We start from the raw sequence: 72,089 nt of genomic DNA, 5'->3' as shown, positions 1-72,089 counted from the left end.
TCACTATATCCCATAGGTTTTGGGTTGTTGTGTATTCATTATCATTTGCTTCCATAAACTTTTTGATTTCTCCCTTGATGTCATTGTGAACCCATTCATTATTTAATAGCATGTTTTTCATTCTCCATGAGTTTGAGTATTTTTGAATTTTTTCCTTGAGGTTGTTTTCCAGTTTTAAGGCATTGTAATCTGAGAAAATGCTTGATATAGTATAAATTTTCTTGAATTTGTTGAGGCTTGTTTTGTGTCTCACCATGTGATCTATCTTTGAAAATGTTCCATGTACACTTGAAAATAATGTATATTTTGCTTCTTTGGGATGAAAATTTTATATATATATTAGTTAAGTCCATGTGATTTAGTGTGTTGTTCAATGCCTGTATATCCTTGGTGTTTCTTTGCTTTGAAGATTTGTCCATTGTTGACAATGGGATGTTAAAGTCCCCTACTATGAGTGTGTTGTTGTCTATATCCTCCCTGAAGTCTTTCAAAAACTTCCTTACATATTTGCGTGCTCCTATGTTGGGTGCATATATGTTTATAAGGGTTATATCTTGTTGATGGATTTTTCCCTTAAGTATTATGAAATGTCCTTCTTTGTCTCTTTTTATGGCCTTTGCTGTGAAATCTCTTTTGTCTGATATAAGTATTTCTACCCCAGCTTTTTTTTTCATGTCCATTTGCTTGAAATACTTTTTTCCATTTCTTCACTTTCAGTCTGTGTAAATCTTTTGTTTTTAGGTGTGTCTCTTGTAGACAGCATATATGTGGGTCATGTTTTTGTATCCATTCTGCTACCCCATGTCCTTTAATTGGGGCATTTAATCCATTTACATTTAAGGTTATTACTGATAGGTATTTATTCATTTCCTTTTGTACTTGTGTTCCTCTCCCTCTTTTTTTTTTTCTTTTTTTCTTTTCTTAAAGCATTCCCTTTAGCATCTCTTGCAGTGCTGGTTTGGTGGAGATGTATTCTTTTAGTCTTCCTTTGTCTGAGAAACTCCTTATTTCACCTTCCATTTTGAATGAGAGTTTTGCTGGGTAGAGTAGTCTTGGTTGTAGGCCTTTGTTTTTCATTGCTTGGAATATTTTTTGCCCTTACCTTCTGGCTTGTAGTGTTTCTGTTAAGAAATCAGTTGATAACCTTATCGGAGCTCCCTTGTATATGTTATTTTCTGTTTTTCTTTTGCTGTTCTTAGGAATCTCACTTTATCTTTGAATGTTGCCATTTTAATTATCATGTGCCTTGGAATGGGCCTTTTTGGGTTCATCATCATTGGGACCCTCTATGCTTTCTCATTTGCATGACTTTTTCCCTCATCAGGTTAAGAAAATTTTCTGTTATTACTTTTTTGATCAGGTTTTCTATCCCTTTTTTCCTCCTCTTCTCCTTCTTGTATCCTTATGATTCTAATGTTTTTTAGTCTCATGTTGTCTTTCAGTTCTCTTAAACTCGCTTTATTCTTCTTAAATCTTTTTTCATTTTGTTGTATTATCTGGCAATTTTTTTCTACATTGTCCTCAATCTCACTGATCCAATCACCTGTTTCATTTAGACTGCTTTTGATTGATTCTACTGTGTTCTTCAGTTCAGAAGTTCTATTGTTCATTTATTCCTTATTCTTATTTATAATTTCTATGTAGTTTTTTATGCTGGTGTAGTTCTTTGTAAGTTCCTTGTAGCTTCCCTGCAATTGTTTGTAGTTTCCTTAGAGTTGCTGGTAATTTCCCTGGAGTTTGTGGTAGTTTTCTTTGAGATTATCAAGGTCATTGAGTTTCTTTATAACCATTCTTTTGAATTCCATGTCTGATAGTTAGCTTATGTCTATTCCATCTACCTCTTTTTCTGGGGATTCCTTTTTTTCTTTCTTTGGGAGGTTGTTTATGTGTCTCCCCATGTTGGATTCTTATTGTTTGTTTTTATTTATTAGATTTGTCTGCTTTGATTTCCTGCCTTCATGGTACAAGATTCTTTATAGGAGACATGGGGGATTCCGTGGTGCAGTCTCTTTGATCTCCTGAGCCTGACGCTCTTGGGATGCCCTTTATACTGTTTGTTTAAGCTGTCTGATTGTATCTCAGTTACTCTTTGGTGGACCCTTCCCTCTGGCTAGTTGATTGAGAGTCACTCTACCCACCTTGTCTTGAGTTCTTTTGTGGAGATGTTGTTAAAACATAAACACATAACCAGGCAAGAAACGCACACCCTCAAAAATATCTCCACCTACAATCCCACTATCAGCAGCAAACGAGCCAGTATTAATATAAATGTAGAGATGTTAAGACTATTATACTATAGGAGAAACATATAAGTGTTGTTTTAAATGAAAGAAAGATTTTTTTTGAGAGGGAAGGTAATAGAATAATAATAGTAGCAAGTAGGGTCAAGGCTATGCGAGACGGCAAGTAATATTTTACATTGTATGTTTAAAAAGGAAGGGAAGAATGCAGAATAAAGTGAGAAAGTGGAAGTGTATAGTATTAGGTTTATATAGCAGTTACATGCTATATGTTTAGTGTGAGAGGAGGATAAACAAAACAGACAAAAAACAAACAAGCAAAAATTAAAGAAGGATAGGAGGGAGAGAAGGTAGAAAACAGATTAAGGAAAGAGTTATTAAAATAGAAAGAAAGAAAGGAAGGAAGAAACAAAGAAGGAAAAAATAAAGAAAGAGAGAGAGAGAAAAAGAAGGAAAGGGAAGAAAAAGAAAGAAAGGAAATAAAAGGGAAGGAAAATAAAAAGAAAAAAGAGAGAGTTTTTACTCAGTTCAACTCTTAGGCACAATCTTTTTTTCTGGATCGCCCCTGGTCAAAATTCCATGGGTTCAGAGTGTTTTCTGGTTGACTGGCTGGCTGGCTGTAGGGAGATCCAGCTTGATTCTGGGGTTGCTAGTCTTTTACTCATGGGCCTGCCACCGCTCCAGTGTGACCCGTATTTAGTTGAGTGCCCTCCTGCGGCACTCTCAGCCCTCCTCAGGCTTGTCTAGCAATGTTGTTCTGCTGGTGGGCCAGTATGCACATGCCGGTAATCTCTGCTCTGCCACCAGTCGTGTCTCTATTCTTGAGCTACAGCATCTGCTCACGTCCCTACCTATATGTCTGCTAGTGCCACCTGTGGGCCTGGGGTCTCCATGGAGTCTACAGTTCCACCACAGCTTTTCTGTATGTGCCTCTCTCTGTGGCTCAGAATAGCCTTTTTGTTTGGTAAGACCCTGGTGCAATTGCCCAAAGTGCCGGGGTGTGCATCACCTGCCCGCCTGGGGTCCCCAACGAGTCTGTAGTTCCACCACATCTTTCCCATATGGGCCCCTCTCCATGGCTCAAATCTGCCCCTTTGCTTAGTGGGGCCCTGGTGTGAGCATTGCAAGTGCCCAGAGCACAGAGCTTTCAGTCCCAGGTTGCAGCCAAGGGGGTCCCCACCTAGACTCAGCTCACACATCTTCTCCCAGTCCGGGTTGTTCACTGTCCTCCCACACCTCTGGCCTTTTCAGCCAAACCCTCTTGCTGACTCCCTGTGAGACCTCACTGTTCAGTGCGCCCCTGGCAGGGGGAAGCCTCCAAGTCAGTGGTTCTCAACCTTTGGGTCGCGACCCCTTTGGGGCTCAAACAACATTTTCACAGGGGTCATCTAAGACCATCAGAAAACACATATATAATTACATATTGTTTTTGTGATTAATCACTATGCTTTAGTTATGGTTGGGTGTCATCACAACATGAGGAACTATATTAAAGGGTCGTGGCATTAGGAAGGTTGAGAACCACTGCTTCAAGCAGTTCCTGGCTAAGGAGCCAGTCAGCAGCTGCCCCCTTTGGGTGTGGCACAGTAGACTTGCCAGTTCAGGAAGCCCAGTGACTCAGCCCGGAGTGTGCAGTCAAACTTTCCACCCTCCTTCACGCTGCTCTCACACTCCTCTCCCTGCTCACGCCATCCAAAATCCACACTCACTCACTCACTCCTCTCCATGTTTGCACTCCAAGTCTGAGCTAAAATTCTTTAGTATTTTTATCTTAAGTGTCACAATAAGAAATTCATTCTTTTGCACTATGAAAACTCACTTGTATGATACGTAGTATACGATCCTATACTGTTTGCATACTGTTTAAAGAATTGTTCTCCATATAGATCGGTTTGTGTGTCCGTATGTTTAAAAATTCAATTTAAAGGAACAGCTGAATTAGTCAATAAGATTAAAGCTTTTTTTCAACATTCACTTTCAGTGAAAGGAGAAGCAGCCCATACTCATTTGTATATTTAGGGAGAGAAGGTAGGGGATGTTTGGTGCATGGCTTGCAAAGAAGAAACTGAATATTAACGTTTTCCCTGTTTATTGTTTCTCCCTTGCTTGCTCTCTGTATTGCAGTGTGGCTATTTCTTGATGGTTGTCAGGCTCCAGTTCATTAAGATCACTGCAATGGTGCCTCTGCTGAGGATTTCACTACTATCTTTCACTAGCAGGCACATAGCAAGGTAGATATACTTCTAAATCACATTTATGCTTACTTCAAAATTATAACAGCTGTATTATCTGACTGTACTGTCTCCCTTAAATTAATAAATAACCCCTACATCTCTTTAGGAGCAAAACCCAAGTCAGTGCTTCTAACAAATTTCAAAAATTAAAATAAAGGATTTTTCCCCTTCATGTTTTGTTTTAAGCAGAGTAAAATGCCTGAATTAAAAATATTGGAAAAATATTAGATATACTCAACCATGAAGTAAAAACAGTTTTGTAGTTCCCCATAGTTATCTTTTCACATGCAGCAGAGGTCTCTCTTCATTGATCGGCTTCCTTTTATTGCATGGTGTTCTGGGAAAAGCAAAGGAATCTCAAGCACTACAGGGTCAAAGAAACTGAATTTGTGGATTAAACTTGCAAAAACGCTGCATCGATGAAGACTGTTTATCGTTCTTGGCTTCTGGTAAATCTTAATTTGCAAATTAAAACAGAACCTTTATGGCCTTTCTGATATCAGTTTGAATTCATAATAGGATGCAATCTCCAGCTTCCTTTATCTCACATCCTAATGCATTGTAGTACTGCTCAAAGCTGCCATAACTTGTTTTTCAATGGACCACATGAAACTCCTTTGTGTCAACCAAACCCTTAATCCTCTTTAAATTGGTTAAATAAGTCAGTGTGAGAAGTAGTGTCATGGGAAGAAGTATCATGGACTTGGAATTAAACAGATTTAGGGGGAATTAGGTTTTCCTCCCTTCCCACCCAGAGGGAGGGCTGCTTTCTCTAACTGCTCTCTCCTCTGGCACGACTTGTAGAGAATGAAAAGTAAAATGTCTTTGAATTTCTCAATCTAGATTTCTTTAGGCAACTTAGCTCAGCCCTGGCTCTTGGGCATGTTCATCTGCATTGTTAGAGGTAAAGAAATATTTTTAGTGTGTTAATTTTTTTTCCAGAATCACATTAAGAAAGATAGGCAAAATAGAATACAGCTTTGCATTTACACAAGGACAGAAGAGGAAAGAAGTAGAAATGTGGGGGAGATATATTTATGCAAATGTGCCCTTCTTAGTTTCAACATCTTGTCTACACACATGTCTGGATCATACTCATTAGTTTATATTGAACAAAAAAGGTCCAAATGGGTTCCTGTGTTGAAAAGAGGGTAAATCCATGTGATTTGGAGCAATATTTACCTGGAATAAGTACAAGAGGAGCCCCTGGATTCTTTTGATACAGAATCTTCTACCCAACAGTCAGCAAACTGTGGCCTGCCTGTTTTGGTAGATAAAGTTGTTGTTTTTTTTTTTTTTATTGTATTTATTTATTTTTAGAGAGAGGGGAAGGAAGGAAAAAAAAGAGGGAGAGAAACATCAACGTGTGAGAAAAACATCAATTGGTTGCCTCTTGCACACCCTTAACCGGTGTCTTGGGTGCAACCCAGGCATGTGCTCTTACCAGGAATCAAACCAGTGACCTTTTGGTTTGTGGGATATACCCAACCCACTGAGCCACACTAACCAGGGCTTGGTAGATAGTTTTGATGGAACACAACCATGCTCATTTTTTCATTGTGTTAGGTAGAATAAATAGTAAATTAAGGCAGAGAGAAGGAGGGAGACATGTCTCACCCATTAACTCAGCAGCCCTGAACCTGGTCCAATAAAATTTCCAGGTGTTCCAAACACCACAAACAAAACTATGATAACACAGGAGGCAGGGAACCTTTGAAATTCTGTGTGTATCATCTCCACTAACTGGGAAAGAAAGCTTTTGAGACTGTGTATTAACCCCAAAGTCTGGAGAGGGGAGGTGGAGGGAGCATAGAAACTGACTAAAGTATATAACCCATGAACCCCAATAGTCAGTGCACTCAGATTAGATGAGTGCCCACTTGTAGCCAGGTGCTCAAGTGTATAGAACAAACTTACTAAAAACTTTATTTCCTCTATATGTGGGGCATTCAGATTAGCCAGGTGCCTGCTTGCAGCTTCATGCTCATGTTTTCATAAATAAACTTATATCTCATTCCACTATCCATGTTTGTCTCTTGACTTAATTCTTCTCTCGGGAGCAAGGCGAGAATTGGGGGCGGAGAGTCCACTGACTCAGGTGTCCCCAGTAACAACTTCTGCTGCCATAACTCAGATTCCAGCCTTAGTCTCCAGCCACCCAGAACACAGTAAGTAATAGTCTCACTGGCAATGTCTTATTGTCTGTTTCTCCTTTGGGGTTAAAAGAGATGCAGCAGCAGTGGGGGAGGGTCATTTAAACAGGCTAGGTTTGTGTTTGGAGGCAGAAACAAGGGTAAATCTAAAACGAGTGTTTGGGTTTCACCAGTGCTCTGAAGACTGAAGAAACACATCCCCTCTCCAGTCCAAATTCTCAGGTATTCCTATGTGAGTGAGGGCCTCATGGAGGTGCCTGGGCTTAATCTCAGAGACACACAGGGACCCCATAGGGAGCTCCCATCACTGTAATGTAACTTTGGCTCATCCAGGAATGTGCAGAATAAGGGTTGGTCACGCAGCACTCTGAGCCCCCCAGGCTGTTTTAGACAACCAAGTGTTACAGAACCCCTGGGCTGCTCCAGTTGAAAACAAACCCACGGGCTCTTTAGTTAGGGGCCCGATTGCCCGCCGCCAAAATTATAACTCTCAATACCAGAGTTTAGTGAAAAGAAAACGAATTGTTTATTTAACAGTTATATAGATTTAGTTATTTGCAGATTTCCGTTGTTAAGTCTTATGCTCTTTAAAACACCCACAAACACATATCCTTGCCTCCCCCCCTTCCAAACCAGGCTAGTTTTAGGAAAGTTAGAGAAACCATTTCCCTACTTTCCAAACACAGTTCAGCTTTATCAGCAGCTGCCAATCACTCAATCTGATTGGGGAGGTCCTTTCTGTGCTGTGGTGCCCTCCAGCTCTCAATGCAGAACCGCCTGGATTCTCAGCCTCCTTGCAAACTGCCTTCTTCCTGCAAACCGTACAGATCTCCTCTCCTCCTCAAAACCGCATGGCGAGAGCCTCTTAAAGCAGCCTGGAGACCCCTTCTCCAAGCCACATGGAGAAGGCCCCTTCACCAAGCCACGTGGAGGGAGCGAGAGAGCGAGACCCTGAGAGCGAGAGCCCGGGAGCGCGAGAGAGAGAGAGCGCCAGAGCGCGAGCGCGAGTGAGAGCCCGAGTCAGAGAGCGAGAGAGTCTGAGCTAAAATGTCTGCAGCTGCTTATATATCCCTGACTGCGTCCTCTGACGCAGTGGGCATTGCAAACAGTTCTGACCATTCACAGACCCTTACGTAGGCTCTGTGTGCTTTCCATACTGTCCCCTGGTTCAAGACTCCTCCCATCTGCCTGAGGCTTTGGATGCATTAAAGCCATTTTGCATAAGAAAGACAGTAGCCACCAGCCTCAGGCATGTGGAAGCATTTGAAAAGCTGCTTACTTCTCCCCATCCCCCAGCAGCAAACTCTGGGGATTTTTGGACTCCCCTGTTTCTGTAACACAAGGGAGAAACCAAGGCATGTAAGAGAGTTGGGGATGACCGAAAATTGTAATGGCTTTTGGGAGCCCCACTCACAAGCAACACACTCAGACCCACTACGCAAGTACCTAGTCTTTTCTGTGAGAGACTCTGGGTCCCTCTGAGTGGATGAAGAAACTACTCAGACACTCTCCATCTGAGGAAGGAAGGGAGGATTTTTTTTTTCTAGTGGAAAATCACCCCCATTTCTTTATTAGCCAGGGTTTTTATCCACTTTCCACATGCGGAAGTACTTAAGGAAAATATGCAGCACTTCCCCAAATGGTAGGGAGTGAAAGGGAAGTGCAGATTAATACAGGGTTGAAACATCCAGGTATTTTACACAAGGTCAAAAGCACTTTCTCTTACTTAATCGTTATGTTCTTCACATTTTACTGACAAGGATTTGAGGCTTTACAGAGAAAAACAGAGCAGGTTCCCTTTTCCTTAAAAGCCACTTTGGATTTCTATTCTATCTTTAAAATACCCCGGAGGGTGGAATTCAGAGAAGGCCTGGGAGACAACCTGCTGGATAAGGGCCCAGCTGGAGGCGGCTTAGCACAGCGGTCAGAGTCTCTTAAACCAAGCCTGTCTACTTCCCACATCTCCCCATGTCTGTCCGTCCCCCACATCTCTGCCCCTAAAACATGACCAGAGAACAATAAGTCTGAATCATAGACTTGTTATAGGCCTGCAGCATCTCTCCCCCAAGGGGCAGTGTTGTATTTTCCAGGTGAATGTCTTGCTCTCTCTCCCTCTCCAGAAATAGCTGTGCCCCTTCTCAGGCATAAACTTTTATTTCCTCTTAAATTCTAAGGGTCCCAAGGAGACATACAGCCAGGGTGTTACCAAACAGCAATTGGGGTCTTGCTGCCCACTGCCACGATCTAGGCAAAATTCTATAGCCCAAGGTTTGGTGATAAAGGAAAGGAGTCTCACTTCCAGCCAAGATGGAGGTATAGGTAGACGCATTTTGCCCCCTCGCACAACTGTAAGAAGGAACACAACTAACCTCAAAACAAAAAACAACCAGAACTTCCAGAAAAACCTAAATGTATGGAAGTCTGACCCCTAGGTTTTAAATAAGAAATATCCATCCTGATGGGTAGGAGGGGCAGAGGCAGAGAACTGGGACAAAGATGACATGGTGTGGCATGGTGAGGTTGCAACAGCAAGGAAGCAGTGGCAGCTGGAAGAATGGATGGTTCTGCACTCATATGTTGTGGATAAAAGCCAGGAAGGACACCTGAGGAGCGATCCCAGCTCCAGGCCAGATCATGCAGCCCAAGGGGTCCAGTGCGAGGAAAGTAAAGCCTCATTGCTTCTGGCTATGAAAACTAGTGGCGGTTAGGATAACAGAAGAAACTGCCTGCCTCTCAGGAGAGTCTGTTTAGAGGGCCCTCACAGTCCTAGAATGTACACAAACACACGCATTCTGGGAACCACCACTATAGCAACAGTTAGAGGGGTGGCAGTTGCATATGGGAAGTGGGCAAAATGACTGGGAAGGGATGAGTGCTGAACAAATGGCATTGTTCCCTCTCTGACTCCTTCTCCACATACAGCACCACAAAGTGGTGAAATACATCACCCCACACTGACAGATACCTAAGGCTCTACCCCTTACAATGTAACAAGTGTGCCAAGACAGGGAGTCAAAGCATCTCTACTTAATACCTATAAAAAAACACAAGGAGGCTGCCAAACTGAAGAGACAAAGTAATATGGCCCAAATGAAAGAACAAATCACAATTCCAGAAAAAGAACTAAGTGAAATGGCGATAGCCAACCTATCAGATGAAGAGTTTGAAACACTGGTGATAAGGATGCTCAGAGAACTCACTGAGTATGGCAAACACAATAAAGAAAAATTCACAGGGAAATAATAGTGAAGGGAAAGAAGCTAGTGTTCAAATCAATGAATTGGAAAATAAGAAAGACATAAACAGTCAACCAGTACAGAATGAAGAAACATGAATTTTTTTTTTTTTTAAAGGAGAAACTAAGAAGACTCTGGGACATCTCCAAATGTGCCAACATCCAAATCATAGGGATTCCAGGAGCAGAATAGGAAGAGCAAGAAATTGAAAACTTAGTTGAAAAAATAATGAAAGAAAACTTCCCCAATTGGGCAAAGGAAATAGACATACAAGTCCAAGGAGCACAGATAGTCTCAAACAAGTTGGACCCAAAGAGGACCACACCATGATACATCATAATTAAAACGCCAAAGTTTAAAGGTAAAGAGAGAATCTTAAATGATCCAAGAGAAAAGAAGAGGGTTACCCACAAAGAAGTTCCCATAAGACTATCAGCTGATTTCTCAAAAGAAACTTTGGAGGCAAGAAGGGGCTGGCAAGAGGTATTAAAGTGACAAAAAGCAAGGACCTACAACCAAGATTATTCTATCCAGCAAAGCTATCATTTAGAATGGAAGGGCAAGGTGAAGCTGAAGGAGTTCACCATCACCAAGCCTTTATTATATGAAATGTTAAAGGCATATGTTTAAGAAAAAGAAGATCAAAGCTATGAACATTAAAATGACAACAAACTCACAACTATAAACAACTGAATCTAAAAAACAGAAACAAACTAAGCAAGCAACTATAACAGGAGCAGAATCATAGATATGGAGATCATATAGAGGGTTATCTATCAGTGGGGAGGGGGGACGCGAAAAATGAGAGAAAAGGTGCAGGTATCAAGAAGCATAATTGGTAGGTATAAAATATGTAGAGGTAAGTTAAGAAATAGTAAAGGAAATGAAGAGGCCAAAGAACTTATATGCAGGATCCATGGACATGAACTAAGGTTGGGGGATTGCTAGAGGGCAGAGGAGTACTGAACAGAGAAGGACAAAGGAAAAAAAATTAGGACAACTGTAATAGCATAATCAATAAAATATACCTTAAAAATAGAAAAGGAGTCTTTATTCCAAAGCTTCACAATTTTGGAATAACAGCTTTCTGAAAGAATTAGTCACTTAGGCCTATTAATTAAGGCTAAACTCTAACACCTGGATTTTCCTATCATTTCCTGTTAGTTTTTAATTACTTCTATAGAGTTAGTTTGCAAACTAAAACAATGTAAGTTACAAAAGTTACACAACTTTGAAAGAATAGCAGGCTTCTGCCTCAGAGTTTGTCCCATCTAGAACACCCAAAGAATAAACCTGCCACTCTCTGCCAGGGCAGCTTGATCCTAGGCTGTACCAGGAGTTCCTTCCCATCCAAAATATCATCCATTGGGAAATGCAGGCAACTGCAGCATGATCATCCAGGCACCCTTGAGGAAGAAGAGCCCGAGAGCCAGAGGGAGCCTTCCAAGGATCCAGACAACCCATGAGCCAGAGAGTTGGCCCACTTTATTTCTATGTACATACTTTTAAAACTGAAACAACTGAAGGTTAACCAAGCCAGATATCTCCACCCTTTTCTCCTGTCTCCTTGCTCTTGTCAAGGTCACCAGATAATAAAACAGCTCATTTTTAAGCACTATGTATATCTTCCAATGGGCAAAAGAACTGTTTCTGAAAATTCTAAAACATATGCATAAATTTATTAATCTAAAGAATGCTAACTAAGTATTTTGGTTGTCACTAAAAATTGAAAATTCTAATCAATTTGGGAAAGAATATATGGTTTTAGTAATACAAGGTAAATTATAAAACTGGAACTGGGTTAGTGATTCTTAGATGAACTAAGAAGGACTAGGAAAGTTGCAAATGAATTGTGTGCATTGCAGGGTCTGTGTAAATCGAAGAGGGCCTGTGTAAATTGAAGAAGTTCTGTGCAATTTGAAAAAGAATTATGTAGGGGAAAAAAGCAAAAAGAGAAGGAACTGAGGAAGTGAAACAAGGTGATAAAGCATAAAGGAAAGACACACGGGAACAAAGGACATTGGAGTAGGAAACTCAAGAAAGGAAATGGAAACTAGGAAAACTAGGAATGATAAAGAAAAGGAAAGGCACATAGATAATTTTAATGACAAGTGAAAAAGCCAAGAGCTCCCTTTGATCTTCCAAAGCCAATTGTTATTTCCCAACAGAACCCCCTGGTACAATTAGATAGTGGGAAAACCAATTAATTAATTTAAAATGTTGTTACAAAAAAACCCCACAAAATCCTTTGTCAATTTTAATCACTGACTTCTGACCTAACTTGGAGTAACTTACAAATTGTTCTCTCTCATTGCTGCACTATATAAATTTTAAAAAGTACGACACAAAGAAGATATACTAGGGCTTATGCTGATAAACTAGCTGGCCATCATACTCAACAACACATATATCAAAAAGGGGGAATAAAATCCCAGATCAGGACCCTAACTGTATCTATCAAACTAGGACATATGAAGGATAAAAGGGGAAGAATAAAAACCCTGCCCTTCTTCAGGGACAATTAGCTGAAGCTTTACAAAAGTTTACACAAATATCAACCCTAAGTCTGCCGAAGTCTGAACACTTCTGGGGGTACATTTTATCCAGCAGACAACCCCAGACATCAGAAAAAAGCTACAAAAATTAGCCTTGGGGCCCTAGGCCCCCATGGAGCAACTGGTAGAAATAACTTTCAGTGTTTTTTTGTTTTTTTTTTTTTTAACAATTGGAATAGGGCAAAGGAAGAGCAAAATGTTGCCACTTAATGGAAACAAAATGCTCACTTGTAGCCACAGCTTTAAGCACTGTACCATCTCAAGGTCATCCAGCCCCCCAGACTACAACTGACATTAGAGGGACAGTGTTATTCCTGCAGAGAAAGAGGGATATCCTAAGACTGGCACCACACTCTACAGCACTGGTATTTCCTTACATTCCAAACTTTACTCTCCCATCCTCCCCTCAGTTTAGAATCTCTGGACCCCAAAAGTGACCATTGAACTACAGAATTCCCACCAATCAGTAGGCTCCTTCTCACTGGCTGAAGGAAGGTAGGGACAAACAATCTCAATAGGTACAAGGTACACTCCTTGTCCCTACATCCATCTGTCTTTTACAGAGCAAGAGGGGTTCTTTCACGAGGTTCCTTGGTATAAAACCCAACAAATAGTGTTGCGGAAAACAGGTCTTTATTTACAGTATTCCAACCTGGGGAGGGCAATGAGCACTTCAGCTCAAAGCCCTGTTCTCCCATGGGACCCAGAACTTCCCTTCTCCCCAAAAGGCTAGAAGCCAAAAACATACCCAGAAGTTCCCCATCCCTTATCTGTCAGCTGTCTCCTTCTGGATCTGGGGTACAATGTCATCAGCCTCCATATAACAGTCCAGAAAAACATGTGCCATGTTGCACTGGATCACGCATGGTTCTCTCTTTGCCCTTTCAAAGCCGCATGTTCTCCTCTACCCTCCTTGCCAACCGCATGGATCTCCTCTCCTCCTCTCAAAGCCCCATGGTGTTCCCCCTCCTTCCTTGCAAACTGCATGGATCTCCTCTCCTCTTCACAAAACTGCATGGGGATCTCCTCCTTCCTGCAAACCGCATGGATCTCCTCTCTTCTCAAAACCGCATTGAGATCCTAGTCAAAAAAACATCTGCTGCCTATTTTTAAAACCCTGACTGCATCCTCTGACTCAGTGGGTGTGGTACCCAGTTCTGACCATTCACAGAACCTTGCGCAAGCTCTGTATGCTCTTTCTGCACCATTCCATGGTCAAAACCCCTCCCATCTTCTTGGGGCCTTGGGAGAATCAAAGCCATTTGCATAACTGACACTAAGCTACTAGCCATAGTCATGCAAAGGCATCTTAAAAGCTGTTCCCCTTTCTCCACCCTCCAACCCGCAGGCTCTGGGGATTTTTGGATACCCCTACTCTTTAACACGTCCATAATGGAGATGCCCATTCTGGATAATATGCAGGGTCTCAGGTCCTGAGACAGTGAGCCCTCAGATTAGACTCCAGGATTCTGGCTTCCTAATTGCTTGGTGTTTATTCCTTCCAGATGGGAAATCAGGAGTTCATTCCAGATGGAACCCCACTGGAGTCCTTTCTAACTCAACACAGTCTGATCTTCAAACTCTAAAGAAGACTGATATTTTTTTAAATTTATTTTTAGAGAGAGCGTAAGGGAGGGAGAAAGAGAGAGAGAGAATCATCAATGTGTGGTTGCCTCTCACATACCCCCCAACTGGGGATCTTGTACACAACCCAGGCATGTGCCCTAACTGAGAATCAAACCAGCAACCTTTGGTTTGCAGGCCAGCACTCAATCAACTGAGTCACACCAGCCAGGGCAGGACTGACATCCTTTTGCAATACTGCTCGGCCTCAATATCAGTTAGCTGATGGGGAATTCTGGCTACTACATGGAAGCTTAAATCATAATACCATATTCCAACTTGATCTCTTCTGCAAATGCCTAGACAGATGGTCAGAAATTCCTTATGTGCAGTCATTCTTCTATTTGAGGGACAGAGGAGACTTTCATTACAAATATAAGCTAACTCCTATGACAATGCCATCCTAGTACATTGCATTGGCACCTTCCCATCCAAACAGCTCCTTTTTAAAAAAATCACTTTAGTAAAGGGGCCCTCCACAGTCCCAATAAAGTCTTCTATATCCATTATCAAGAGAGAGTGGCCAAGGCCCAGGAGAAGGAATAAAAGATTAGACATGTGTAAATTTTAGCTGCTCTTGCAGGACAGTCACATCCCACTAGGCCTTCCAGGCCTGCTATGAAGGACACTAAGTGTCTTATGTGTCAAAAGATGGGGCGTTGAGCCAAGGAAAATCCAAATTGTGACAGACCACCTCAGGCACCATTCTGTAAGTGCAAGAATGGAGGCCACTAGGCAGCATTCTGTTCTTCAGACTGAAGGGATCCCAGGCCAAAGCTGCAATTGCTTTTCAGATAATAACTCAGGAATGAAGTTGCCTGCCTCAATCAACCCCACCTGAAGAAGTCACCATTATTGGACTGGAACCTAGGGTACACATGGGCGTGGCAAGTAGGACATTAACTTTCCTACTGAATACTGGGGCCAACTACTCTGCCCCTACTTCCTTCTCTGGACCCCTCTCCTCTCAATCTGTATACACCATCCTGGGAGTAGCAGGAACATCTACAATCAGGACTTTCTCATTACATTTTTTTAAAAGATTTTATTCATTTTGAGAGAAGTGAAGAGAGGGAGAAAGGGAGGGAGAGAAACATCATTGTGTGGTTGCCTCTCTCAAGCCCCCAACTGGGGACCTGGCCTGCAACCCAGGCATGTGCTGACTGGGAATCAAACCAGTGACCCTTTGGTTCACATGCCGGCACTCAAGTCACTGAGCCAAACCAGCCAGGGCTCTAGCAACAACTAACCTGGGCTGCCCTCCATCATTTATTTAGACATGCATCATCAGAGGACTTGGAGGACCTATCACTTAAGGGGGGTGGCTTAGTGATCTAATATGTAAATGACCTACTTATCTGTTACCCCACAAAGAAACTGGGCCATAAACATGTAATACGAACCCTAAATTATTTTACACCATTGATCTAGGGCAGATAAAAAGAGCATTACAGGAGTATGGAAACAAACTTAAGGCTACCAACACAAACAAGTTAAACCAGGGAACAAGTTCTATTAAAATTTTGGAAGGACAGGTCTCATAGTTCTCAACTACAACCCTCATGGAAAGAACCCCTCCCTGTTCTTATGTCTTCCCCAATAGCCATCAAGGTCCCTGACATCTCCAGCTGGATATATCACTTTTGAGTCAAACTGTGGAAGGAGCCAACTCCTTTAGGATTTCCAAAACAGGCAGCAAAGGACTTCAAATTCCTCTTCAAGAAACGAAACCCTGTTATAGATAAGTAACACAACTAGGACTTACTGTGATTTTCTTTTTCATATTTCTGACATTTTTTCTACCGGCCTATCAATATGCTTCAGCCTCCTCCTCCAGAAAAGAAATGTTTCCATTCCTGTTAAATTTGACCTTTATCAAATAAAGTCCCAAATCTTCCAGTCAACTAATCTTCTTGTCACATTTGTTGCCTTTAGGATATAGAAATTTCATATCAAAATGATGACTCATTGGGGATTCCAGCCCATCCTCACACTGAAAGATCCAGCCAACAACTTTTGACCCCTTGTCACAGGTCCCTAAACAGACATCACTTATGGATACCTTCCAACAGGAAGCAGTTAGAGTGGTCAATGACCAAAAGTTCCCAAAGATTTGGACAATGTTAAGTGGCAGCTGGGAATTAGCAGCCAGAGGGGGAATAAAGTACAGACCCCACCATTACAGTCTAACTGAGAATTTAAAACAGGAGGCTAGAAACAAAAAAGAGACATGTCTCTCCCATTGATTCAGCAGTCCTTGTCCCAGTCTGAGAAAATTGCCAGGCATTCCAAACATCAGAGGGGAAAAAAAAAAAAACTGTGATAACCAAAACTATAACACAGGAGGAGGGGAGCCCTTGAAATTCTGTATGTATCATCTCCACTAGCTGAGAAAGAAAACCTTTAAAACTGTATTGATCCCAAGGTCTGGAGGGGAAGTGGAGGGGAAACCTAGAAACTGACTAAATTATATAATCCCTGAACCCCATAAGTCAGCATGCTCAGTTAACTGAGTGTCCACTTGTAGCCAGGTGCTCAAGTATATAGAACAAACTTACTAACAACTTGATTTTCTCTATATGTGTGGCATTCAGACTAGCCAGGTGCCTGCTTGCAGCTTCGTGCTTGTACATGCTTCATAAATAAAATCATTACAGTATCTCATTTTCACTTTACATGCTGTCTCTCATCTGAATTCTTTGGCAAGCAAGGCAAGAATCAGCGAGGAGGAGGCCTCTGACTCAGGTCTCCCTGGTAGCAATTGGTTTGCCTATTCTATGGCTGTTTTTAAGTAGTTGCAACAAAGACTGTATGATACACAAAGACTAAAATATTTACTGTATAGACCTTTAGAGATAATTTGCCAAATCTTTTACCCAGCAGAAATCAGAAAGAGAGACAAGGGTTCTCAGAATTGGCCAATGGATTTGATTATTTTGGGGAAACATTGATAGTTTATAGCATAAACTTTGAACTGAAAATAGTAGTTGCAGGATATTATTTAGAAATTGTAACAGTATATCAGTTACTAATTGACTTGTTAAAATTCAAATCATATATACTATGTATCAATATAAATAATTTATATCATAGATTTGTTTTCTTGTGTTACACAGATTTTGTAGTTACTGAAAAGGTATAGAAACAAAGCATTATCTAAAATGCTATTAATAACTAGTGTCAGCCAATAGCAGTGATGGGTTACCCACTTGGTAGAGAGCTCTGTTACAGGCTCAGTGGGAGGAAGGGAGAACCTAAAAGAAGCAGGCATTGTGGTAACTAAGGGTCTTACTAAATGGTCTAGTTTAAGAAGTTGTCTATTCCTGCAGTGACTTTGAAGAACTCACAACATAATATAAACCCATGAGAACAAATAAAAAGAGCTCAGAAATGAGGGGAGGAGGATAAGAGATAAATTGCCTGTGTGTCTGTTACCTAATGCTTTTGCAAGCTTGATTCCTTTGTTTTAGAATTTGTCTAAACATAGATTTTATACTTTTACTTTTGAATTTAAACTTACTGATTTTTGCCTACTGTTGTGTTAAGATTATTTTGGAACTTGTACCTGGAGTTTAATGTAGAGATGTTTTATATTGACATTTTATTTCATGAAAAATATTATAAGCATGATTTGTATGTCTTCATCAAGTCATGATAGAGGCCTCCAATCCTACAGTTAACTGTGGCCTTAGACATGATCTAGAGCAAAGCCTTCTCAAATGTTAATTTCTGTATAAATAAGCTGAGGTTCTTATTCAAATGCAGATCCTGATTCAGTAGGTTTGAGCTGGGTCTGGAGGAGTCTGCATATCAGACTTGGGGAAGCAGGGTGCTAGAGGACTGGCTAGTGAGAATTTACCCTGCAATATCTCTGCAGATTTGCATCTAGCTTCCATGAGGACACTCCTAATTTGCACAAAGAATTCACCAGTTTCCAATGTAACCTATTTTAGTATGGAAAACTTAAACAGTTAGAAAATATTTAAAGTGTCAATATCATGATTTGTAAAGTTGTTTCTGAGGGAATTGAATTGTCACTTTTGAGATCATCAGCCAATTCTTTATTTTTAAAGATTTTATTTACTTATTTTTACAGAGAGGGAAAGGGAGGGATAAAGAGAGAGAGAGAAACATTGATCGGTTGCTTCTCCCATGCCCTCCTCTGAGGACCTGGCCCACAATCCAGGCATGTGCCCTGAATGGGAATGTAACTGGCAAACTTTTAGTTTGCTGAATGATGCCCAATCCACCAGTGAGCCATACCAGTCGGGGCTTTTCTTTTTTCTTTTCTTCTCTTCTTTTTTAGAGAGAGAAGAAAATCTAGAGGAAGGATGGAGAGAGAGAGAGAGAGAGAGAGAGAGAGAGAGAGAGAGAGAGAGAGAGAGATCATCAGTTGGTTGCCTCTCATATGCACCCAGACCAGAGATTGAACCTGCAACCTAGGTATGTGCCCTACATGGATTTGAACCCACAATCTTTCCATTATGGGATGACACTCCAACCAAGTGAGCCACACCGGCCAGGGCCATCAACCAATTCTTTTTTGTGCGCCCAAATTAAACACACTAGGAGACTGTATCATAAATGTTTGCAAAGACTATTATCTGTGGGAGGTGAGCTGTGATGGGAAGTTGGGTTTTGAGCTTCACCCAGTTGCTGGCAGATTACCTCCCTTTCCCCACAACCTTCTTTTTCTTTTTCTTTCTCTCTCCTAAATCCAACACACATCATATGTACATTTTATTTTATGTGCCCATTAAGACATTTAGAGGTATTTAAGGCCCAGGGTAGTATGTTATCTGAACTCAGTTGGTGAGTTGGGAAATATTAAGCAGCTGGCTTTGATGGTGGTGGTGGGGGGAGGTGGTTCATTGTGCAGAATTGTCACATTTGCCGATTTCCATGGTGTAAATATCCCACCACAGACTATTTCCAACTACCCATAATTTAACAACCAGATTGCAAAGTTTCTGACAACTTAACAACAAGAAGGAATCTGTTCCAGTACCACTTCATCTGATAGCATTATAGCAAATACAGTTAACATTTATCAAATACTTCTTATGTGAGAGGCACAGTGTTAAGACTTTTATATATGTATGTCCTCTAACAAAAGTAAAATAAGGCCCTATTCATTTTTTCAACAGCAAGTTACTGAATTCCTTTCATGCTAGGTGCCAGAGAAATAGAGAAGAATGGGAAACAACCCCTACCCTCATGCAGTTTATGGAGTCTAGTGGAGGAGATAGATAGAGAAATTGACAAATTACAGTGTAACATTATAAATAATAGAATAGATGGCGATGGTAACTGACTTAGTACCTACCCTGGGCCCAGCAGGGGGTATAAGAGGCTGAAGAAAGCCTTTTTCTTTTTCTTTTTTTTAATTTCTAGGTACCTTATTTTTCTTGCTGCTAAACTAAATGAGATTTTTCTTTTAGTTTCTATCTCTGAGATTTTATTTTTGGTGTACAGAAATGTTTTCGATTTCTGAATATTGACTTTGTACCCTGCTATTTTGCCGAATTCACTGATTAGGTAAGTAGTTTTTTTTGTGGAGTCTATAGGGTTTTCTATGTACGCTATCATTTCATCTGTAAATAATGACAGTTTTACTTCCTCTTTTCCAATTTGGATGCCTTTTATTTCTCTTTCTTGTCTGATTGCTCTGGCTAGAACTTCCAAGACATGTTGAATAGGAGTGGAGAGAGTGGACATCTTTGTCTTGTTCCTGACCTCAGGGGGAATGCTCTCAGTTTTTGCCCATTGTGTATAATGTTGGCTTCAGGTTTCTCATATATGGCCTTTATTATGTTGAGGTATGCTCCCTCTATTCCCATTTTGTGGAGAGTTTTCATCATAAATGGGTGTTGTACTTTATCAAATGTTTTTTCTGCATCTATTGATATGATCATGTGGTTTTTGTCTTTCATTTTGTTCATGTGGTGTACTATGTTTATTGATTTGTGAATATCAAACCATCCTTGCATCCCTGGAATGAATCCCACTTGATCATGGTGTATGATCTTTTTAATGTGTTGCTGGATCCTGTTTGCCAATATTTTATTGAGGATTTTAGAATCTATGATCATCAGCGATATTGGCCTATAGTTTTCTTTCTTTGTTGTGTCTTGACCTGGTTTTGGAATTAGGGTTATACTGGCTTCATAGAACGAGTTTGGGAGTCTTCCCTCTTCTGGTATTTTTAGGAATAGTCTGAGGAGGATAGGAGTTAGTTCTTTCCTAAATGTTTTGTAGAATTCACTTGTGAAGCCATCCGGTCCAGGGCTTTTGTGTGCTGGGAGTTTTTTGATTACTGCTTCAATTTCATTAGCTGTTATTGGTCTATTCAGACTTTCTGATTCTTCTTGATTCAGTTTGGGAAGACTATAGGTTTCCAGGAATTTGTCCATTTCCTCTAGGTTGTCAAATTTCTTGCCATATAGTTGTTCATAATAATTTCTTACAATCTTTTGTATTTCTATTGTATCAGTTGTGATTTCTCCTCTTTCATTTCTGATTTTATTTATTTGGGTCCTCTCTCTTTTTTTCTTGATGAGCCTGGTTAAAGGCTTGTCAATTTTGTTTATCTTTTCAAAGAACCAGCTCCTACTTTTGTTGATCTTTTGAATTATTAGTTTAGTCTCCATGTCATTTAATTGTGCTCTGATCTTGATGATTTTTTTCCTTCTACTTGATCTGGGCTTTGGTTGTTTTTCTTCCTCTAGTTCTTGTAGCTGTAGGGTTAAATTTTTTATTAGAGATTCTTCTAGCATTTTTAGGTAGGCCTGTATTGCTATGAACTTTCCTCTCAGGACTCCTTTTGCTGAATCCCATAGGTGTTGGGTTGTTGTGTGTTCATTATCATTAGTTTCCAGAAACTTTTTGATTTCTTCCTTGATGTCATTGTTAACCCATTCATTATTTCATATTATGTTATTCATTCTCCATGAGTTTGAATGTTTTTGAGTTTTTTCCTTGAGGTTGATTTCCAATTTTAAGCCATTGTGATCTGAGAAGATATATCTGGCTTGATATAATTTCAATTTTCTTGAATTTGTTAAGGCTTGTTTTATGTCCTACCATGTGGTCTATCTTTGAAAATGTCCCATGTGCATTTGAGAAGAATGTATATTTAGCTTCTTTGGGGTGAAAACTTCTATATATATCGACCAAGTCCATTTGATCTAGAGTGTTGTTCAGTGTCTCAATATGTTTGGTGTTTCTTTGCTTCGAAGATCTGTCCATTGTTGACAATGGGGTGTTAAAGTCCCCTACTATGAGTGTGTTGCTGTCTATATCTTTCTTGGAGTCTTTCAAAATTTTCCTTATATATTTGGGTGCTCGTAAGTTGGGTGCATATATATTTATAAGAGTTATATCTTCTTGATAGATTTTTTCCTTAAGTATTATGAAATGCCCTTCTTTGTCTTTTTTTATGGACTTTGCAGTGAAATCTGCTTTGTCTGATAGAAGTATTGCTACCCCAGCTTTTTTTTCATGTCCATTTGCTTGAAATACTTTTTCCATCCCTTTACTTTCAGTCTGTGTAGATCTTTTGTTCTAAGGTGGGTCTCTTATAGACAGCATATATGTAGGTCATTCTTTCTAATCCATTCAGCTACCCTATGTCTTTTAATTGGAGCGTTTAATCCATTTACATTTAAGGTTATTACCAATAAGTACTTATTCATTGTCATTTTTCCCCTTTGTACTCGTGTTCTTCTCTGTCTCTCTCTGTTTCTTTATCTTCTTAAAGCAGACCCTTTAGCATCTCTTGCATTGCTGGTTTGGTGGAGATGTATTCTTTTAGCCTTCTTTTGTCTTGGAAGCTCCTTATTTCACCCCCCATTTTGAATGAGAGCTTTGCAGGGTATAGTATTCTAGGTTGTAGGCCATTATTTTTCATTGCTTGGAATATTTTTTGCCATTCCCTTCTGCCTTGTAGTGTCTCTGCTGAGAAATCTGATGATAGCATTATTGGAGCTCCCTTGTATGTTATTAGTTGTTTCTCTCTTGCTGCTTTTAGGATTCTCTCTTTGTCTTTGAATGTTGCCATTTTAATTATGATGTGTCTTTAGGTGGGCCTGTTGGGGTTCATCTTCATTGGGACCTTCTGTACTTCCTGGACTTGCGTGACTCTTTCTGTCCTCATGTTAGGGTAGTTTTCTGTCATTAGTTTTTCAAAGAGGTTTTCTTTCCCTTGCTCTTCTTCTTCTCCTTCTGGAATTCCTATGATATGGATATTATTATGTTTCATGTTCTGCAGCTGTCTTAGAACCTCTTCAGTCTTGTTCAGTCTTTTTTCATTTTGTTGCACTCTCTGGGAGTTTTTGTGTACGTTGTCCTCCAGCTCACTGAGCTGATCTTCTGCTTCCTCTAGCCTGCTTTTAATTCCTTCTACTGTGTTCTTCAATTCAGAGATCGTATTCTTCATTTCCTCCTGGCTCTTATTGATAGCTTCTATTTCCTTTTTCATGCTCGTGTAATTCTCTGTTAGTTCCTTGTAGTTTTTCTGGAGTTCCTTGTAGTTTCCCAGGAGTTCCTTGTAGTTTCCCCTGAGCTCATTCAGCTTCTCCATAATCCATGTTTTGAATTTTATATCTGATATTTTGCTCCCCTCTATTTCATTTAGCACACTCTCTGGGGATTCTACCTTTCCTTTTGATGGAGGGTTGTTTCTCTGTCTCCCCATTTTTGTGATTCCTATTGTTTGTTGGTGCTTCTTAGAATGATCTGCACTTACTGGATCTGCCTCTGGTAGCGTCAGAGCATGTACCAGACTGGCCCTAGGCAGCCTATTGGAGGCTTCCAGGGATCTATTGCCTTTGTCTGTCTTCTTTAGTTGTTAATCTACTCAATCTGTGATTAGCCATCAGGCTTAAGGACCATGGGTGTGGCAGCTTAATTCCTGTAGGCAGGGCTTTTATTTCCCCTTAGTCTGACACCACTTGGAGGGGAATGGTCTGTCTGCTGTACTGGGGCTGAGTCAGCACTGGCTGGTCCTGGGAGGAGGTTAGTGTAGCTTCCACTTACTCCTCTGCCATCTTGGATCTCCGTCTGTGTTGTCCTTGATGTTATTTCTTTAATCTGTCTGGTTGTATTTCAGCTACTCTTTGGTGGGTCTTTTTCTCTGGTTAGTTGATTGAGAGTCACTCTTCCACCTTGTCTTGAGATCTTTTGTGGAGGTGCTGCTAAAACATAATCACACAACCCAGACAAGAAACCCACACCCTCCAATATCTCCCCCAACAACAATCTCACTATAGGTTGCAAATGAGCCCGTATTAATACACTTGTGGAGATATTGGGACTCTTATTTCATAGGAGAAATAGATAGGAGTTGTTTTAAATGCAGGAAGGGTAATTTTTGAGCGGGAGGTTGATAGAGTAATATTATTAGCAATTGGGAACAAGGTTATGCAAGACAGCAATTAACATTTACACTGTATGTTTGAAAAGGAGGAGAGGGTTACAGTGTGGAGTGAGAAAGTGGAAGTGTATAGTATTAGGATTATATAATTCATATATCCTCTATGTTTAGCGTGGAAGGAAAGATAGACACAACAGACATCCAGGCAGACAGACAGCCAGAAACTGAAGCAGAGGGCTGAGGAGGTTAGAAAGTAGGAAACAGATTGAGAATTTTTCAAGAATAAAAATACAGAGTAGAAAATAGCAAGACAGGAAGGGAGAGAGGAAAGAGAGAGAGAAAGTAGAGAAGGGTAGGAGAGAGAATTAAAGAAGAAGGGGAGGAAGAAGAGGGGTGACTGGATTAAAATTTTTTTAAAAATATATATTATAAAAAAATTAGGAGATTAAAACATGATATAAAATTGCAAGATAGAGAGAAAGAGAGAATATAGAGAAAGAGGAATAAGTTATGGGAAAGCAAGAGGATGGGGGAGGGAAAGAACACGGAGGAGGGAAGGAAATCAAGAGGAAGAGGAAATATTAGGAAGGGAAAGATTGAAATTGAAGAGTTGACAAAAGATAGGATGAAGGAGAGAAAAACAAGAGGGAGGGAAAGAAGTGAGGGGATGGGGTGGAAAGAGAGAAGGGTTAAGGGGAGGGTGAAGGGGGAGGGGAATAGATTAGAATTAAAATTTAAATATTAAAAGACTAGAATATGAAGTGGAATGGGGAGAGAGAAAGAAAGAGAGAGAGAATATTTATAGGGAGAGAGGGAAAATAAGGGCAAGGGAGGAAAGAAAAACGAAGGTAGATGAAAGGGGGACAAAATAAAGAAAGAAATTTAATAAAATTGAAAGTGCTTAGCGCAAAGAAAGGAGAGAGAGAGAAAGGAAATGGAGGGAGGACGAGGATAAGGGTGAGGGAAGGGGATTAGAAGAAGGGAATAGGAAGGAAAGGGAGAGAACTTAAAATTAAAAAATTAACAAAGAATAGGATAAAGCGGAGACATGCTAAGGGGAGAGAAGGGAGGGAAGAGGAGGGGAGAAAAGGAGAGAGAATAAGAAAGGACGGGAAGGGCAGTTAGAAAGAGAGTGAGAAATAAAAGATTGAGAGGATTTTAACTCAATTCAACTTTTAGGCACTGTCTCTGGGTATTTTGGGTTTGTTTGTTTTTTATTTTTCCTTCCTTCCTTCCTGAGTCCGCCCCTATTGAAAATTCCGTGGATTTCAAATCTTTTCTGGTTGGTTGGCTGGCTGTGGGAGGGTCCTGCTTGATTCTGGGATTGCTAGTCTTTTATTCGTGGGCCTACCGCTGCTCTGCTGTGAGCTTCGTTTAGTTGTCCCCTCCTGTGGCACCCTCAGCCCTCCTCAGACTTGTCCAGCTACTCCTTCCCACTGTTGGTCCAGCCTGTGCCTGCCAGCAATCCCCACCTTGCCTCCAGTCATGTCTCTATTCCCAGGCTACAGCTTCTGCTCTCTTCCCTGTCTATATGCCTGCACACCCTACCTCTCTCCCTGTCTCAAGATCGTCCCTTTGTTCTGCAGGACTCTGGCACAGTTGGTCAAAGCGCCAGGCCCAGTGGCACTTTCCTGCCCAGGACCTCTCCCCCAGTCTGGAGCTCTGCAGCGGCTTTCCCGCGTGAGCTCTCCTTGCCCCAAAACTGCCTCTATTCTGAGCTACAGCTTCCCCTGGCTTCCCTGTCTATAGGCCTGCACGCTCTATCTCTCTTCCCATCCCAGCACCGTCCCTTTGTTCTGCAGGATTCTAGTGTGGTTGGTCACTGCAGCACTCTCCTATCCAGGAGCTCTCCGCCAGTCCAGAGCTCCGCAGCAGCCTTTCCCTGCGGGTCCTTCTCCCCGCCCTAAAACCGTCTCCACTCCAGAACCACCCCCTCTGCTCTCTTCCCTACGTACACGCCCTGAGCACCCTATTTCTCTCCTAGCCCCAAACCCGCCTTTTGTTCTGTGGGATTCTAGCGCAATTGCTCAAAGTGCTGGGGGCGTGCACTGTTCTCTTGCTCAGGAGCTCTCCCCCCGGTCCAGAGTTCCGCAGCAGCTTTTCTGTGTGGCCCGTCTCCTTGCCCCAAAACTGCTCCTTTGTTCTGTAGGGCCCTACCGCAAGTGCTGCGCGTGCCCGGAATGTCGAGCTTCTGGTCGGAGGTTGCAGCTGAGGAGGTTTCTCTCTAGACTCAGATCACACAGTTTCTCCCAGTCCTGGTTGTTCACTGTTCTCTCACTCCTCTGGCTTTTTCAGCCAAATCCTCTCCCTAACTCCCTACAAGAATTCACTTATCGGTGTGCCCCTAGCAGGGGGAGCCTCCAAGTAGCTCTCGGCTAGTGAGCCCTCAGGCGTGGTATTGCAGACACACTGGGTCCTGGAATGACTCAGCCTGCAGTGTGTGGTAAACCCCTCCACCCCCCTCCACGCTGCTCCCACGCTCTCCTCCCTGTTCACGCTATCGGAGATCCACACTCACTCAGTCACTCCTCTCCGCATTCGTTCCTGGAGTCTCTCCTTAACAGGAGTGAGCTGAGAACACTGCCCCTACTCCACCGCCATCTTATCTCTCCAAATCTGATCCTCTGCTTCTTTTTGCCTGCTTTGGATTGATTCTACAGTGTTCTCATTTCAGAAATTGTATTCTTCATTTCTTCATTGTTCTTTTTTTAAAAAAATATTTATTTATTTATTTGTTTGTTTATTTATTTATTTATTTTTAGAGAGAGGGGAAAGGAGAAAGAGAGGGAGAGAAACATCACTGGGTGTTTGCCTCTCACTTGCGCCCCCAACTGGGGACCTAACATGCAACCTTGTCACGTGCCCTGACTGGGAATCGAACCAGCCACACTTGGTTCACAGGCCGATGCTCAATCCACTTAGCCACAGCAGCCAGGGCTTCCTGGTTATTATTGATAGTTTCTATATATTTTTTTTATGCTGGTGTAGTTCTCAATAAATTCCTTTTAGCTTCCCTGGAGTTCTTCGTAGTTTCCCTGGAGTTGTTTGTAATTCCCATGGAGTTTGTTGTAGTTTTCTTTGAGTTTATCAAGTTCACTGAGCTTCTTTATAACCATTCTTTTGAATTCCATGTCTGATAGTTGGTTTATGTCTGTTCCATCTGTCTCTCTTTCTGGGATTCCTCTTTTCCTTTCATTGAGAGGTTGTTTTTGTGTCTCCTCATGGTGGATGCTTCGTGTTTGTTTTTGTTTCTTGGATTTGTCAGCTTTGATTTCTCACTTTTGTGGTATGACATTCTGTATAGGAGACCTGGGGGATTCAGTGGTGCAGTCTCTTTGATCTCCTGAGCTTGAGGCTCTTGGGATGCCCTGTATGTCATTTGTTTAAGCTGTCTGGTTATATTTCATTTACTCTTTGGTCAGAACTTACATCTGGCTAGTTGATTGAGAGTCACTCTGCCCACCTTGTCTTGAGTTCTTTTGCGGAGATGCTGCTAAAACATAAACACACAACCCAGGCAAGAAACCCACACCCTCAAAAATATCCCTCACCTACAGTCACACTATCATTAGCAAATGAGCCAGTATTAATACAGATGTAAAGAGGTTAAGACTATTACAGTATATGAAAAACTGATAAGAGTTGTTTTAACTGATAAAGAGATGATTTTTGAGAGGGGAGATGGTAGAATAATAGTAGTAGCAAGTAGGGTCAAGGCTATGCAAGACAGTAGTATTTACATTGTATGTTGAAAAAGGGATGGAAGAATGCAGAATGAAGTGAGAAAGTGGAAGTGTGTAATATTACGTTTATATAATAATTATATGTTATATACTTAGTGCGAGTAGGAGGATAAACAAATCAGAAAAACAAACAAACAAAAATAATTAAAGAAGAATAGGAGGAAGAGAAGGTAGGAAACAGATTAAAGAAAGATTTTTTTTCTCTAGTACAACCTTTGGACGTTGTCCATTTTCTGGCTCTGCCTCAGTCAAAATTCCATGGGTTTCAAATCTTGTTTTCTGGCTGGCTGGCTGTGAGGGGATCTAGCTGCATTCTCTTTTTAAAAAATAAATTATTTATTTATTTATTTGTTTATCTATGTATTTATTTTTAGAGAGATGGGAAAGAAGAAAGAGAGGGAGAGAAACATCACTGTGTGATTGCCTCTCACTTGTGCCCCCAACTGGGGCCTGACGTGCAACCTAGCCATGTGCCCTGACTGGGAATTGATCCAGCGACACTTGGTTCGCAGGCCGACGCTCAAGCCACAGCATCTAGGGCTTTGGATTCTGGGGCTGCTATATTCTCACTCGTTGGCCTGCTGCCATTCACTACTGTAAGCCACACTGAGTTGGGTCTCTCCTCACTTGTCCTGTGGCACCCTCCAGCAATCCTCAGGCTTGTCTAGCAACGCTGTTCTCATGGCAAGCCGGTGTGCAAGCCCCTATTCTCTGCCCTGCCTTGGGTCTTGTCTCTGTTTCTTCTAAAAAAAAGTTTCTGTTGCCTCCGATCTGCAGCACTATCCTGCGTCCCTGGCTGGCAGCACCTTTTTGTGCACCTATGTGTACCGCTTGCCTCTCTGGGGTCCCTACTGAGTCTGCCTTTCTACCTCAGCTTTCCTGTATGTGCCCCTCTCCATGGCTTAGTTTTGTTTTTTTGTATGGTGGAACCATGATGTGAGCACCCACCCAGGGTGCAGGGTTGCCAGCCCATAGAGTCCCCATCTAGACTCAGTTCATACATTTTCTCATAGTCTAGGCTGTTCACTGTCTTCCCACACCTCTGGCTGTTTCAATGAAACCTTCTCAATGACTCCCTCTGGGACTTTGCTGGTCCTAGTGCCTATGGCAGGGGAAATTTTATAAGCAAATCCTGGCTAATGGGCCAGTCTGCAGCTGCCCCTTTTGGGCTGGGGGTCCCAGCGACTGTTTTAAGAGTGCAGGTGAGCTTTTTGCCCTCTTTCACACCACACCCATACTCCCTTCCCTGTTCCTTCTATCTGAAACTCACATTCACTCACTCCTTTCCATGTTTGTACTCCAAGTTCTTCCGCAATGGGAGCAAGCAGACAATACTGCTACCTACTCTGCTGCCATCTTCCCAGCCCTCCACCTTTTTTTTTTTTTCGTAATGTGGGATGTTGAAAAATTAATCCTTGCCTTTTGTCATCTAGTGGTTATGGTTTTAATGATGCCTTTTAATCCTGTTGCCAAATCTGTTGCCCCCAGAATACAATGAGGATGCCAGCTTATTAAACTGAGCACGCCATTGCCCAGGAACAGCCAACTGACCTGGAGTCTGCAAGATCCTTCACCATGTGGGAAGGCCACACTCCCTTCCGCACCCCAACATTTATTAGGGATTTCTGGATGCAAGGGTAGGTAGGACGATGAATACATCCAGCTTGAAACAACCAGAGGAGCATGAAACCTTTGCCCATTGTCCTTTATACGATTATAACCAGTCTTAAGTCTCAGAGGGGGTAATCGTTACAGGGGGGGGTCCCCTGAAAAAAATTAATTAATTAACTTAAAAAAAGAATAATATAGGAAAGAGTGAAGCCAAGGATATTATATGCATGACCCATGGACATGAAATAAGGAGGGTGAGATTGCTGGAGGGAGGGGTGTTGCTGGGTCGAGGGGAGCAAAGGGAAAAATAATCGGGACTACTGTCACAAAATAATCAGTAAAATATACTTAAAAAAAAGAACAGACAAGGAACAGAATAAAGAACTCAGAAATAAATACAGGTCTATATGGTCAACTAATATTTGACAAAGGTGTAAGGAACATAAAATGGAGTGAAAAAGAGTCTTTTCAACAAATGGTGCTAGGGGAACTGGACAGGGACACGCAAAAATATTAAACTAGACCATCAATTTACATCCTACACTAGAATAAACTCAAGATGGATAAAAGACTTAAATGTAAGCTGTGACACCATTAAACTCCTAGAGGAAAACATAGGCAGGAAATTTTCAGATATCCCACATAGCAATATTTTAGCAATATATCTCTAAGGCATAGGAAATAAAGGAAAAAATAAACAAATGAGACTACATCAAACTAAAGAGTTTTTGCTCAGCAAAAGAAAACATCAGCAAGATGATAAGGGAACCAACCTATGGGAAAACATATTTGCCAATGATATCGCAGACAAGAGATTTATCTACAAAATATATTAAGAGCTCATATGACTCAACATCAAGAAGACAGACAACCCAATTAAAAAATGGGCAAAGGACCTGAACAAATACTTCTCCAAAGAGGACACAGAGAGGGTCCACAAGCCTATGAAAGAATGCTCAACATCACTAGCCATCAGAGAGATGCAAATTAAAACCACAATGAGATACTACTTCATAGCAGTCAGAATGGCCATCATCAACAAATCAACAAACAAGTGCTGATGAGGATGTGAAGAACAGGGAACCCTAGTGCACTGTTTGTGGGAATGTAGACTGGTGCAGCCACTGTGGAAAACAGTATGGAATTTCCTCAAAGAACTAAAATGGAACTGTCTTTTGAACCAGCAATTTAATTGTTAGGATTATACCTGAAGAACCCTGAAACACCAATTCAAAAGATCCTATGTTTATAGCAGTGCTGTTTACAAGAGCCAAGTGCTGGAAATAGCCTGTGTGCCCATCTGTATATGAGAGGATCAAAAAACTGTGGTACATTTACACAATGGAATACAGTATTCCCTCACTTATCATGGGTATTACATTCTAGACCCCCCGCGATAGGTGAAAATCTGTGAAGTAATAATCTTACATTTATTTTAGTATTTATTTATACTTTAAGGCTTTATAAACCCTTCCCACACACTTATAAACCATTCCCAGTCCCTTATTAACCTTTCCCACACTTTTACAAACACTACTTCTGTTCTTAAACATATTCTACACTCTTAAACCTACATAACTTTAACAATGTATGTATACAGTATCGCAAAATCCGGCGATATAGTGAAAAATCCGTGATAAATAATTAAATATAATATTTTTTAAAAACACGCGATACAGTGAGGCCGCGATAAGTGAACCGCAATATAGAGAGGGACTACTATACTATTTAGCAGAAGGAAAAAAGAAACTCCTACTATCTGCGACAACATGGATGAAACTGTAGAATATTATGCTTCTCGAAATGAGCAAGGCAGCAAAAGAGAAATACCATATAATATTACCTAATACAAGACACTATGAACAACATGAACAAATAAGTAAAATTGAGCCAGAGACATGTAAACAAGGAGCAGACTAACAGTTACCAGGAAGGAAGGGAGAGGGAGAGAAGGGGAGTAAATAGGAGAAGCGTCTAAGCAAGGAACTAGTATAAATGACACATGGACATAGACAACGGGGTGGGGATTGACTGTGAGAGAAGGGGTGGGCTGGGTGGGAGGTGAGCAATGGAGAGAAAAGTGGGACAACTGTAATAGAAAAACAATAAATAAAAAAAGAGAAGCTGTATGTATTTTTACATGTGTGTGCACATGTACATGGTTGTTTTTAAAAATACACACATTAAAATTAATGCCTGTTCTAAGAGTACCCTACTTTAATATATACATTTGGAGCAATTAAATTAAATTAAATTATTTGCTCGATTTGGTTTGTAAATTAATCCACACTTTTATATGAAAGAAAGAAAATATAAAATATCAATCTCAACTACTAAGAAAATTAACTTTTTAATCTAGTTTTTAAGTGGAATACTACATTGATATATAATCTTCTCTATGTACAGAACAAAAATTTGTAGAATTCAGTTAAATATATTTCAAATGAACTACTGTAATAAGCTGCCGAATCATATGATTGCTTCTTGGTATAAACAGTTCATTTTAGAAATTATATTTTAATTGATTGAATACAATCGACCCTTTTTCATAAGATAGGGGATCTTTACATTCTTAATACCCATGAGTCTTTGGGATGATATAATCAATGATTTAGCAATTGGCTATTTCTGTGGCTGTGGGACGGGGGGATTAAACATAGACTTGACATTCTGTCCATGTGATGCCAATAAGTGAAAACGGAAAAAAAAGTCAACTTTCAATTTTGCCATGAAAATTTCTAATGACTACATTGAGTCCAAAAATTCCTTTTAGATTTTTTTCAAAGTAATGTTTTATTGAAATACTTCCACTAATGACTGCAAAGTGAAGTGCTTATATGAAGCCTTGTGCCATTAATAATTATTAAATCAAAAATATAGATTCCCAGTATCCTAAAGTACTGGATGGAAATCATCCAAGAACAGGCATATGTAGGGAAGTTTATTCTTGCAAAACTGCAATCAGAAAAGGAAGAATTATAAGTTTTTGGTTTTCTTTCCTAAATATTCTCCCTAACACCATGGTTATAGCAGCAAAAATTCATAGCACTATGGGAGCAGAAAAGACTTCAACATTGGAAAAGCAGTTGTATATATAGTGGAAAATTTAGGAAGCAAGAGAATTGCACAATGAGTGGGATACAAAATCTGAGCAGAAACTCTTCCCTAATTCTGGATAATTGCTGAAGTGTGTGTATGTGTGTGTGTGTGTGTGTGACATCAGAACATCAGGTGGGAAAATAGTGAAGGTACAGAGAGAAATCTATCTTCAAAAAACAGCTGTGTTAGTTGGATTGGCAGGTTAGGTTTATGAATTTGCTGCTTTAAAAAGAAATCTAAGTGTGTTCCTCAACTTGCTCATCTTGACAGAAAACTGAAGTGCCATTGGCTTGAGGTATCAGAGGACAGAGCCTGATACTGGTAGAGAAATTTAGGGCAAAATCTGATAAGAAAAAGATCTTCAGAGAAGGTGAGCTCCAATATCTGAATATACTCTGTGCCCAAATCCTTGGCTGACCACCAAGATAAGCAGGTGCAGGAGAAACTCCCAGGGAAGCCAGGGTAAAAACAGCAGCAGCAATAAGCTGGAAGAACTAAGCAAATATATCAGGGTTATACACCATGAGGGAGACAGAGTTTACATTTTGAATCCTTGCAAGTTAACTTCTTATTAAAGCAATGTAAAACCTTCTTCAGACTACAACACAATCCTGAATTGTCATAATATATCATCTGCAGTTTCTAATTAAATTTATAGAAGTGCAAAGTAACAAGAAAGTCTAACTCATATTCAGAAACAATGCAATCAATAGAAAATGTTTCAGAATGTTGAGTATAACTGACTAGACTTCAAAGGCACTATTATAAATGTATTCAAAGAATTAAGAGATAAATAGAATTGATGAGTGAACAGAGTAAGAGTCCCAGCAGAGAAATAAAAACTATTTAAACTTGGAAATTCGAGAAAGGAATTTGAATTAGGAACATACAATTTTTCAAATAAAAATGCTAAAGAATCCATGAAATACAGTAATGAAAATATAAATTCACTAGATAGGCTCAGTTAACAGGTAAGAAATAGCAAAGTCCAAAAATAGTAAACTTGAAGATAGATCAGCTAAAAGCTTACAATTCAAAGAGAGAGAGAAAATTTAGGAAAACTAAAGAGACTGAGACTTGTGGGACAAAATCTAAAGGAAGAGGAGAAAGAGAAAGAGGAGAATATAAGAAATAATTGCCAAAACCTTTTCAATGTGATTAAAAAGAATAACTTTCATTTCCAAGAAATTCAATGAAAGTTAGTAAGAAAAACACAAAGAAACTGCATTAGGTACCTTCAATACTCAGATTGGTTAAAGTCAAAGATGAAGTGACAATCTTGGTAATAGAGAAAATTGATACATTATATATAGGTGTACACAAACATGATTATGATTTCCTCACAGACACCATGGAGACCAGAGACATTGGAACAACATATTAAAAGTGCTAGAAGTACAAGAATAAATAGAATAATAATAATAAGAAGAACAACAACAACAAACTATTGGCCACAAATTCTATATTCAGCAAAAGTAACTTAAAAATTAAGGCAAAATAAATACATTTTTAGGTACACAAAAAAATGACATAATTTGTTGCCAGCAGACCTGCACTATAAGAAATACTAACAGAAATCCTTTAGCCTGAAAGGAAATGGCAACAGAGGGCAGCTCCAGAGCATAGGCTTGAAAAGAAATCTAAAACGATTTATACATTTTTTCCTTCTTTTAAAGTGTTTCAAAGCCCTATGACTATTTGAAGTAAAGCTTATAAAAATGTATTACAGGGTTTATAAAGTTTACAAATTTTATATATCTATATATATCTATATCTATATCTCTCTATCTATCTATCTATATAGTCTGTCCAGAAGGTATCCAGCCATATAATATGAAAAATAGAGATATTTAATGAAGAAGATACAGAAAACATTGTACAAAGGACAATGATGCCTCAGTCCCCTTCAAAGTAGGCACCTTGGGATCTCACACAGTTTTCTCAATCACCATCATCCTTCCCATCATATTGGTGTCTAAATTTCTTCCCTTTCAAAGGTGATTTTAGTTTTGGGAAAAGCTAGAAATTGCAGGGCACCAAATCTGTGTTGTAGAGGGGTTGACTTACCTGGGTGATTTGATATTTCACAAAAAATCTGCATGAGATGTGGTGCATGAGTGGGTGCGAGTTTGTAATGAAGTTCCAAATTACCAGTTGCCCATAGCTGTGGCCTTCTGAATCATCCGAATAGTTTCTGTGGAGGAATGTTCAAGCCTAACACAAAATTTGATGCAGATTTATTGCTCTACTAGCTCAGTAATTTTGAATGTGATGGCCACACAGTACACATGCTTACTCAACGGAGTCTACTGCCCCCACTAGCTAGTACAGTGAAGTCATCATTCATGCATATGCATTCCAGTCCATTTTCTTTGGCTGTCAGGTTACATCAGTGTCATGCAAACTGTTCTCATTATATTAACAGTGGCTTGACTTTTTCTGGACAAACTAATACATCTATAGTTGCATAAAGATGCAAATAGGTTGAAAATTAAAGGATGGAAAATGGTATACAATGCAAAAAGGTGAGCATAAGAAAACTGATATGAGGTTGAATTAGTAAATAAAAAATATTTTCACATGAAAAGTCCAGGACCAGATTGCTTTACTGATGAATTCTAACCTATTGTTTAAGAATTAAGGTCAATGTCTCAAAAAGTCTTTCAAAAATTAGAAAAGGAACAAACATTTCCTAATTCTCTTTAAGATAACAATATCTCCCTTGATATCAAAGTTAGAAAACTATACATCAATATCCTTTATGAATGTGGACACAAAAATCCTTAATGAAATGCTAGCAAACTGTATCTAGCATTACATAAAAGGATTATACATCATCACCAAGTGGGCTTAATCCCAGGCTGCAAAGATAGTTAAACATGTAAAAAGCAATTCATATAATACATCATATAATAGAAAAAAGCACAAAAACCACATGTTCATCTCAGTAGATGCAGGAAAACATTTGACAAATATCCAGCACCTTTTCATGATTCAACACTTAGGAATAGGAGAGAAATTTTTCCATCTCATAAAGGGTATTTGAAAATATCACAGATAACATCATACTTAATGATGAAAGAATGAATTATCACCAACTAAAATCAGGAAGGTGTCATGGAAGTCCATTCTCACCACTTCTATTCAATATTGTACTGGAGGCTCTACCCAGATAAATCCAGTAAGGAAAAGAAATAAAATATACCCGGGTTGGAAAGAAAACACTAAAACTACCTCTATTTTTAAAGAGACACAATTTTGCATATAAAAATGCTGAGGAACCTACAAAAATATATCAGAGTTAATATGTTCAGTAAGGTTACAGAATACAAGATCAATATACAAAAATCAATCGTGTTTTTGTCCATTACCAATAAAATATCTGGAAATTAAATTAAGAATAAAATTCCACACAAAATAGCATTAAAATAATATGGTAAAAAGTGGTGTAAGGTTTGCACATTGAAAACTGAAAAGCATCAGTAAAGTTAACTAAAGAGGACCTAAATTAATGGACAGACATGTTCAGGGATTGGAAGATTTAATATTGTTAAGATGGCAATATTATCTAAATTAATCCTCAGGGTAAGTGGAATCTCTATTAAAATTCCAGCTGTGTCTTTTGAGACATTGACAAGCAGATAGTAAAATTTATTTGGATTTGCAAGAAATCCAGAATAACCAAAACAATAAAGTAGGAGGAATCATACTTCCTTATTTTAAAACTTACTTCACAGCTACAGTAACCAAGACTCTGTGGTACTAGCATAAAGATAGACATATAAATCAATGGAATATAATTGATATTCCAGAAGTAAACCCTCACATATATTGTCAAATAATTTTCACCAAGTGTGCCAAGACAATTCACTTAAAAAATAATATTTTCAAGAAATGGTGCTGTTTCAACTGGATAGCCATGTGTAAGAGTAAAACCAAATTCATATGCAAAAACTTATTTCCCACACATCATATACAAAAAGTTAAGATGGATTAACAACCTAAATGTAAAAATTAAAACTATAAAAGTCTTTGAAGAAAATATACATGTAAATCTGTGTGGCTTTGTTTTAGACAATGGTTTTTTAGATATGACATGAAAAGCACAAACAACAAAAGAAAACAGATAAATCAGATACATCTTCTAAGGAAAACTAACACAAAAGTGAGAAGACAATTCAGAGAATGGTAAATATATTTACAAATCATATATTGGATAAGAGTCTAATAAGCAGCGTATAGAGAGAGCTCTTACAATTCAACAACACAAAAACTAAAAACCCAATTTAAAAAATGACAAAGAACTTGGCAAATGGAAGCATATACTGTGTTCATGGATTGGAAGAATTAACATCATTAAAATATCCACACCACCCAAAGCAATTATAGATTCAACACAATTTCTATTAAAATACCAATGGCATATTTCACAGATCTAGAATACTTCAAAAACATGGAATCAAAAATGACCCCGAGTAGACTTCAAGAGGAACTGAGGGAGGGCAGACGAATCCCGGACTTGCTCGAGGACAAGGCTCAGCTCTTGCCAGGCCAGCTTGAGACATGTCTGACACAAGAGAGATTGGTACGGGTCCAACCCACCTCCAGGCTGAAACTTCAGAAAAGGAAAGTAGTTTGAAGGTGCAGACTGTATTGACAGTGACTGAGAACTTGGAGATCTCGGAGACACCAAAGGCTTCAAAGGCACCAGAGGTTTCAGAAGATGTGAAGGTCTCAAATGCTGCAGGGGTCTCAAAGGCCACAGAGGTCTCAAAGGCCCCAGAAGCTCAGGAGGCAGCTGCCACTAAGGTCTCACCTACCACTAAGCTGACTGATACCCAGGTTTTGACAGCTGAAAAGAAGAGTCCAGCAGCTGACACCAAGATACAGAATGCTGATCCTCAGGCTGTGACAATGCCTGAGACTAAGACCAAAAAGGTTAGCTGTGTGGCTGATACAAAGGTCAATACAAAGGCCGTGGAGACAGAGGCTGCTGCCTCTCAGGCTCCAGCAGATGAACCTGAGCCTGAGGGTGCAGTTGCCCAGACTCAGGAGAATCAGGATACTCAGTCCAAGGTCAAGGCCAAGAAAGCCCAAAAGGTGAAGAATCTAAATGGAGAAGAGGATGGCAGCAGTGATCAGAGTCAGGCTTCTGGGACCACAGGTGGCTGCAGGGTCTCAAAGGCCCTAATGGCCTCAATAACTCGCAAGGCTTCAAGGGGTCCCATAGCCTTTTGGGCGCGTAGAGCATCAAGGACTCGGTTGGCTGCTTGGGTCCGGAGAGCTTTGCTCTCCCTCAGGTCACCTAGAGGCCCATAGGGGCAAGGCTCACTGCAGAGCTGCCAAGCTCCAGTCATCCCAAGAGCCTGAAGCACCACCATCTTGGGATGTAGCCCTCTTGTAAGGGAGGGCAAACGAATTGGTGAAGTACCTGTTGACTAAAGACCAGACAAAGATTCCCATTAAGCGCTCAGACATGCTGAAGGACATCATCAAAGAATACACTGATGTGTACCCAGAAATCATTGAACGAGCAGGCTATTCCTTGGAGAAGGTATTTGGGATCCAATTGAAGGAAATTGATAAGAATGACCACTTGTACATTCTTCTCAGCACCTTGGAACCCACTGATGTAGGCATACTGGGAACAACCAAAGACTCCCCAAAGCTGGGTCTCCTCATGGTGCTTCTTAGCATCATCTTCATGAATGGAAATCGGTCCAGTGAGGCTGTCATCCGGGAGGTGCTGCGCAAGTTGGGGCTGCGCCCTGGGATACACCACTCACTTCTTGGCGGTGTGAAGAAGCTCATTACTAATGAGTTTGTGAAGCAGAAGTACCTTGACTATGCTCGAGTCCCTAATAGCAATCTCCCTGAGTATGAGTTCTTCTGGGGCCTGTGCTCCTACTATGAGACCAGCAAGATGAAAGTCCTCAAGTTTGCCTGCAAGGTACAGAAGAAGGATCCCAAGGAATGGGCAGCTCAGCACCAAGAGGCGATGGAAGCAGATATAAAGGCTGCGGCTGATGCTGCAGCTGAAGCCAAGGCGAGAGCGGAGATTAGAGCTCGAATGAGCATTGGGCTTGGCTCTGAAAATGCTGCTGGGCTCTGCAACTGGGACGAAGCTGATATTGGACCCTGGGCCAAAGCCCAGATCCAGGTGGGAGCTGAAGCTAAAGCCAAAGCCCAAGAGAGTGGTGGTGCCAGCACTGGTGCCAATGCTGGTGCCAGTGCCAGTGGCAGCTTCGGTGCTGGTGCCAGTGCCAGCCTGACCGCCACTCTCACATTTGGGCTCTTTACTGTCCTCAGTGGAGCTGGTGGCAGTGGCAGCAGCAGCAGCAGCTCTGGTGCCTGTGGTTTTTCCTACAAGTGAGATTTCAGATATTGCTAATCCCAGCTGTCTCTCTCTTCATGCCAGGGTGCAGCCTCAGAAACGTACTGCACACAGCACTCTAGGCAGTCACTATCAATCAATCAAAGCTGATACTCTATATTAAATCTATTCGCCATTAAAAAAATGACCCCAAGTAACCTCAGCAATGTTGAGAAAGAAGAACAAAGTAGGAATGGTCACAATACCTGATATCAAACTATACTACAAAGCCAGGGTAATCAAACAGTCTGGTACTGGCATAAGAACAGACACATAGATCAATGGATCAGAGAACCCAGAAATGAACAAATGTTGCTATAGTTAATTAATATTTGAGAAAAGGTCATGAGTATACAATGGAGTAAAAATAGGCTCTTTAATAAACGGGGTTTGGAGAACTGGAATGGTATATGCAAAAAGATGAAACTAGACCACAAACTTACAGCATACACTTGGATAAACTCAAAATGGATAAAAGACTTAAATATAAGTTGTGACACCATTAAAGTCCTAGAGGAAAACACAGGAAGAAAAATTTCAGATATCCCAAGTAGCAATATTTTCACCAATATGTCCCCAAGAGGAAGGGAAATTAAATAAATAAATAAATAAATAAATAAATAAATAAATAAATAAGACTGCATCAAATGAAAAAGCTTCTGCACAGCTAAAGAAACCATCATCAAAATAAAAAGGGAACCAACCATATGGGAAAACATACTTGCCAATGATACCCTGGACAAGGGTTTGACCTCCAAAATATATAAAGAACTCATATGACTCAACACCAGGAAGACAGACACTCCAATTAAAAAATGGGCAAAAGACCTGAATAGATACCTCTCTAAGGAGGACATCCAGAGGTCCCATAGACATATGAAAGAATGCTCAACACCACTAGCCACCAGAGAGACGTAAATTAAAACCACAACGAGACTTCTGGCCAAGATGGAGGCGCAGATAGACATGCTGCTTCTCCCTCCACAACTAAGAAGAAAGACAACTACCTCAAAATGAGAAACAAACAGAAATTCCAGAAAATCAAACTGCATGGAAGTCCAGCAAACAAAGATATAAAGAAGAAATACTAATCCAGACAGGTAGGAAGGGCAGAGCCAGGGCAGAGAGGACACGGAATGGTGGTGGCAGCAGCAGCGGCAGTGGCAGGCTGGCAGAAAGCAGTCACACGTTTCAAAAAGTCAGGAGGGACACCTGGGGAGCATTCCCAGCTCCTCACCAGACTGCGCAGCTCATGGTCCCAGCACTGGAGAAAAGCAACCCTCATTGCTTCTGACTGTGCAAACCAGTGGGGGTTCGGGTGGAGGCAGAAATTGCTGGTCTCTCAGCAGAGTTTGCTTATTTAAAGGGCCCCCACAGTCCTAGAACATCTGCAGACCTATCCACTCTGGGAATGACAGCCAGGGCAATAGCTAGAGAGGTTCCAGTTTCATACAGAAGTGGGAGAAGTGCCAGGAAAAGAGGCAAGTGCTGAGCAAGCAGCAAGTTTCTCCTCAGTCCCCTCCCCCCCGACACAGTGCCACAATGTGGTGAAACATGTTGCCTTGTACTGATGAATACCTAAGGCTCTGCCCCTTACAACATACCAGGTGTGTCAGCTCTATGTAAGACGCAGAGAAAACAAACACAGGAGCCTGTCAAGATGAGGAGACAAAGAAGTATGGCCTAAAACAGGGAATGGATCAAGGTTCCAGTGGGAGAACTAAGTGACGAGGAGATAGCCAACATAACAGATGAGGAGACAGCCAACCTAAGAGATGCAGAATTCAAAACACTGATGGTAAAGATGCTCACAGGCTTGACAGATATGCTTGAGTATGACAAACACATAGGAGAAGAAGTAAAGGCTATGCTAAGTGAAACAAAGGAAAATCCACACAAAACCAATGGTGATGGGAAGAAAACCGGGGTTCAAATCAACAACTTGGAACATAAGGAAGAAAAAAACAGTCAACAAGTACAGAATGAGGAAACAAGAATTGAAAAAAACGAGAAGAGGCTTGGGAACCTTTGGGACAACTTGAAATGTACCAACATCTGAATCATAGAGGTGCCAGAAGGAGAAGAGGAAGAGCAAGAAATTGAAAACGTATATGAAAAAATAATGGAGGAAAGCTTCCCAAATTTTGGAAAGGAAATAGATATACAAGTCCAGGAAGCACAGAGTCCCAGGTGAGCTGGACCCAGAGGGGACCACACCAAGACACATAACGATTAAAATGCCAAAGGTGAAAAATAAAGAGAAAATCCTAAAAGTAGCAAGAGAGAAGCGCAGATTCACCTACAAAGGGGTGCCTATAAGACTATCAGCTGATTTCTCAAAAGACTCTTTGCAGGCAAGAAGGAACTGGCAAGCAGTATTCAAGGTGATGTAAAGCAAGGACCTACAACCTATATTACTCTATCCAGCAAAGCTATCATTTAGAATGGAAGGGCAGATGAAGTGCTTCCCAGACAAGGTCAAGCTAAAAGAGTTCATCACCACCAAGCCATTATGATATGAAATGTCAAAGGGACTTACTTAAGAAAAAGATCAAAATTATAAACACTAAAATTACAATAAACTCACAACTATCAACAACCGAATCTAAAAAATAAAAACAAAATTCAAGTAAGCAAACCAGAATAGGAAAAGAATCATAGGTATGGGGATAATTTGGATGGTTATCAGATGGAAGGGGTAACGGAAAGAAATGAGAAAATGGTGCAGGGATTAAGAAGCATAGTCAGTTGGTACAAAATAGACAGGGGGAAGTTAAGAATAATATAGTAAAGGGTGAAGCCAAAGAAATATATGCATAACCCATGGACATGAACTAAGGGGAGTGGGATTGCTGGAGGGAAGAGGGATACTGGGCTGAAGGGAGCAAAGGGTAAAAAAAAAATGACACACAGGAGACTTTTTGCCAAGATGGAGGCCTGGACTGACATGCTCCATCTCCCTCCACAACTAAGAAGGGATACAACTACCATAAAACCAAAAATAACTATACATTTCAGAAATAAATGTAAGTCCAATGTATGAAATTATAAACAAGTGGTGCTCCTCCAGACGGGTAGGAGAGGTGAAGCCGGGATGCAGAGGTCAAGCTGTGCTGGTGGCGGCAGCTACGGCGATGGCAGCGGGATGGCGGTAAGCAGACACCGGTATTTAAGGAGAGGTTAGAAGTGCCTGGGGAGCACCTCGGCTACAGACCAAACCCATCAGATTCCGATTCCAACCCAGGGAAGGCAGACCCCCATTGCCTTAGACTGTGAGGCCCAGAGTGGGTGGGGATGGAGGAGGAAGCTCCTGGTCTCTCAGTGGAGAGTGAACGGCAGCAATTCATCTCAGACACCCACTTCCACAGAAAATGCCACAGTGTGGTGAGAAGGGTTGCCCAGTAGTGATGAGTGCACAGGGCTCTGCCCCCTATAGCGTAGGAGGTGTGACAGCCTCACCCAGGAATCAAAGGTAAACACAAAAGTGTCAGGATGGCACAGATCATGATAGAGATCCCAGTGATGCAGCTCACCAGACGGCAAATATCTAATCTAACGCAGCAGCCGATAGAATATCTTTCTGAGGCACAGTTCAGAGCTTTGGTTATAAGAATGCTTATAGACCTAACAGCCCCCCTGGCTGGTTTGGCTCAGTGGATTGAGCGTCGGCCTGCGAGCTAAGTGTCGCTGGTTCGATCTTCCAGTCAGGGCACACCAGAGAAGGAAAACTCTGACTCCAAAAAACATCCGCTGCCTTGTGGCATACCTTTTCAGGGGAAAGGCTAAGGAGAAGGGAAACTCTGACTCCAAACCTCCGCTGCCTTGCGGCATACCTACTCAGGGGAAAGGCTAAGGGAGTAAACCCCGACAGAAAATCCGGAGCCGGAGTCCCTAAGGCGGTTTGACGTTGTAGTCAACACCAGCAACTCCTGCGGCGCACCTGAAGCCAAGCTGTATTGACTCTGTCTTTCCCCTTGGGTCCTTCAGCTGCGAAGAGAGGGGGGGTCTGCTGCATGGGCAACAGCTGGCCCTCCATATCACCCTGCCCAGGCTTTGTAGCTTCACTGGAGAGGACACTCCAGCGTCATCGCAAGATGTCGACTTAACACGGGAGGAGACAGTTACCGGTTATAAGCTCATCCGATTGGCGAAGGAAACGAGCGCCAGGGGTCTCCTCTGACTGTGGGAGAGGTCATCGCACCTCACTGGACAGCTACCGCCCGCCTCAAGCTGGGCAGCCCCCAGCCAATTAGGTGCTGTCTCGCCATGGCTCGCCTGCCCCACTGGGTGCGTGGGGATCAGAGAGGCGTCTCTTGAAAAGTGGGCCACAAAACACTCACACCAGGCAATTCCAAGCAAACAACAAGAAAGAAGCCTCAAGCTCTTCGCCTCGCTAGCTGGAACATCAGGACCATGTGTCCCGGACTTACTGCAGACCTTCCGTGGATCAATGGTGCCAGGAAAACCGCAGTCATCGACAGGGAACTGGCACGACTAAACATCGACATTGCGGCTCTACAGGAGACCCGGTTGGCCGACAACGGAACTATCAGAGAAACCAACTACACCTTCTACTGGCAAGGGAAGTCTCCGGACCAACCAAGACAGCACGGTGTTGGGTTCGCTGTGAAGAACACGCTTGTTAACTCCATAGAGCCACCCACAGGAGGCACAGAGAGATTACTTACCCTCCGATTGTCAACAACTTTCGGCCCAGTCAGCATTCTTAGCGCGTATGCCCCAACCCTCTGTGCCACCACTGAAGAGAAAGAACAGTTCTACCATGCACTGGATGAAGCGTTATCCAAGATCCCCAGAAGTAACGCTCTTTATCTCCTTGGAGACTTCAACGCAAGAGTAGGAGCCGACCACATGGCCTGGCCCACCTGCCTCGGAAACTTTGGGAGAGGAAAGATCAATGAGAATGGTCAGCGACTGCTTGAGCTTTCGTGTCACCACGGCCTGTGCGTGACAAACACATTCTTCAAGTGCAAAGAGATCCACCAGGTGTCATGGAGGAACCCCCGCTCCCGCCACTGGCACCAGCTTGACCTCGTCATCACCAGAAGAACGGATATTGGCAGCACCCTCCTCACCCGCAGCTACCACAGTGCAGACTGCGACACGGACCATGCCCTCGTGGTAAGCAAGGTGCGCATAATGCCGAAGAGGTTGCACCACTCCAAGATGAAGGGTCGCCCACGCATCAACACCAGTTGTGCCAGCAACCCAGTTAAGACCCAGCAATTCATCAACAGGATGGAAGATGCACTCGGCGAGGGAATGGCGGCAGATGACATTATCGAATCCAATTGGCCACGTCTCCGCGACGCCATATACAACTCCGCCATTATTGCTTACGGGAAGAAAGAGCGGAAGAACGCTGACTGGTACGAGGCTCACTGGGAAGAAATGGAACCCGTGTTCGAGGCTAAGAGGAAGGCCCTACTGGCTTACAAGGCCACGCCCACTCCCAGTACACTTCAAGCTCTACGGGCTGCCAGGAACAAAGTCCAGAAGACCGCCCGCCACTGTGCCAACACCTATTGGCTAAACCTGTGCAGAAGCATCCAGGAAGCCGCCGATATAGGCAACGCACGAGGAATGTATGAGGGTACCAAGAAGGCAACAGGCCCAATCCCCTCCAAGATCGCCCCCCTTAAGTCCAAGACAGGTGAGGTCATCACTGACCAGGAATAGCAAATGTGGCGGTGGACCGAGCACTACCTCGTGCTGTACGCGACGAGGAACACCGTAACAGACACTGCTCTTAACGCCATCCCAGACCTACCAATCATGGAGGAGCTAGACACCCCACCTACTGCGGCAGAGCTCGGAAAAGCCATCGACCACCTCGCTTGCGGGAAAGCACGAGGAAGCGACGGAATCCCTCCAGAAATCCGAAAGAGCGGGAAACCAGTCCTGCTACAGCCGCTCCACCATCTACTCTGTCTCTGCTGGAAGGAGGGTTACATCCCCCAGGATATGAGAGACGCCAACATTATCACCATGTACAAGAACAAAGGAGACCGCAGCGACTGCAACAACTACCGGGGCATCTCTCTCCTCAGCGTCGTCGGCAAAGTATTCGCCCGGGTCGCTCTTGCCCGCCTGCAGACCCTTGCTTCCCGCGTCTACCCAGAGTCCCAGTGTGGCTTCAGAGCTGGCCGATCAACAGTGGACATGATCTTCTCCCTACGCCAACTGCAGGAGAAGTGTCACGAGCAGCATAAACCACTCTACCTCGCCTTTATCGACCTCACGAAGGCGTTTGATCTGGTCAGTCGAAGCAGACTCTTCAGCTTGCTACGGAAGATTGGCTGTCCACCACATCTGCTTGCTATGGTCATGTCCTTTCACGACAACATGCACAGCACGGTGTTCTACAACGGCGCAACCTCTGAGGCCTTCCCAGTCAGCAGCGGAGTAAAGCAGGGCTGCGTCCTCGCGCCTACGCTGTTCGGAATCTTCTTCTCCATGCTCCTCCAATACGCTTTTAAGGACTGCAGCGAGGGTGTCTTCATTCACACCAGATCCGATGGCAAGCTCTACAACCTGGCCCGTCTATGAGCCAAGACCAAAGTCAAAGAGGTGCTCATCTGTGAGATGCTCTTCGCCGACGACGCAGCCTTGACATCACACTCCGAAGAGGGACTCCAGCAGCTAGTCACTTGCCTTTCCCACGCATGCAAGGAGTTCGGACTAGCCATCAGCCTGACGAAGACGAACGTTATGGCTCAAGGCACGGGGACTCCCCCATGCATCACCATCGACGGATACACCCTGGAGGTTGTCAACGACTTCACTTACCTTGGGTCCACCATCTCGAGCTCTCTGTCAGTTGACTTGGAGGTCAACCGGAGAATCGCCAGGGCAGCCACAGTTATGGCCAAACTGAACTGGCGAGTGTGGAACAATTCCAGCCTCACTGAGAAAACCAGACTGCGCATCTACCAAGCCTGCGTACTCAGCACTCTCCTCTATGGCAGCAAGACGTGGACCACCTACGCAAGGCACGAAAGGAAACTCAACAGCTTCCACATGAGGTGCCTGCGACACGTCCTGCATGTCGCCTGGCAGGATAAGGTTCCCAACACCGAGGTGCTGAAGTGAGCCAACATGAGCAGTTTGCATGCAGTTCTTAGTGAGAGACGCCTCAGATGGCTCGGCCATGTCAAAAGAATGGATGCAGGCCGTATTCCCAAAGACCTCCTCTACAGCGAGCTAGCAGAAGGCCAGAGGATGACAGGGCGCCCAAAACTGCGGTTCAAAGACATCTGCAAAAAGGATATGACACAATGCTCCATCAATCTCAACACATGGGAAGTTCAAGCAGACGACCGCCTAGCCTGGAGGCTCACGGTCAGACAAGGTACGTCACGCGCAGAGGCTGCGCGCAACGAGGAGGCGGTCTAGAAAAGATCGAGGCGGAAGCAGCGTCAACGGCAGCAACAACAGCCATCTGCCTTCACCTGTAACAAGTGCGGCAGGGATTGTCACTCCCGAGTCGGACTGCACAGCCATTCTCGGCGGTGCAGATAGACTCTCAAGAAGCTACGCCATCGTCTCTCGAGACGGACGGCTGCCGATGATGATGATGATGAGACCTAACAGCAGATCTTAAACAAGATGGGGAAGGAATGAAGGCTAGTCCTGCTGAAATGAATGAAAACACATACAAAACTAGTGGTGAGGGAAAGAAAACCAGAGGTCAAATCAACAAATTGGAACATAGGGAAGGAACAGTCAACCAGTGCAGAAAGAGGAAATGAAAAGTGAGAAAAATGAGGAGAGGCTCAGAAACCTATGGGAAAGCTGTAAGTGGACCAATATCCAAATTATACAGTTGCCAGAAGGTGAAGAAGAAGAACTAGAAATTGAAAAATTATGTGAAAAAATAATGAAGCAGAACTTCCCTAACTTGGGGAAGGAAATAAACTTACAGGTCCAGGAAGCACAGAAAGTTAAAAAAAAAAACTGGACCCAGGGAGAACTACACCAAGACATATTATAATCAAAATGCCAAAAATTAAGAATAAAGAGAGAATTTTAAAAGCAGCAAGAGAAAAGAAGAGAATTACATACAAAGGGGTACCAATAAGACTTATCAGCTGATTTCTCAAAAGAAAATCTGCAGGCAAGAAGGGACTGACAAGAAATATTCAAAGTAATGAAAAGCAAAAACCTACAGCCATGATTACTCTATCCAGTGAAGCTGTCATTCAGAATAGAAGGGCAGAGAAAGTGCTTCCAGGACAAAGTAAAACTGAAGGAGTTCATCAGATCCAAACCACTGTTATATGAAATGTTAAAGGGACTTGTTTAGGAGAAAGAGGATCAAAACTATGAACATTAAAATGAAAACTGTATCACAACAACCAACAACAGAAGCTAGGGAACTTAAAGTCAAACTAAGCAGGCAACAAGAGTATGAAAAGAATTATAGGTATGGGGAACATTAGCAGGGAGGGGGAAGGTGGGGGAGGGAGATGGTACAGGAATTAAGAAGCATAGTAGGAGGGAATGGAGTAGACAGGAAGATGTTGAGAAGAACTATATGCACAACCAATGGGCATGGACTAAGGGGGGGAACAACTGGAAGAAGGGGGGTCACTGGGTGGAGGGGAACAAAGGGAAAAGAAATTGGGACAACTGTAACAGCATAATCTATAAAGCATATTCTAAAAAAGGGAGGAAATTGTAACTACTGTAACAACATAATCAATTAAATATACTTAAAGAAATAAAATAAAACCACAATGAGGTGTCACCTGTTACTTGTCAGAATGACCATAATTAGTAAATCAACAAATAGCAAGAGCTGGCTAGGATGCAGAGACAAGGGAACCCTACTGCATTGTTGGTGGGAATGCTGACTGCTGCAGCCACTATGGAAAACAGTATGTAATTTCCTCAAAAACTAAAAATGAAACTGCCTTTTGACCCAGCAATTCTGCTGCTGGGAATATACCCTAAGAATCCTGAATCACTGATCCAAAAGAACCTATGCACCCCTATCTTCATAGCAGCACTATTTACAATAGTCATGTTTTGGAGTCAGCCTAAGTGCCCATCAGTAAATGAGTGGATCAAAAAGCTGTGATACATTTACACAATGGAATAGTACACAGCAGAAAGAAAGAAGGAGCTCCTACCTTTTGAGACAGCAGGGATAGAACTGGAGAATATTATGCCAAGTGAAGTAAGTCAGTTGTTAAAGACAAATGCCATATGATCTCACATATAAAAGGAACCTAATGAACAAAATATACTAATGAACATAATAGAACGACAGGTATGGAAACATCAAACATACTGATCGTGACAAGAGGGGATGGGAAAGGGGGATAATGGTGAAAAGAAGGGGAAGGGACTAGTCAAAGAACATGTATGAATGACTCATGTACATGGAAAAGAGTGTGGGAGTGAGGTGTGGGATGGGCGGGGGAGGGCAAAGGGTGAAAAGTTGGTAAACTGTAATAGAATAACAATAAAAAATAGTTACAAATTATTTATGGCATTTTGGTAATCTAAAAAGAACCTGAATACACATTTCTCCAAACAAGATATACAAACAGCCAATATAACCCATGAATAGATTCTCAACATCATTAGTCATTAAGAAAATACAAATCAAAACCATAATGATATAATACTACTTCACACCTATTAGGATAACTACAATAAACAGATAGGCAATAAGAAATGTAGCAAGGATGTCAGGAATTGGAATCCTCACACATTGCTGGTGGAAATTCAACATGATGTAGCTGCTTTATAAAATAGGTTGGCAGTTCCTCACAAAGCCTAAGACTAGGCAATTTCATTCCTAGGTACATACTCAAGAAAATAGAAAACATATGTTCTCACAAAAACTTTTATATGAATGGTCATAGCAGCGTTATTCATAATAGTCAAAAGTCAGAAACAGCCCTTAATGTACATTAACTGATAAATGGATAAACAAAATATGATATATCCATACAATAAACATTATCTAGCTGTTAAGTAAATGAATAACTCATTCATGTTACAGCATGGGTAAACCTAGAAAATATACTAATTGAAAGAAGCCAGACACAAATGTCTACATATTGTATGATTCTATTATATAAAATATCCAGAATATGCAAATCCATAGAAAGAGAAAGTAAATTAATGGTTACCAGGGATCTGAGGGATGAAGAATGAGGAGTAACTGCTAATAAGCCTGTGATTACTTTTTGGGGTGATCCAAATGTTCTGGAATTTGATAGTGGTGATGATTGAACAACTTTATGAATATACTGAAAACCATCAACTTGTTCACTTTAAAATGGTGAATTTCATGATACATGAATTATATATCAATTTTAAAAAAGAGAAGAAAACAGTAATCATTGTTATTAAACACATCAATAGAATATGGAAGAAAATCATATGGTCAATTCAATAACAGCAGAAATAATATTAAAAAGAATTTGACAACATTCAGAAAACTAAGAATTGAAGGGTATGTCCTTAAAATGATAAAAGTCTACCAAAAACTCACAGCTAATGTCATATATAATAGTAAATTTGTAAGAGTTAAATTTTACAAATTCTAGAGGAAATCATAGGAGACCCTAGTAGGCAAACATTTCAAAAATTATGAACCACAAAAAAAAAAAAAAAAAAGGTAAACTGGGCCTTAACAAAACTTAAAAAGGTTTACCTTTTGAAAGTCATTATTTATATATAAAAGTAAGCCTTAGAGTAGAAAAATATTTACAATACACATATCAGACAAATAACTTGATTCTCAAATATATAAAGAATTCTCATAACTCAATAACAAGATATCTCAATATAAAAACGAGAAAAATATCTGAACAGACAGTACACAAAAGAATATATATCAATAGCCAAAAGCATATGAAAAATGCCCAACATTTTTAGTTATCACGAACATGAAAATGACACATTACTACACAGCCAGTAAGAGGTTAAAATTAAAATTAGTATTGGAGACGATGCAAGAATAACTGGAATTCTCATACACTGCTGGTAAGGATACAAAATTGTACAAATGTTAGGCAGTTTGACAGTTTATTTTTAAAAGTGAAACATTCACTATACCTCCCAACTATTCTATTACTGTGTATTTATCTAAGAAGAATAAAAATATATGGTCACATTAAAAAATCTCTATGAATGTTCATAACAACTTTATTCATTGTGGCCACAAACAGTAAGCAACCCAAATATGTTTCAGCTGCGGAATGGATAAACAAACATTGGCATATCCACACACTGGTATACTACTCAGCAATAAAAAAAGAACAAGCAACAACGTCTCAGTAACATGCTGGATGAACAAAACCATACACAAGAGTACATAAATTATATTTCCACTTTTGTGAAAATCCTAGAAAATACAAAATAATCTCTGTAGAAAGAAGGCAGATCAAGTAGTTGCCTAGGTTTGAAATGAAGGTGGTAATAAACTGTAAGGGAGCATGAGGAAACTTTTTGGGGTAATGAAAGTATTTTGTATCTTGATTATAGTAGCAGTTGTACAGGTTTACATATCTGTGAGAACTTATGAAACTTTACACTTAAAATAAGTGCAACTTCTTATATGTATATTATATCAGTAAGATCGATTAAAATAAATATTTTTAACTGATCATGAGTTTATTAATAGGGTAGCTGTGTTTGTGTGCCCAGCATCCTTTCACTCTTCTATTAATAGCAATGTCCTCATTTTCATTTTATTAACTACTCCTACACCACTTTCAATTTTGTCATTTTTTCAAGGCAGTAGTCTTCATCCTCCAGATTCCGGATTTGCAAAACAGGTTTCTGCAGGTCTAGTACACCACAGCTAAAGTGATTAGGTAGGAATGTGCACATGACATAAGGATGTTATCAATTTTAGCAGAGCTACTGGAAACGTAATTCTTTTTTCTCCTGGTAGATTGTGAGACTGTAAACTACTGGAGCTTTGGATGGCCAGTTTTGGTCCCCTGAAAAGGAAAGTATATCTCAGTAACTGGAAGAAACTGAGACTAGATAATATTTTCTGAAGCTCCATTATAGCTACTCTTAAAGCAAGATACGCTAGTTACATGAGCCAATCAAGTCCTTTCTTTCCTTAAAGTTATTTTTAAACTGTAGCTGTCTTTTGCAATAGTTAATACAAAAAATAAAATCAATTCAACAAGTTTTGGCATTTGTCACAATTGCAAAGTATCACATTTTATAGAGATTATCTAAGTCATATTAACAAAATAATCTCCTCTCCAACTACTTGGCAACTATGATGAAAATAATGAATTTATAAGCCTACAAAAAATTTTGGAAGCTATGGTGACCTATAAACATAAATACATGAAAATTCATAAAAATAAAATTAGAAGTATACTAAAGAGTCGTCGGCAGCCGTCCGTCTCGAGAGACGATGGTGTAGCTTCTTAAGAGTCCATCTGGACCGCCGAGAATGGCTGTGCAGTCCGACTCGGGAGTGACATGGTAGTATCTGTCTCCTCCCGTGTTAAATCGACATCTTGCGATGACGCTGAAGCTACAGAGCCTGGGCAGGGTAATATGGAGGGTCCGCTGTTGCCCATGCAGCAGACCCCCCCTCTCTTCGCAGCTGAAGGGTCCAAGGGAAAGACGGAGTCGATACAGCTTGGGTTCAGGTGCGCCGCAGGAGTTGCCGGTGTTGACTACAACGTCAAACCGCCTTAGGGACTCCGGCTCCGGATTTTCTGTCGGGGTTTACTCCCTTAGCCTTTCCCCTGAAGAGGTATGCCGCAAGGCAGCGGAGGTTTTTTGGAGTCAGAGTTTTCCTTCTCTGATGTACCCTGACTGGAAGATCGAACCAGCGACACTTAGCTCGCAGGCTGACGCTCAATCCACTGAGCTAAACCAGCCAGGGCTTATACTAAAGAGTACACCAATGTTATTTTACATTCTGTAGTAAAGAATTTGCCCCTGGCTCCTGGGAGGTTACTTCTAAACCTTTCAAATTTTTTGAGTAATAGTTTTGTCTTTGTTATTTATGGTGGGCCCCTTGTCCATACCTGATAGTTTATGCTAATGAGGACATAGTGAGCTGATAAGACCACACAGTAACAATCAGTCTGATTTCTGGAGAAAGGAGGAGGTTGCTGGAAACTGAGATCAACCACATAGGTAATCAATAAATCAATCATGCCTACACAATGAAGCCCCAATAAAATCTCTGTACACAAGCTTGTGTAAGCTTCCTTGGTTGGTAAAATTTCATGTATATTGTCACATATGGACACTGGAAGAGCAATGCATCCAGAGGACAATGAAAGCTTTGCATTTGGAACTCTCCTATGCCCTGCCCTATGAGTCTCTTCCTTTGAATCTGTGTCCCTTTCCCATAATAAACCATAACTGTGAGTGTCATAGCTTTCAGGGAGTTCTGTGAGTCTTCATAAAGAATTCCCACTCTTGAGGAAGATTTTGGAAAGTCCCCTGAACTTGTAGTTGTTGTCAACGGTGAGGGCAGTCTTGGGGACTGTGTCCTCCAACTCTGTAGTTAAACCCTAAACCTTTGCAGTTGATGTCAGAAGGCAGACTAGAGAGTCTGAAGGACTGTGCTCTCAATCTTCTTAGTTTGGCTAACTTTGGACATACACACTTTATAATAAATGATTGTGTATAGTTACTTTTTATCTATTATTCTTCTCATGTACCACTTAATAATAGGGGTACATTCTGAGAAATGAAGCATTGGGTGATTTTGTAGTTGTTTGAGCATCACACTTACACAACCTACACGATAGAGCCTACTACACACCTTGTCTGTCACAGTGGAAAATTCTAACAGTGGGAAATTGTAGCCCACCCTACCATTCATTTGACATTATTTCTGTAAGTACTGATTCTGACTAATATGTAGCTTGTAGATAAATAACATGCTTATATAAGAATCCTAGGAACTAATTGCAAAAGATAAGACTCTGACCTTCATGCATCTCAGCTCCAGGAGATTTGCTGACCTTCATCCATGGAGCCAAGATTATGTGGAGCCAGGATGATATGAAGCCAGGATGATTAAACCAGGATGATGCACACTGGACCATCACTTGCCTTATCAGAATGGATTGTGCTCATCTGCATGTAGAGAACTTTTCAACCCCCTTCCTTGATCTCCTTGTTCTGTTCTGCTCTCCCTTCTTATAAAAACTTCTGCCTCTACTGAGATGTGGAGATGGGTTTTGAGACATGAGTCCCCCATCTTCCCAGGAGATGGGCTTTGTAACATAAGTCCCCCATCTTCCAGATGGCCAGCATCTGAGTAAAACCACTCTCCTTTACATCAGCACCTGTGTCTTGAGTATTGGCTTCCCTAGTGACAGGCAGCCAGACCTATGTTCAGTTAAAAAGCTATAAGTAGAGCCTATTGCCCCTAGGCTACAAGTCTGTATAGCATATTACTGCACAAAACTACCTAATATTAAATCTCGCACTAGAGAAAATAATGCAATCAAGAAATGTAGTAAACATGAGATGTATGAGCCTGCTGCCAGTGTAACATGGCACACTGTTTTACAGAAATATTTTTAAAATACATTTTTATTGACTTTTGGAGAGAGAGGAAGGGGGAGAGAGAGATAAACATCCATGTGAGAGAGAAACATGGATCAGTTGCCTCCCATATGCGCACTGACTGGGGGTAGAATCTGCAACCTAGGTCTGTACTCTGACCAGGAATCAAACCCCCAACCTCTTGGTGTACAGGGCAATGATCCAACAAACTGAGGTGCACTGTCCAGGGCTACAGCAATTTTTTTATATAGATAACTTTTCAATAGATACAAACACACAAACACAATTGTCAATTTGTAGGCATGGTATACACAAGAAAGCAAAATCAATTTATAATTATCTGATATTTATATAATTTTCTACCATATACTAAGAACTGTGTTGTTAATTGATCAGTTGCCTTCTGCACGTGCCCTGGCCTGGGACCAAACCTGCAACCAAGGCATGTGCCTTGACCAGGTATTGAACTGGCCACTTTTTAGTTAGCAGGATGATGCCCAACCAACTAAGCCACACCAGCCAGGGCTACAGCTTAATTCTTTAGGAATAAATATTTTTAAAATAGCATAGTTATATGTCTTTTTAAATAAAATCTATTAAATAATTTTACTTTCAGGTTAATCAGGAATACTGGCAATTGTAATAATACCCAATACATGATATTGTATTGTTCTCAGAGATAGTTTTTGTATTTCAGCTTCTCTAGCTCAATAATGTTGTGGTTTCTAAGTCTCTCTTTTTCTCTTCCTCTCCCTTCCTCTCAGTGCCTACTCCTAAAAACACTACCCCCACATACACTTCTGATGTACTACTTCTAAACTTTTATGCCCCCTCAAATCAGTTTTGTTTGAATTCTGTGCAAAATAAGAATAAACACCTCTAAGGACCTGAAAAGGGGGAGGGGTTCCCTGACTGAAGCTATGCACATTCTTGCAAGAACTTCATTATGTGTAATGGGGATTTATAGAAAACTCTTTTAATTCCTTTTTTATTTTTATGTATTTCAGATTGTTACTGAGAAGGAAAACTCTGACTCCAAAAAACCTCCGCTGCCTTGCGGCATACCTCTTCAGGGGAAAGGCTAAGGGAGTAAACCCCGACAGAAAATCCGGAGCCGGAGTCCCTAAGGCGGTTCGACGTTGTAGTCAACACCGGCAACTCCTGCGGCGCACCTGAAGCCAAGCTGTATTGACTCCGTCTTTCCCTTGGACCCTTCAGCTGCGAAGAGAGGGGGGGTCTGCTGCATGGGCAACAGCAGACCCTCCATATCACCCTGCCCAGGCTCTGTAGCTTCAGCTCCACTGGAGAGGACACTCCAGCGTCATCGCAAGATGTCGATTCAACACGGGAGGAGACAGATACCGTGTCACTCCCGAGTCGGACTGCACAGCCATTCTCGGCGGTGCAGATAGACTCTTAAGAAGCTACACCATCGTCTCTCGAGACGGACGGCTGCCGACGACGACGATTTCAGATTGTTATATTTGACAAACAGTAATTCTTAAGATAAGAAATACATTCCTAAACTTAAAAATATCCTATGTAATTAGATTACAGGTTAACCTAGTCATATATGTTCTTCTTATTTACAGTTACATGAGTAAGCCTATAAAATATCTCACACAAACATTGAAGATTGGTATTGGGGTAATATAATTGACCTCAAATCTTAAATTTGTCTAAAAACACTGTGACTAGCCTTGTATAGGCCAACTAAGAAGTTGCCCATGATGGCTAAAGTGTTTGGAAATATCAAAAAGTCTAATCCAGGTAACTAGGTACAACCTCACAAAGTTTGTACTAAAAGTGGGATTCAGTTAGTGAACCCTAATTTTATTATACCTTGTATCTGAGAGTAGTAATTCTCAACTTATGTTGCCTTAGGATTTCTTAGGGATTCTTCCATGCTCTTATGAGTAATGATGGTTTTGCTAGGCATTTTATTGGGAAAAGTACTTTTCCCATATCATAATACTTTTTGTGGCAAATCACCTACAGAGGAGGAAAAATAATAATTCCTTCATCATTCTAAGTTCTTGGCTGAGACCCCTTCCTGCATAATAAAAGACAGATTAACAAAAGAAAAACAGAAGTTTAATACTTCCCACATGGAGATACCAAGAAAACCGAGTAACTCCCCAAAATGGTCGAAGACAACACCTTAAATATTATCTCCTTCTAAAGACAAAGGAAGATGTTTGGGGGTTGGGGAAGCTGGTAAGGGAAGCCATCAGCGAAAGCACAGTAGACAAAGGTATGGTTATGCAGATTTAAGTGACTACCTTCTCTAGTCATAAGAGTTGTTAGAGTAGTCTGGTACAGACATCCTCACAAGTGGGGATTTTCCTTATCAATGTAAATTTTTCCTAACGAAGTGCAGTTTGTATGCTGTTTTCAGAGATTCTCCTGTGTCTGTAACACCTAAAAAATAATAATCACCAAATAATTTTTATCATCACCATTCTATGGTCAAAGCCCCTCCCATCTCCTTGGCACCAGGCAGCGGTCACAACCATCTGCATAACTAAGAAACTGGGTATCTCTCAGCAAAATCGCTGTGCTCCACTGAGTTCCATTTCCCAAATTCTGAGGCTTCTGTCTGCTCTCTTATAAAAGGACTATTTATTTTGGTGTCTTTGCTGTTTCTGTTAAGACTTGCTTCCTTTGTAGTCCCAAGATGACTGTCAGTGACACTAAGACTAACATGCCTCCTTTTTCATATACAACGACAACAACAAAAGAAAGTGAGCATCTATGTCTTAGCATTCCTAGAAAAACTCTTGAGATTTCCTCTAATTACATTGGGATGGCTCACATTCCCACTGTTGAGTCAATCCATGTCGTTAGGGAAAAGGAATGAGTTTATTGGTTTCACATGTAACTTTCCTTTCTAAATGTATCAAACTCAACTATCTGTATAGGCCAGGAAAGTAATATAAATGAAAAAAAAAAAAAGGGTCTGGTGGGAACTCTAGTGTATTGGAGAGTGCATGTCATACAAAGGGCTCAGGCCCTACACAGATCCAAGCAAGTGATGCCATAATAGGAGGAACCAGTGTTAGTAGATATTCTGATTTTTCAAGAGAAGTTTAAATCCAAATTTTTATGTGAAGTTCCATGACCTGATAACATTGATATCTAATTCCAAGCTTTATATATATTATACCACATACCTAGGAAAAGCATATGCTGGATGAATCAAGATTATCAGGATGAAACTTCTGCCCTAAAGAACAGAATGCAACGAACAGATGCCAGGATTCTGGTTGAATGGATGATTGTCCATTAATCAATTCGCATTTTGGTTTTCTATGTTAGTCTCTGTGAGTCTGCTTAACATGAAACTATTCCTGAGGGACATCTTATTGTACAAACTAAATGAAAATTCTAAACCTACAAGAGTGAGATTTAAACCCAGAAATCAATGAAATCACTAAAGTCACTGTTATTTTTCTGCGATCATGAAAGCCATCTGAGTAGTACTCCAAGAATCACTGGAGTTACTTATACCTTTCCATTTGGTTTATAATGCCTTTCCTTAAATAAACAAAACAAAACTGTACTATAAAAGACTCCCAACAAGTCTCCTATTAACAAGGTACTATTCTTGATATAGTATGTGCATGGGAGGAAAAATAACCTTTCCTCCATCCTTCTAGGTTCTGGACTGAGACCTCCTTCCAGTAATATTGGGTTGGCCCAAAAGTCTGCATGGTTTTATTCCACAAAATAAAAGACAGATTTTTCATTTTCACCAATAACTTTATTGATTTGGACATTTTGATTATGTAAACTATCTCCCACTATTGGCTTCTTCCAATGCATGAGACAGCCCCACAGCAAGGAATTATTTGGCCAAAATGTCAATAGTACCAAGAAACTTCACAAATCATTTTTGACACATTCAATCAGTCACAGCACCTTCTACATACACTGCAAAAAAAAATATTTTTTCATTTCAGTTGCATTTTTACCTTTCTTGAAATAATAAAGCACAGTACACCAAAAATGTTGCATATTTTATTCCATCTTCAATATTAAAATGGCTGCACAAAATTGACCAATTTTGGTAAGTTTTTTTAAATGCACATTGATATGACAGCTGTCACAATGCAATCTAACAGAATTCTTTTGGATGAAGTTAAAGACAACTAAGCACTACTAGAACCATCATATGGAAAAACTAAACAAACTTTTTGGCCAACCGAATAAAAAGATTAACAGGAGGAGAAAAACAATTTAAACATATACACACATATGTATGTGCAGGAGTTCCACAAATACATATGACTCAAAAGGCAGCCAGGCAGTTGAGGCTTGTATAACATCCTGAGCTAAAGAAAAAGATAGGGATATAAGGCTTCAAAGATAGAAAGACAATTCACAGGGTCAGAGAAAACTATTTTAAACAAATGTTGCCCTGCTGTGCAGATAAACCCCTCAGGTAAAAAATAAAATAAAATAAAATTAGGTCTGATAATTGCTCTGTCTTGCTACAGGCCTCTTTCTAATGTAAATGTCCCTTACAAATGGGTAATTTCTACTCCACTTTCAGAGACTCTGTGCCTTCAGTTTCTCCAAATAATAAGCTTAAAATTATTCTTATATAAAAGAGGCATATTTTGGGGTTGCATATTCTGCTACCTATTACGTGATTTGATTCACAAAATTTATTTATTCTCATCTTCTGAAAAAAAGGCCAATTACATAAAGCAAAGTATTCCTTTTTATTTAATTCATTTTTCTTAAGTGAAACATGAAAGTGTGTTATTTGGAAATATTTTGGTTGCCAGTGTTAGAAACTCTATAAAGCATAAGTAAAAAAGAATGCATTGGCTCATGTACCTATGAAGAAAGTGGAGTTTCAATTAGTTCCAGGCCCAGCTAGATCAAGGAGCTCCAACTCTCTCCATTCATCACTTCTGCTTGCTTTCATTCTCATACAGATCCCTTCCACAGAGGCATAGGCATGACAGAATGACCATCAGCCACCCCAGACTTACATGCAGCAATGTCAGCTGAAGCACCTTGGCTCAACTTATTTCATGCACTTGCCCCTGGACCAATCATTAGGGTCAGAGAGCAGAGGTATTCTGATTGGCCAGGCCTGGGTCATAAGACCACCCCTATGCCACAAGACCATCCCAATGGCCAAGGCAGGGTTAAAATCACATGAACTGATTTCCCCACAAGAAGAAGGGTTCTACTCTCAAGTGAAAGACGCAAAAAGTGCTGAATATGTTTATGGCAGTGAGACTTGTGGGGTCAGACTGAATCTTGGTTCAACAATTGTTGTACTTGAGTTATGGCTAAGAAAGAATTCAGTCAAGACTCAAATTATAAGAGAAAGTTTATTTAGAAATCCACGGAGATAGAAGAAGTGAGCTGTAGAAGAAATGGGCTCAAGAAACAAGCTATAGAGGCAAAAAGAAGGATCCTTGAAGTTAAGGAGAAAGGAAGGTAAAGGTAACATACCCGGTGGGGGGGCGAGAAGGGAAAAAGGAAGGGGAAAGACTGGGGTGTGCTCCTGAGAGGGAGAGCATGCTAGATCCTCTATCGTAAGGGCTTTTAAAGGTGGGGAATTTAGAAGAGATCCCAGGGGGTGTATCTCAATAGAATATCCATCAGCTTTTCCAGGTGTGTCCTTTCAAGTTTGTGGTCTCTACTGATTGATCAGCACCAGGGAAAGAAGTCATTAGTCATTGTAGTTGGTCCTGATATCAGCCATGGCATTGCCCTGCCTGGCCTTGTTGCTTTTTCTAGGCCTGGAGCTGAAAAACAACTGAGGCCTAGATGTTATATCTAGGGTTTAATGTTTAAGGGAGTGGTCATGCAAGGACCCTTATGGGAGTTGCATGAGGCTACCCTTTGACTCCATGTTCCCCCTCCAAGGGGGGTCTACCACACGACTAGTGACATGCCAAATTTGAGGGGTCTGAGTCACATGACCAACAATATGGAGGGTCAGGGGGTCCAAACTACATGACCAGCAATATGCTAGGGGAGGAAAATTTACCCCGGGGTAAGGTCCTTGTTTCCCCAGGTTTGCCTGTTGCTAGACACCCGAGCTTTTCTCCCTGTTGAAATTCTATACCTGGCATATCAATGTTGCTTTGTTAAATTCTGTCTAACTGCCTACCACAGACAGACAAAAGCACAGAGGTCCATTATAGAAATTCACAGCCTCAGGTATTAGTCTTTATCTACTTCTGGTAGAAGCGCTATTTAGCTGATCAAGAGGAGATTCAAATATGTTCTATATTAAACCGCAATTAAAATACAGTGAAAGAGAATCTTCTATGCTGATGTAAAATTCCTTGGAAAGTACAGTGCTACTTTATTATATAAAACATATAGATGGAAGAGACCCAGCAATGATTCAGACCATTCATCAAGTCATGTATTTTAAGCACTTGCTCTGCATTTCTGCTTCTCAGTCTAGTCTAGCTTGAGTCTCAAAATATGCCACTTATGGCACATTTCTTAACTTAATAATTCTCATTCAAGAAAATTTTGGGTGATTGAACAGCATTCTAAGTTCATGTGAGTCCACAGTTAAGTGAGCTATCAAGAAACTATAAAAGGACCAGGAGGAGAAACTATAAAATGATTGGGATGGAAAATGCAGGTGGTATATGTGGATCCATACATAAATCTAAATAGAACTGATAATCTAAAGTTATACACTGCTATTCTGGGATGACAGACCTTCAGTAACCAGTTTCTGTAAATTGCTGACAGGTTAATGTCCCTGAATTGTCAGGGGGCAGAGAGGGTATTAGAGAGAATTGTTTTAACACCCAGGTTCTCTCAGTTCAGAGTTTGAGGGGACCAGGTTAGAGTCATTAGTGTGATAAAGGAGAACAGAACATGCCACCCCCTAAAATAACGTCCATCTGGAAAAAGTCCAGCAATTTTTTATACAACAACAGTTTGCGCCACATCGATGTAACCTGGCAGCCAAGAAGAGTAGACTGGAATACACATGCATGAACAATGATGACTTCATTGTATGAGTCAGGGGAAGTGGTAGATACCATTGAGTGGAGCATGTGTACTGGGTGGCCATTGCATTCAAAATGGCTGAGTGAGTAGAGCAACAAATCTGCATCAAATTTTGCATTAAGCTTCAACATTCCTCTGTGGAAACTATTCAGATGATACAGAAGGCTGAAGCTATGGGCAACTGGTGATTGGCAGCTTCATCACAACAATGTGTCCACTCATACATCACATCTTGTAAAGAGTCTTTTGGCAAAACATCAAATCACCCAAGTGACTCAGCATCCCTACAGCCCAGATTTGGTGCCCAGAGACTTCTGGGTTTTTCCAAAACTAAAATTACCTTTGAAAGGGAAGAGATTTCAAATGTCAATGAGATTCAGGAAAATACGATGGGGCAGGTGATGGCAATTGGGAGAACTGTGTGAGGTCCCAAGGTGCCTACTTTGAAAGAGACTGAGGCATCATTGTCCTATGTACAATATTTCTTGTGTCTTGTATCTTCGCCAATAAATGTCTCCATTTTTCATAGTGCATGGCTGGCTACCTTCTGGAAAGTCCTCATTTGCCACTTTGGCATGAGTATTTTTTGGTGCTGATTATTCTGGAGGCTTGCAGACATAGGAGAATCTCTAACAACAAAGTAAAAGTTGCCCTTTTGTGACAAAATTTACATTTTATAAGGGAAATCTCCATTTGTAAGGGTGTCTCCCTTTATCAGGAAGAGAAGGATGACTCTAAATCTCTAGAAACATCAATGGATAAGGTACCAATCTTGTACTGATTTTAATCTTCACAACAACCTTAGTCCTACTTACTTTACTTTTCCTGGTAACCTCCCAAATTGCCCTCCTCAGCCCCTTTTTCTTTTGTCTTTAGCTGGAAATGGTATATCTTAAGTTAGTGGCTTGGGCCATCTTAGCTCAGGGAATTACTGGGTTTTCCTGAGTATCTGCCATGTTCATAGGAGAAACACACGTTATTAGACTTCTGTTTGTTTTTCTCTTGTTAATGTCTTTTATTATGGGGGTTGGGGGTGTTTCAGCAAGGAACCTAGAAAGGAAAATATAAAATTATTTTTTCTCCCATACAGAGTCACTAATGTGGTAAATTGAGGTCTATTAATAGTGTTTCTCTTATCCTCAAAAGCTTAGCACTCAGGCATCCCAGTGTCTAAAATTCTAACTTTAGAATTCTTTTATTTGATTTAAGCACCTCCCTTTCTCCACAGGGCTCTTTTAAAGTGATCACTATTCCTGGTCCCAGAGGAAACATGTTTCATTATGAATAGTGTCTGTTTGATCCTTTTCTTCTCTTACAGGAATGACACCTATATTTTGAGATGTCTGGGAACTGAGCTGGGGTTGCTACCAAAAATGTACTAAAGACAAATTTTACAACTGGTCAGTTTTGCCAGAGTTCTTGGCTTCTCAAAGTGGAGGTCTCCTAAGCTTCAGTGCAGACTCTTCTATAATGCTCTTAAGGTGTGAGGGCAACTAGAACTGCAGGCTTTGCCGGAATTTAGGCTGTAACTTTGGAAGAAATGTGGAGTTCATTACAACCACAATGGCCTGGGGGACAACCACGATGGCCTGGGAATTAAGATGTGGAGGGGAGAAAATATAATTTTATCTCTACTCTTCTAGGTTTTGGGCTGAGACCCGCACCCCTAATAAAGGACAGATTAAAACGGGGAAAAAAACAGGAAGTTTAATTACATGTCAACTGCCAATATATGTGGGAGATATCCAGGAAAATTAAACTCCCCCCAAATGGCAGAAGCCACGACCTTAAAATACCATCTTCAGCAAAAGACAATATAATGATATTGGGGGGGGTCATTTATGGACTGTGCCCAGGAAAAGCACAGTAACCAGGGGTAAGATTGTTTTGCAGATTTGCCGGTGCCTTCTCCATTGATAAAATTCTCTTGCAATTTACAGTCATCCTTCTCTTCCTAGAAAGGAAAGGGAGACACTCTTACAAATGGAGTTTTCCCAAAGCAAGGAGCAATTTATATTTTGTTTTCAGAGATTTCCCTGTGTCTGCTACCTTGCAAAATACTCAGCTGGAAATAATCCTTATGTTAAAGAGGCATACTTTGAGATGGTGTATTTTGCTCCCCTTCAGAGGAGTTGGCTTGAAGAAAGTCATAGACACTAGAGTGATGCTCAGACTTCTTATTATAAAATTTCTTTGAAATTTATTTTTAGAGAGAGGGGGAGGGAGAAAGTCGGGGGAGGGAAGAGCAATGTGTGGTTGCTTCTTGCGCACCCACAACTGGGGACCTGGCCTGCAACCCAGGCACGTGCCCTGACTGGGAATCCAACTGGCAATCATTTGATTACCAGGCCAGCACTCAATCCACTGAGCCACACCAGCCAGGGCTCATATTTCTTTGGGGAAGGGGAAGAACAGAGCATATCTGTTAGGGAAGAAGTTGGACACAATATTCAGAGTAGTAATGTTTGGATTCAATAATATGGAATGAGAATTTGGCCAATCACATTCTCTTAATGTCTAATTATCCCTTCTTGTTCCTACTTAACAATTTCCTCCTCCTCTTTTCAGTATAAGATTCATTTGTAAACTCTTATCACAGCCCTGCTTAGTGATCACTTAGCAAAGCCACATTTTAAATTCTTTTAATCTTTTCTTGTAAATCATTCCTTTCTTCCATGAATCTTTTTGTTCTCTCATTGCAGGATGCTTTTCTTTCTTTCCTCTTACTCCCTCCCTCCCCAATTCTAGTATTAGAATACTCCAATTAAATGCAGTGCTTACCTTCCAGGTTGTAGCCTTACCCTTTGAGTCTTTAGCTAAATTTTCCTTTAATTTTTTTTCAGTTTGTCAGTATCTATAAAGCTGGTATAGGGTTGAGTTCTGCCTTCCTCCGTAATTGCTATAATATAGCTCTGGTTTCCAAGTTTTATTATGCATCAAAAATCACATGAAGGTGTTCTTTAATAATGTAATATTCTGGATGCCAGTCTTCAGATTAAGTAGTGATTCATTAGTTACCTCACTCTTTTTAAAACAAGCTTCTATTGGTGATTCATTAGTTACCTCACTCTTTTTAAAACAAGCTTCTATTGGTGATTTTGATGCAGGTGATTATGATGCAGATGATTCAAGGGCTACATTCTAAGAGACACTGCTGTCCAGGTATTAGGGGAGCCACAAACCATTCACCATTGATCATCTATGCCAGTGTTTTGTAAAATCACAAAACCATTTCAGGTGATCCACAGAATATAGAGACGTTAAATAATATTGAATCACAGATTATGGAAGTTTTCCCTTTTAAATTCATTTTCAGTTCTCACTTTGGTGCAAGTTTGTCTTGACTATTTCTCTGACACTTTCTAATCAAGCTTTTTAACAAAGAAAAGCAGGTTTCAAATCCACAGACTTAGGAGTCTCTGCCAGGCAACAATATTTACCTAGATTTTAAGAAAATTGTTTTGTTTTTGTTATATATCTTTTTTTAAACCCTTGCCTTTTATTTATGACAAATGAGACTGGTTCCCATTTAATGTAATTATATAAACTCTTCTTTTCAAGTCAATAAATAAAGACAATTTAAGTTAATTCAAAGAAAAACATATTAAGTAAATAATAGTAAAGTGATATGTATATAAAGCATAAACTGTGAAGGAAGTTTTTAGTGGCATAACAATGTAATATAATTTCGAATGTGATTCACAGAAATCTCAAGTGTGTGAGTTACCCCCAGCTGTATCTATGTAACACCATTAGTTTGGTCTTCTTTTTTTGCCGAGTCATCTATGTAGTCAGAAATATTTTAAAGTGAAGGGAAGCAGAATATACTACCCCAATATGCCTATTATAAGGATTATTATGAGAAACTTCAGACATAGGAGAAGCTCTGAAAAGAGAGTAGAAGTTACCCTTTTGGAAGGGAAACCTACACTTATAAATTTCCACTAGGACAGGAGCTGTACCAGAGACCTATTACCAATGATCACTGTTTCACCTAAAAGACTAATCTGCATGGCAGGACAGCTTTTGTTTATGAAAAATTTGTTCTTCTCACCTTCCAGTGAATTGCCTTTCCTGCTTCATAGCCCCAGACCCTTACCCTTTTTCTTAGCCTCAATTTTCTGGCTACCTTTCGAGCATCATATCTTTTTGAGACTCCCATACATATGTTGTACACATGCATAATATTGTTTTATTTTCTCATCCTGTTAATTTACCTTTTATAATGAGGGAGAAGAGTCTCAGCCAAGAACTCAAAGGTTAGAGGAAAATTATTTTTCTTCCCCTACACAAGTAAGAAGTCAAACACTAAATTGTCCTTGACAAAATTAGTTATGCTGTTTGATCTGCACCATCAATTTTTAGTAAACCCAATCTTTTTACAGCTTATGAGTCCACAGTTTTGATATTTGAGTTTCTATTTTTGTATGACTTGTTACTTTATTCTTTCCATTGGCTATAGTACAGTCATTCCAATTTGCATATACCAGTGCTAGACATTATAGTATCATGAAGAAAATGTAAGACCTGTCCTCTATGAACTTAAAAGCTAGTCAAAGAGTCAAAAAGAAAAAATACAAAAAGTTAGCACTTATTGAGCATTTTCTGTACTGAGATTAAAAGCTTTTCATTCATTATCATATTACATTCTCACAATAACTTTCTGAGGTAGGTGCCAATGACTTGTATTTATTGAGCTCTTACTAGGTGTTTTCACAGAGAAGGAAAACTCTGACTCCAAAAAACCTCCGCTGCCTTGCGGCATACCTCTTCAGGGGAAAGGCTAAGGGAGTAAACCCCGACAGAAAATCCGGAGCCGGAGTCCCTAAGGCGCTTTGACGTTGTAGTCAACACCGGCAACTCCTGCGGCGCACCTGAAGCCAAGCTGTATTGACTCCGTCTTTCCCTTGGACCCTTCAGCTGCGAAGAGAGGGGGGGTCTGCTGCATGGGCAACAGCAGACCCTCCATATTACCCTGCCCAGGCTCTGTAGCTTCAGCGTCATCGCACTTGATTCAACACGGGAGGAGACAGATACCGTGTCACTCCCGAGTCGGACTGCACAGCCATTCTCGGCGGTGCAGATAGACTCTTAAGAAGCTACACCATCGTCTCTCGAGACGGACGGCTGCCAACGACAACGACTAGGTGTTTTACACATATTCTATAATTTCCACAATGACCCTCTGAAGTACTGACAATCATTTGGACCCATTTTATTGAGGAGCAAACTGAGTCACAGAGCAGTTAGGCAATTTGCTCCAGATCATAGTGCCAGTAAGTGGTGGAGCAGAGAGTCTGAACCCAGGCTGTTTGGTTCCAAAGCCTAGACTCTTACTGCTTTGCCATTATTTCTGTTTTACAAATGAGGGCATTGATGCTTAGAAAGAAAAAAGTAACCTTCCCAAAACTACGTGGCTAATAAGTGATACAACAGGAATTTAGTTTGAATCCAGAGCCCACATGCTCTTAGCCCTTAAGCTACACTGTCTTATAAAAACAATGGGCTAAGAATTTGAAAGAACAGTAAATGATGACAAGTGATGAGTTTAGCAGAATAATTTCCAAATTTTATCTTCTTTTCCAGGAAGAAAGCTATTGGTATTTGAATCATTTCCAATTTCCTTGTCACATTTGCTTTTATACTTTGACTCTTTTTTTTTTTCAACAATAAGGGCAACTAATTTAACACCTAGACCCTTCCATGCTTTGTACTTGCTGCCCTGATAATATGGACATGCTTTATTTTCTTGTGTTCCATTTGCTACTTTATTGATAGTTATTGATTTTTTTTTTAATAAACCTCCTTGCCCAGATATATTCTTTGGCCTTAAATTGGCTTGACAGGTGGACATTACCTTTGGACAATTAACCCCTTTGGTAAAAAAAGCCTTTCCAGACCAGCAGTGCTCATGGTCTATTGATGCTAATATCTCAAACACCTCCAAATCAATATCTTCTCTAGTTTTTAAGGGTAGCAACTATGTATATGTGACAGAAGAAACTGCCAATAAGAAGGAAAACAAGCTCTTCCCACTGGAGCAGGTAGTGGTAGCAGCTTGTGTAGCCAGGGCCAAGATTAAGGCTTAAGATCATTGCAGCAAGAATGAAGAGCATCTGAAAGTGCTAGGTGACCTGAAGGTGAAGCTTTCCCAGCTGCATGTCACCAAAGTGACAGGCAAAGGCAACACGGTGTCCAAGTTCTCCAAGATCCAAGTTTATTGTAAATCCATTGCTCATGTTCTCACTGTTATTAACCAGACTCAGAAAGAGAGCCTCAGGAAATTATTCTAGGGCAAGAAATACAAGTTCCTGGATCCATGACCAAGAGAATGTGTTATGTGCTGCCAGCCTAATAAGCACAGGAATCTAAAGACCAGAAAGTAGCTGTAGAAAGAATGCCTGTACCTACCACAGAAGTTTGAGATTAAGGCCTGAGCATTATACATACAAACTCGCCAAAAAAGTGAAATGGCACAGAAAACAAGGACAGAAGAATCTATTGTATTTTTGTTCATTACAGTTCTCTTTCTGTATGCTATCCAATCTAGTATTTCCTTGAACATTGGCTCCATGTGTCTCCATCCATTAGTGCTATGGGGGGGGGGGGACCAGGCATGTACTCTAATTAAACATTAAATTAAGACAGTTCTTGCTTTCCAGCTCTGAGAGGAAGTTTTATATCCCTGCTCTACATGGAAAGAAGATGCATATTTCCCATTTATATAATAGGTTATCTAAATCTCTTTAATGAAACTTAAAGTACCAGTTGAATACTGGTGACATTGTTCTTTAAAAATGTTCTTGTGAAGTCACAAAGACTCTTTGCAGAGTTTAGTTCTTTGACCTCTCATTAGTTTCAGAATTATAAATTGCCATTTGTTAGCAGCCTAATTTGATTATTAGCCCTTCTGAGTTTACAGCATGCGTTCTGAAGAGGGAACTCTGTGTGACTGAGAATACATGATGCTGCTGCACACTTGAGATGGGAAATGGAGGAGCAAATTGCCTTACTCCTGTGTGTTCATGAGTTAGTTATACCAAAGCAATGAAGCAAAGGGAAAACAGTACCTTCCATCACCCACAGCTATGAGTTTGATAAAAGAAATTCAATGTGCAATATGACTAGTTCATTCTGGAAGCAGCTTTATGAGGTATCATGGAGGGAGGAGGAGAAAAAGGGAATTTTGGTCCTCATAGTTATATCATTACAAAAAAAACAAAAAACAAAAAACCCAAACTGGTATGTCATATCACCTTTTGTTACCCTGCATAATGAAATAAAAACTGACTTACTTCCTCAAGGTATTTCAACAAAAGATAGCAGAAACTCGGAGCTGGGAACTACTAGCACATTCATTCTTTGTCTCTCTGGGTAAAGTACTCTGGTCTCAGAGTACTAGGAGGCTTAGCAAGTGTAATCAGGCTTCTTGCCAAAGTCAATGTCTATAAAGCAACCTAACTTCTATTTTTCTAAGTGAGCAAGCTAAATCAGAGAGTTGTGGTAAGGAAGAGAAACACAATAATAAGAATATGAAAATGAAACACCCTACTCCTCTTGCTTACCAACTCTATGTGATTGAAAAACTTGGTCCCATTGCCTCCATTACCCTACAGAAGGTCATCTGAAGCAAGCATAAAATCTTCAACTGTCCCAAGTTTGAGATAATGAAAGAGGATTAATCAGTTAGAATTTAAGTTTGAAAAATGTAGAACACAATAGTAACAACAGTACAGCAGATTGCCTAAGTGAACCTAGATTAATTGACATAGTAAGACCCATTGACTGATTCCATGGTATACTAACTGCTTATAGTTAGTAGTGAGGTTAGAAGTACTGTGGTTAGAAGTGTATACTTACCCTAGGTACTGCTGATTCAATCATATGAGTTGTATGCTTACTGAAAATTAGTTGAGTTTGTTCCAAATTTATGCCAGTTGTATGTAATTATGTGATTTAATTAAATATTATGTAAACAGATGAAATATGAATGCAAAGTGAATTGTTGCTTTAGTGAAATTTAGGCTGAGTGTGTTTGTAAGGCAGGGTGCTAAAAATCTGTCAAATTAGGTGTAGGTGAGAAAAAATTACAAGATGAGGAAACTGTAATAATTAAGAAGATTCTACATTTAATTGCTTCATATGTTTTATTATTTACTTAATTTTATGGAAAATTTCAAAAATGTCTAAAATTAGAGTCTAGTATAATTAACATGGTATTCTCATCACCCAGTTTCAACAATTACCCCATACACAATCTATCTTGTCCCAGCCATACCCCACCCACTCCCCTGCCACAATAATTTTGAAGCAAGTCTCAGATATTACGGGCCTTTTTAAGTTCTTATTCTACTTTAAAAAAATATAAACTGGAAATTATTATGGAATTGGTTTGTGCAAGCAAGGTAGTAAACAACACCAAAAGTTAACCTGTTACAGAACCCCACCGATTCTGTTCTGGAATAGCTGTGGGGTTCAATTGCCTGCCACCAAGAAGCGTGACTCCCAGTGCAAGAATTTGGTGAAAAGGGAAAGGGGTTGTTCATTTAAAGGTTATACAGATTTATAATAATAGATTTCTGCTGTTAAGTCCCACTTCCTTTAAAAACCACCCCAAAACACACAGTCTTGCCTCCTTTGCAAAACCAGGCCAGTTTCAGAATACGCCAGTCAGGTACCCTCTTTCAGAAAAGCAGAAGTCTGCAGCTCAGCATTCCCAGTCACAGTTCAGCTGCAAGCATCCATCATGAATCTGACTGGCTAAGCAGGTCCCACACAGCTCCATCAGCACTGCTGCCATCTTCTTGAGACAGACTTGAATATGGGTGGCTGGGCTGGTCACCGCCCCCACCCCCACACCACACCAGCAGCAATGGTGGCTCTGAACTTCTGGCTTTCAGACCTTTCTCTTACTCCAGACTGTGTGGCTTCTCCTTTTTTTCCCCAGCCCACCCTTATTTAAATGCTTAGCCCAGCACTTGCAGCATGATCTCATATTTAGCCCTTCCTATGGTGCGTTAGTGTCCGCTATTTTTGCCAGTTCCCCCATCTTTTATTTTCTTTTGGCTGCCATCTTTAGTCAGGGCAAAAGTTCCCAGTGATGAACGGACATCTGGGTTAGGCATCCACCCCCTGCCTCTTATACAGGTGCTATATGAGCTCCACCAAGCTATTTCATGAGCTCCTGAACATTCTCACAGACATGTACACAATTTGCTCTGGGTGGCAGCCCTATTCCCTTCAGGAAGGCACAAATATTAACTTGCCATTGTTACGTAATGTATTTTAAATGCCATATCATCCACTCCTCCCTTCCCCTAATCAAGGATTGTGGGGGATATGTTCTGTACCCCATTATAAACCCATTCCTAAGGAAAAGGCTGGGATGGAAAATAAATCATTGAATCTATATATTGGGCCCTAAAAGGGGAAAGCTATTGACTAATCAACCTGTTATCAAAAAATATTTGTTGAAATAAAATATCTAAGATATACAACATATTTTAATGATTGATTATTTCACTAACTTTGTTTGACTAACCAATGAAATACTAAGTCCTATATATAGGATTGGGGAGTTTTTAGTATAAAGATGATAGTGCTGATGATGTAATATAATTGGCACACTGAGGATGATTTACCTATCAACTTTAGCCAAGGTTAGCATAAACCAATAAGTGTGTAATGCCATATTTTATAGACTTGTTTAATTTTGAAAAGGGAAAACTCATGGCTTTTTTTCAGGTTTGTTTCATCTGAAAAGTCATGGCTTTGAGAGCAGCAAAATGTTATGTTAATTAAGTTGTTTGCCCAAATAAACCTTCTTCTTTAAACATAGCCAGTCCCTTTCATATGGATGGAGTACTTCATTGACTTTACACTCCACACCCCAGCCCCAGACACACCTGATTGGACACACCTCAAGATGCTTCTTCTCAAGAATTTGAAATAAGATGCATAAATCTAGTTAGAAAATAGGCAATGATTGACTTGAATGGCTCCTTTAGCCAAACTGGGCCATGTGAAAGCATAGGAAGTGAGTTGAGAAAGAGACAGGAGGCAGAGAAGCAGAGATTACTTTTTTGAGACAAAGTGAACAACCATGGTTTCTGACTTAACATGTAAACTTTCCAGTTTCTAGAGTCCTGAGTGGGTTTTTTTGGTTGCCCTTGGATTTTCATGAGATTGTTGTAGTCTTGTATTAAATTTGTTTCTGTTTAAGCTTGCTTGAATGGGTTCCTGTTCCTTGAAACCAATAATTGCTGACTAGAAAACAGGATAGCTTTGATATAAAGGATACAAGTAGAAAATCAAAAGGCACAGTTTAATACCTCACAGTTTAAACCAATGTAGCATTAGGTTAAAGTTTCTCATGGCAATCCCTTATGCATGTATGTACATGTCTATGTGCACTTGTTTGTATGGATAGGTACGTGTGATTTTAATATCCACTAGCATCCATGCTATCTATAGAGTACACAGGACTGTACCAGCTTAAGATACCTGACTCACATACAATTTTATATAGGAAGAAATAATTATCTAGTGGTAAAGCCAGATCTATGGAACATGGAAAAGTTACAGTTTTTTAATGTTTTTACTACTATGCTCCTCTATTGTTTCAAAGTTGCTTATGAGCCTGAAAAATATCATTTTTTGTTTTTATTCTATTATATTCTACACCAATCTATTCCAAGATAATGCTATCTTAAATATTCATATTTAACTATTGTAGATATTCAACACATGCTATATGAAAAGCATTTTTGTTTAATGATTTTTTAGCTTCTTGTGAATTGTGTTTTATAGATGAGGAAATGGAAAATCAGACAAATTAAGCATATTGTCCAAAGTGGCAGAATGAAGTATTCTTTCCATGGCGAAAAAGGGTATTTCTTGCCATAGGAAGGCTGTTTCTCCTCCAAATGTTAGTTCAGTAGTATTGAGTGTAAAAGCAGAATGGGACATATAGCTTTAAATAAGACTAAGGGGACTTCCGGCCAAGATGGAGGCATAGACAGACACACTGCGTCTCCCTCTACAACTAAGAAGGAATACAACTACCTCAGAACTAGAGACAATCAGAAGTTCCAGAAAATCAAACTGCATGGAAGTCCAACAAACAAAGATATAAAGAAGAAATACTCATCCAGACAGATAGGAAGGGCAGAGCCAGGGCGGAGAGGAGGCAGTGTGGTGGCGGTAGCATCGGCAGCAGTGGCAGGCCGGCAGACAGGGCAGTCACACATTTTAAAAAGTCAGGAGGGAAACCTGGGGAGCATTCCCAGCTCCTCACAGGACCTTGTAGCTCATGGTCCCAGCATGGGGGAAAATCAAGCCTTATTGCGTCTGACTGTGCAGACAAGTGGGGGTTGGAGTGGAGGCAGATACTGCCAGCCTCTCAGCAGAGTCCGCTTGTTTAAAGGGTCCCCATGGTCCTAGAATGTCCGCAGACCCACCCACTCTGGGAACAATGGCCAGGGCAGCAGCTAGAAGGGCTCCAGTCCAGTGCAGAAGTGGGAGAAGTGGGTGCCGGGAAAAGGGGCAACTGTTGGGCAGGCGGCATTATTCCCTCTAAGACCCCTCCCCCAAATACAGCACCACACGTGGTGAAACATGTCGCCCTGTACTGATGAATACCTAAGGTTCCACCCATTACAACATAACAGGAGTGACAGCTCTACCTGGGACTTGGAAGCAAACAAACACAGGAGCCTGTCAGAATGAGGAGACAGAGAAGTATGGCCCAAAAGCGGGAAAGGATCAAGGTTCCAGTGGGAGAACTAAGCGATGAGGAGATAGTCAACCTAACAGATGAGGAGATAGACAACTTAACAGATGCAGAATACAAAACACTGGTGATAAAGATGCTCACAGGCTTGACAGATATGCTTAAGTATGGCAAATATATAAGACAAGAACTGAAGGCTATGGTAAGTGAAATGAAGGAAAACCCACACGAAACCAATGGTGAAGGGAAGGAAACTGGGGTTCAAATCAATGATTTGGAATATAAGGAAGAAAAAAACAGTCAACCAGTGCAGAATGAGGAAGCAAGAATTGAAAAAAAATGAGGAAAACTTCCCAAATTTTGCGAAGGAGATGAACATACAGGTCCGGGAAGCACAGAGGGTCCTGGGCAAGCTGGACTCAGAGGGGACCACACCAGGACGCATCATGATTGAAATATCAAAGGTGAAAGATAAAGAGAGAATTCTGGTGGCAGCAAGAGAGAGGCAGAGAGTTGCCTACAGGGGGGTGCCTATCAGACTATCAGCTGATTTCTCAGAGGGCACT

The 72,089-nt window shown here is 40.7% G+C and overlaps 2 pseudogenes; both read left to right on the top strand.

The window, feature by feature from the left end:
• The first annotated feature begins 36,364 nt into the window (after positions 1-36,364).
• Positions 36,365-38,365, top strand: LOC149991134 (melanoma-associated antigen D2 pseudogene; annotated as a pseudogene).
• A 3,020-nt stretch (positions 38,366-41,385) lies between these two features.
• Positions 41,386-66,178, top strand: LOC149991133 (large ribosomal subunit protein uL29 pseudogene; annotated as a pseudogene).
• Positions 66,179-72,089: the final 5,911 nt, after the last annotated feature.

The sequence above is a fragment of the Furipterus horrens genome, unplaced genomic scaffold (genome assembly GCF_987537825.1).
Source record: "Furipterus horrens unplaced genomic scaffold, mFurHor1.1.pri manual_scaffold_17, whole genome shotgun sequence".
Lineage (NCBI taxonomy): Eukaryota > Metazoa > Chordata > Mammalia > Chiroptera > Furipteridae > Furipterus > Furipterus horrens.
The sequence above is the reverse complement of the archived record's forward strand: the minus strand, read 5'-3'. Positions and strand labels throughout refer to the sequence as shown.